Genomic DNA, 70,977 nt, shown 5'->3' on the forward strand with positions numbered 1-70,977 from the left:
CTACAGCATTTCCATCCTTTTACAGAACTCTAGTACTGAAAAATTCAGCAATGAGTTTGTGGCTGAGTTTTGACAGAACTTGAACTGAAGGATTAGATTATCTGGAGTCCTGGGTCAAGACTTCAGCCTCACTCTATCTATACACAGCTTGGATCAGTTTTGAAGGGTGTACATGTACTTCACAAAGGCCTCACTCATATACTTCTGAAAACCCAGCTGTAAAATGTGCCAGTGAGATCCACCAAGAATTTTGTGATAACTATCCTTTTTCTTTTTTTTTTCTTCCTGAAGAGTTAGAAGCTGAGCTTAGTTGAAAACTGGTGCAGTGATTTAGGCTTTAAACAGTTACTCATACATTTGTAAAAGCTGGTTTCTCTGTAGACACCTGCTAAAGAAAACAGCTCATCCTTAGCTCAGTGCTTTCTGACTCTCATTTAAAACAGAACCCATGAGAGCAATAAATAAAATAGCAAAATGGTTCTGAATACCATTTACCTGATATAAATGAGTCAGTCAGCAGAAAAGTGTTCAAACCAAAGTACCATCCCCCACACAGGAGAAAAACCAACCCAATCTAGCAATGCATCTAGTCCTTACTAGAAACTTCAGAACCCTTCAGGATTTTTTCTCTCATCCTGAATCACAGACTGACACACTGCAAAGATGCTCTCTCAAATATATTTTAAGAATCAAGGAAATAGTGAATATCAGGTCTTTAAAGCATCTTTTCTTTTTACTGACTGACAAACCCCCTTAATTAATGCAGAGTTAGGATTTCCTGGCAGTAGTTTGAGCTCTTATAAAATATCAGCTTCAGCAAAATTCAGACTTTTGGAGGCCAGGAAATACAGAGTTTAGGTCAACATTCAAGCAATCTTTATTTTTTCCCTCCTGGGAGCTGGCAGTAGGAACAGGGAACTCGCAGTATTTGCTGAGTTGGTTATTGCTGTGTCAAATGGTAGAAAACTTAGTAAACCATGATAGTAGTGAAAATAGGAGGCCATACTTTCAGATGGGGCCTCAGCCCCACAATGCTCATCACTCCTGTCAGTGGGATCAAAAGTGCAAAGTAAAGTAGGAAAAATATTCTATGGGCTTAATAATACGTGTGTGACTAAATGGCGAGTTGGGGGAAAAGATAAATTTTAATTGTCATGGATATTTCTCTAGGAAACTGTGTCAGAACATGCATGTAAATGAAGAGTCACTTTGAATACAGCCCACCTTTTCAAAGACAAGGAGTGCCTGAGCTATAGGAGTTATATACTGTGTTCTCTGAAAATCACTCACTGAAAAGGTGAGTTATTTCCATTACAGGTATATAAAGGTAATTATTATTATTATTATTATTATTAGCCTTATTAGCCTTATTATCCTCTGTATTTCCTAGTTTCTCAGAAGTTAAATAATGCTCATATTGACTTTATGTAAGCAAGTGAGCAGCCTTAACCCTATGTCAGCAAAGTAATGATGTTTTTAATAAGGACTTTTTTTTTTTTTTTTTTCTTTTTTTTTTTTTTTTTTGGATCTTATGAGTTCTTCAGGAGCTTGTAGCTACTATTGCAGCAGCAGCATTAATGAAATTAAATAAACATGTGACTTGGAAGCCCTGTTCTCTCTATTGTTATATTGAAGGAAATTGTCACCACTCACTAAAATTTTTGGCATGTGAAGATATCAGTACTGTAATGAGATAATCCTCAGAAATTATGGTTTCACTTTAATTCCAATAAATACCTGAGAAGAAAATTATGGGTCTCTTCTCCCTCCCCTCCATTTCCCATCAGGATATACAAAACCCTGCCTTGGAAAATTTCCAGCATGTTCTTCTCTTCCAGCCCTATTAAACCATTAGCTTTCTAGAAGCTATTAGCACCTAAGGAGTTTCCAATACTTCACCGTGAGCTGCTTACAGCCCATGCTCCCCTGCATATCATAGATTCCCCAAGCCTGGATTTCTGTTCTCAGGTCTGTTTTTAATGCCCTCCAGCTTTCTCCACATGCCAGATTACGTGACAAGTTGTTGAAGAGCACAGCCAAAGAAGGACCTGTCCCTCCCTACCAGTGCATTTGGGTCCTAAAGCCGGGGTGGGGATACTGCACGGTTGGCTGCTTCCCACTTGCTTCTCTCGTTATCCACCTCCATTTCCCAGTATCCCATCCACTACCATTCCTTACCTCCATGTGATGCTAGATTTTATTTCACTAGGACATAGATAATTGTTGTGGGTTAAAATGTGTCTCTATTTTAACATGTGAAACATCCTTAAATCAAGCAAGATGTATCACCATTTGGCTTTACAATTGAATCTCACTGGTGTACAGAAGATTAACTAATTTAGGGACTTCTGTCTGTCAGATTCAGAGAAGCTGTTGGAAGAAATCCAAGCTTCATGAAAATTCAAACTTAAATCCAGGCTTCATCAAAGCTTGGGGAAAATCCAGATGTCAGTTTTAGGGTCAGATTCATTTATAACAAGTGGAATTTAAAAGGTATTTTTTCCATGAAAATCTATCTAGACCTGGAAGATTTTTTGGTTGGTTAGTTGTTTTTTTTCACAAAGGGGAATATTACCAGATTTACCAGAATTAATAGATAATAATTACTGGTAAGAATCAAGGGAAATCATTTGCATTGGATTAGTGCAGCTCAATAAAACTGAAATTTGGAACACATAGGCCTTGCAATGCCTTGCAATGATGACATCTATCCTAGTAAATTAAAAGGAGCCAGAGTATATTATCAAATGCGAAGACTCAGTTGTCAGCACTCTGACATCCCTAGAACATTTTTTGGGGTTGTTTTGAGTGGAACAACACCACAATTCTCCCAGAGAACTCACCAATGCCATGTAGGAATCAATTTTATCTGTCCAGAATCAGATATTTTGGGGTTAGTTTTGTTTCAAAATACAGGACGGAGCCAGTATTCCTCTCTCAAATCCTGTCCCATTCATGTGGGACAGTACCTATTTCGGTCTCTGGCAGTGAGCCAAGGTTTAAGATTTTATCTCCTTCTCCTTTTGGTACACCGTGGTACATAACAGCCATGCCAGACTGTACGGTCTTGAGTGTTGGGATGAATCAGGGATGAATCAGAGGTGGATATTTCTCAGCACCCATGAAAGGGAGGTTCTGATGCTGTGGGGATGTATGGAGCCATAGAGGTGACATCAAACTGAGGAGGTTACAGAGGTGCATAGTCCTCTCTTCCATGCCTGGGCATGGTGGTGACTCTAGCTGGACAAAAAAGCCCCACCATGATGCAGGTTTTATTTCCAACAAAATGTCTGGTGGTTTGCAAGGCATTTTTATCAGCTTGGCCTGAGGAAAAGAATTCCTGCTTCTTGACACTTAGCCCAGTGCTGAGTAGCTGAGTAGCAATTTAATTCTGCTCAGGTTCCTTCACTGAATATGAAATAGCACCAAAAGGGCTCTGGCATAATTTATTTTATATTTTAATACTCTGTCTTGAAATGCAAGATTTGCCAAGAAACCTGTGGGAGACAGGTGCCCTAATCTCACCAAGTTTCCAACAGATTTATTCTCTTTGGTGCTTTAAATCCTTGTGTAGAAAACGGAATTTTATGTCAGCCTGAGTAAAATACAAGATTAACTGTGGACTTCTCGTATTTGAAATTTAGTACCCTCTCAGAAGTTATCTGAACCAGACACTTCTGTTTCCTTTCTTGGTTGGCTGTTTCTTTTTTCTTTTTCTTAATATGTCTTTTACCCCTGCCAAGAGTATGAGGATGACATAAGCTGTTCAGAGGATAAAATTTCACTTTTATGAATATTTTTGAGATTTGTTTTTGTTCTAATTAGCAATGCAATCTGAAAATTTTACAGTCCTTAAAAAAACCCCAAAATTGCTGCAATAAAAATGAAGCTGATGGAAATGTTTAATTATTTCATTTACATTACACTGTATGCTAATACAATGCTAACTTAAGTTGAAACCATAGTAATTTAGAAATGAAAATGTTTTACTCTGCAAGAAAAATAAGAAAGGGAATGCTTTGAAGCTGTCAGAACATTTGTATGGTTTTCTTAAAACATTTTCATGGGATTGACTTGATTTCAAAAGGTATTCTTCTCAAAGAAGATTCTCTGATTTTTCAGAGAAAATGTTTCCACTGATGTATTGTTAGACCACTTTTAAAGCTCCCGTACTAGAGTTATTAAGAAAAAAAAAAAAAAAAAAAAAAAAAAAGCAGAGAGTAGTGACTGTGACCTTTGCAGTGGCTAATGCGGATTTATTTTAGAAACATTGTATCTCATTCTCAGCCGTGCATTCTAGTTTTGCTCCTGGTGCTACTATTTCACCTTGGCTATTTTGCTACTATGCTGCCTTTGTGAGAACTCCCATCTCAGTTACATCCATGCAAAAAGAAAGGAAGTGTTAATAAAGCATCACAAGCTGCAACAGCATAACAGAACGAGATGAGAGCTGCGCAGGAGCTTTCCAGGCAGGGGAGCTCACTAGGTTGACCCCTGAAGAGAACAATTGATATTTCCCCTGTTTGCAACATTCATCCCCATTCGGAGATGGGGGCCACTACAGGTACAGTAAAGAGCCAGGGTGCTCTGGCAGATGTCTGCCACAGATGACCTCAGATGTGTCAACCTGTCATTCTGATTTCATATAGTGCTTGCTCTTCCTTGGAGATATCACCGTGTTCTTGAAAGACACGAGGAAGGCAAACTTGCAGCTGTGACCCTTTAAATTGAGAGGAAATTAGAGTGGAAACTGACATTCAGAAGGAACTAGATCTGCAACTATCGAATTGCCTATCCTTTTCTGGCACATTAGAAATGTGATTTGTTTCCTCTGTATTAGCTGAGATACAGACACGTTCTTGGCATTACTTAATCTTGGGCAGAAAAGCAAAACTGTAATGATCAGATTCATAAACTGTAAAAGTGGTGTTCTCACCACTTATGAAAACAGTAAATTATTCTGACTGAAAACCAGGCTTGTGTTATGTTCATTCGGGTGTAGCCTTCTGTTTAGGGACATCTCTGCTTGAGGATGAGAGATTGATTGGTCTGAAAGACAATATGGTGCAAACAGGGCATTCAGAAGGCATCACCCTTTTCACTGACTTTCCTAAAGACTTAATGTTCCATGTAAGTCTAGAAGGTTTTTTAGAGAACCATAAGCTATGGCTCCAGTCTTCCACAGACAGGGATGCCTAAAAAGATATTAATCCTCCAATGGACTTTGTAGGACTAATTCGGGTGTTTTTCATATATTGCTTTGAGCTTTGATTAGGGCTTGGCATTTTTAGGGGTGTTTCCTCAAATATTGGCTATTTCCATGAAGTCATTTCACCCAACATGGGAAGATGTCCACCTCTGTAGTGAGATGCATGGCCACACGCTCGTGATGCGCAACAACCCAGTGACAAAGGGAGGCACCGCAGTTGAATGGGGGAATTGGGACAGAGACTTGCTGGAGTGTACTCACAACACAGAGTGGCAGCATAGTTGATGAAAAAAAAACAATATTGTGTAAATTTCGAGGTTAAATTCACAGATATGTTAATAATGGACATGGACATACCTATCTTTTCAAAATATGTTGATTACATGATTAATTCTCTGGTTCTATAGATGAAAGAGGTCTTTTGCTTCTTGCACTAAAGCTTGATTCCATTCCTTTCTCTTCTATTTTCCATATTGCTGATAATGCAGATGAAGGATTTTTTTTATCCTAATTCATTGTCCTGTGCCATGTTCCCACTTGCAAAGTCTGTATACCCCTGAAATTACTTCCAAGAAGTGTTCAGCTGCACAGTCATTATGGAGTTGCACTAGACTTGTGTCCTCATAGGCTTCCCATCATTTGTTAGACCTCCTCGTCTACACACGTTCCTCCATTACTGAATTATTTGGAACAGGCCTTCTTTCTAGGGTTATCTAGTTCCATTTCTTCCTCCCAATGAGTGCTCAACCTCATACATACATAGAAATTTTACAGAAATTCTACAAAGCAAAATTTTAATTCCTGGGCTGTTTAGTACTCATATGTGATACTAAATTAACCATTCAGCGCATAACCTAGTGCTAGTCAGAAAATGTCCCTTTTGTGAAAAATTAGATGGAACTCTTTCCTCATTTTCTATCAACTTTATAGCAAACAATGAGGAATAAAAATACATTTTAAGCATCACTAAGATTATAAGTTTCTTTTTAGCATTTCACACTGATTTATTTTATGGCCTTATGAAAGAAGTTAGGGGGGAAATGGCTAGATTGAGTGTCCTTAATAAAGATATTTAAAAGAATATTTGTTATAGGTAACTATTTTAACACTCTTTATATTTGTGCTGCTGAAAAATAGAAGCATATTATGCAGAACAGATTGTTGATCTATGTGAAAGAAGGATGTGATAAGGTATCTGTTGTGCCAATACTGCTGAATTGAAAACTTCCACTGAGCCAGTTGACTCTGAACAGACTCTAACATAATCTTGAGGAGCTGCTGAAAGCCAGAGGATTTTAAGGCAATAAACAAATTCCCAGGAAGTTTCCGAATGTATATTCTCCTTACAGCTGCACCTTCCATATCCCACTGCTGTGGCTGCTGGCTGGAAAAGGACATCTGCAAAGGGTGAAAAACAAACAAAGTAAGTAATTATGCTGTGGATGAAACCGACAGTCCTACATCCCTATGGGTGATTCCATAGAGCCATATCACTCTGGGACTCCTTTCAGGTTTTATGAGGTCCCAGTCCTGCAGCTATGTGATTCCCTGGCTGCACAACCAGCCAAAATAGTGATGAGAGAGTCGAGGTGAGTGTTTCAGTTTGCCAGTTCTGTATCTTAATTTTCTCTAAATATTTAGTGCAGACTAATTGGCTGTCCATTGTCTGAGCAAGATGGAGGACTGGATGAGAATCACTTGGCTGAGATTGTGCAAGTTCAAAATGATGATTACAGGATTTGGGAAGCAACACTAGCAATTAAGCAAGCGGCAGAGAGGAGGAAGTATACTTCCCATCGATTGTGCAGATGGCAGCCTGGGCTGCTGTTGCTCAAGAATGTGAGTGTTGGTACTCCTAAATGTATACATTGGCAAGGAAAAGAAAAGCAGATGTCACCTGGGCCACTGAGTATCTGCATGATTTCACATCCCTCATGGATACCCAGAAACCTCTAAAGCAGTTTTCCTGGGTGTGGTGCCATAACCCATCCTGAAACAGCTGCTCAAGCAGGACATATCTGCTGACTAGGAAAAGCTGCCGTCTGGGAGACCTGTGTGCTGAGTCCTGCGCTGGCTGCCAGTTGACTGACCTCTCGGTAAATCCAGCTTTCTTTTATAGCTGGTATTTTCCAAGGGCTGAGGAAATACCTCCTGGGGCAGCTTCTGTTTATTCGTGGGTTTGATGCTCTCTGGATGAATTGTGATGAGATTGCATCAGAGCGCTCTTAGATGTCCTGTGCACACCCTCTGAGGTCTGACAGCATAAAAGCTTGACTGACTAAGCTGAAAAACTTGCAAAGTAATAACTTTTCTATTTTGTCCTGGTTTGAAAATGTGTTTTATTGAATATTCAGATAAGCTTTGTGCAATGTGGGATTTGCATTTATTTTCTCCCTGAAGCATGTCAGATCAAATAGAAACACAAACTACACAATACAGAGGTCTCCTTGTGGCTTGTACTGTTGTGTGCTGTTTTTGTTGTTATTGGATAGGGCTTATACCATAAATATGGAAAAAATGTAAACTAAGAAAGGGAATTGTTTCTGTCTGACTGTAGACGTAGTTCACATCATTTGGAAATTTATTGTTGGAAACAGCTCGCTAAGGTGACAGCCTAGTGCCGCCGAACAGTGGGACTTTTGCCACTGACGCTAGTGGGAGCATGATTTCACTCATTTTTCATGCGGTATCTACTCTTCCTAGGTCTTGTCCTCTGGTGATTCAGTCTTGCAAACTGCCTGTTCAAATGACACACGTTGGTGTTCTTAAATCTGTTCCCACTACTGAGTTCAGACCCAAAGGCAATAAACTCAGCGTGGAACAAAATCCTTTCGCATCCCGTTATTTTCATACTTACCGGCACGTTTAGGGGCTAATACCAGAGGATGTTACCGGAGTTTCCTTTGTACGCACAGGGCGATGGCGGGGGGATCACCACAGAATCAACGCGGCCCGGCTGCTTGCGCGGGGCAGGGGGTGCCCGCAGCGCCCAAGTAACTTGCGGGGCGGAGAAGCGCCGGGAGCTGCCGTGCATGCGTGTGCGGGCAGCGGGGCCGGGGCCGCCGTGCGAGAGCGGCCCTCGCCCCGGCCCTGCAGCCCCGCCGCCCGCCCGCCCCCGCGCCGGGCGCCTCTCCCGCCTCCGCCGGCCCCGCGCCCGGGCGGGCGCTCCCTGCGAGCGCGGCGCGGCCGGGGACAGGGAGAGGGACAGGGAGAGGGAGAGGCGGCTCCCGCCGGGCCCAGCGCGGCGGCGGATGGCGGGGGGGCCGCGCCCGGCGGGGGCCGGCGGGGGCGCCCGCTGAGCGGCGGCGGCGGCGGCGATGCCGAGGGGCCCGGCTCGGCGGGGCGCGCCCGCGGGGCCATGAGGGCGGGCTCCGGCCATGGCCCATGGCAGCGCGGCGGTCATGCTGAAGTGCGTGGTGGTGGGGGACGGCGCCGTGGGCAAGACGTGCCTGCTGATGAGCTACGCCAACGACGCCTTCCCCGAGGAGTACGTGCCCACCGTCTTCGACCACTACGCAGGTGAGCGGGCGGGGGGCCCCGCTGCCGCCGGGGGCGGCGGCCGCTCTCTCCCCTCCCTCCATCCCCCGGCCTTGCCCCGCCGGGGGCGCCGGCAGAGGGGTCGGCCGGGCTCGCTCCCCCCTCACCCGCTGTGTTTCTCCCCCCTCGCAGTCAGCGTTACCGTCGGGGGCAAGCAGTACCTGCTGGGGCTGTACGACACCGCCGGCCAGGTGAGTGCCGAGCGCTGCCCGCGGACCCTCGGCCCCGACCCCCGCCCGGCGGCCATCCCGGCGCTGAAGTTGTTCGCAGGGCTGCGGTCCGGGCCGGGCCGTTCAGAGGCGGGTTGGCGGAGGCGGAGGGCGAGCGATGAAACCCGGCTTTAAAAGAAAGCCATCGATTCAACCTCGGCTCCCGAGAGCGGGCAGGCGGAGACGGGCTTTATTTTTAGCGGCGCTGGGGCCGAGGCGCCGCGGCATCGCCCGGAGCTGGGGTGGGGGGGATGCCCGGCGCCTGTGGGGCAGTGCTCCGGGCCGGGCATCGCCGCGGGCCAGACCCACTTCCCCGAGGTGCCGAGCCTCCCGGCGACCTTCAGATGGGGAAATGTGCCCCGTTCAGCACACAGGGCACACGCTGCCTCAGCCGCCTCGGGTCGGACGGAGAGCCAGGCTGCCGCAGCTTGCCTTGGTTGTGGTTTACAGCACTCGAATAGCTACAAAGAGTTGCTCGAACTGAACGTGGAAAATAATAACATGTAATTCTCAGCCACTGCCTTTGAGCAGTTTCTGGGTTTCTTTTCCTTTCCCAGACAACTCAAGTGATTAATTTGGTTAAGATTATCACAGCCAGTTGTGATAGATGCTGTGATGTCAGCATGGCTCTTAAGTAACTTTAATGATGGATAAAATACTGGATGTTAGAAGGAGTCACGGGTATAGTGGTTTCTAAAGGGCTCCGTGATTCAGGTCATCTCTTCCTCAGCTTAATTTGCAGGGCACCAACCAGGAGCCAGTCATGGTCTCTGGGGTTACAGTACTTTCTGGGGTTCCCTTATTTGAAACAGTTTGTGAAGGGCCTGACCCCAGGAGGTGCAGGCATCTTTCAAGGAGGTGCAGAGCATATACGGAAAAGCAACATGGGTTTCTGTAAAGTTGTGTATTCCCCATATTAAAACTTCTTCTTGCAGTGTGAGCATGTGCTTTGGTCTCACATGACCTCAGACATGCTTCCTTGTTGTAAAGAGCAGCTAGTAAGACAATCTCACTGAACTCGCATAGACTGAAGCTGTAATTTCTAACCATGTTGTTCTTATACTTAATTGAACAACTGCTGCCTGAATTAGTGTACCTTTTTAGATCTGCATATAGCCTTGAGTTAGAGAATCAGCATTTAACCAGTCTTATATCTTTGTAAGGCCTGAATTCTGTAAAAAAATTAATTCCATGAGAATTGCAGGAAACAGCACCATTTCCAGAAAGCTGATACCCTGAAGGGTGAGACTCTTCCCACAAAGACTGACTTCATGCTTGTCATCTCACTGACGTAAACACAAACTAGTCAAATTTATGGCAGCTAAGTGCATTTCTTATTACTATCATAGTCCTGTTTTTGAATAGTAATTGGTTCAGAACACAGTTTTAAAATGTTGCTTAAGTAGGTTGCAAAGTGAGGATCTAGTGCTCAAACAAAGCATTCGGTTAGTGTGCAACTAAACTTTTTTTTTTTTAATAATGTGTGAAAGCAAGCCTAGCACTTCTGTACATATGCACAGCTTGTTTGGGGATGCCATCTCAAACTGCTTGTGCTGGGCTTGTTGCTATTAATGTATGTGTTGTTAGCTCTGTGCAACCTTAACTACGGTGGCTTTGTGGTACTCCACTCTGCCTGAATGTGCTGAGGGCAAACACAGATGACTTTTGGCCCCCTCAAAAGTCAGTAGGGGTAAACTGGCCATTTTACAACAAACAGCAAAGGAAGGTGTTCCTGTTTTACTGAGAAAAACTTTTCAGTGTGAAGCTGTATACAGAGAAAGTTGAGGTAAGCTCTTTTTTTCCAATTTCTGAAAGGCTGAAAGCTTGATTTTGAATTCCAGGGCAGTTTTTGAGGCACCTAGAAATAGATCTTGCTGGCCTGATTCAGAGGATCCTCAGTCCACATAGGGTTTTTTAATGAGGCTACCTTTACAAATATATCTGATCTTGGCAAAACTCCCCTTTTAGCCAGACCTGTGGTATTAATAAAATCTTTACCACTATCCCCATCCCACTTCAGCATGATTGGGGAACTGGTGGGCGTCAGAGACTGCCCACGGGAGCCCCATCCCAGCGTCTAGTATAACTAAAGAAGGGAGCCTCTATCAAGATGCCAGTCCAGCAGCTTTATTCAGTTAAAAGCTGCTTTGTCAGAGCAGCTGACAAGCCTGTCTTCCCAAAGCTATGCAGTAATAGAAAGTTTACATTAAAGCTTAAATATATAGAGTAGAGAGCAGAAAAGACATGAGTTGATGATGTCTTCTCTGTGTTGAGGAAACAGCATGCTGTACCTGGTACATGCCTGCTGCTTCCACAGACTTCCATATGGATTGATACATTGCTGCCCAAAGTTGGGATTTCTATGCCAGCATACATCAGTGCTTTTATCTCTAATTCTATCACCCCTAAATAATTTTACTGTAAAATATTGGCCTGATAGTATCGTTTTATAAAACTTGGCTGTGTGTGATCACTGTGGCATCTAAGCAGTTCACAATCATCAGCATGTTTGTACTTCCAGCTCTGGACAAAGTAAATAGGTAAAATCTATAGATCTCAATTCAGGGGGAAAAGGAGTGAAGGGGGGTTAATGAAAGTTCAGTGACTTATTCCAAATCCATGCAGAAAGCCTATAGCAGAAGAAAGATTAAAGACAAGATTTCGATTCATAGCTGGTGCACAGCAGGCTCATCACCCTGAAATACTGGCTTATCAGTGTGTGGGTCTCTTTAACTTGCATGGTTATGTATTTAGCAACTTGTGACAGACTTTGCTTTGGCAGAGGAGTTGCAAGCTTTTGAGTTCATCCAGTACTCATTTCTAGCTCGCTTCCTCACAACACACACAGGATCACATGTAGTAACTATAACGATGACATAAGGCCTCATATCTTCATGAGTTTAAAGTAGGTCAAAAATAAATCCATTAAAGTCCCATTTTTTTCCCCCTGGTAATATATATAGCAAGGAAAAAATGCCACTACTGGTTCACAAAGTTCAGTTTACACACAGGCCTTTGGGTGTGTGTGAGTTCAAGAAGGCTTTTCTCTGGCTGAAAATACTGAGGCCCTGGTTCAGCAGAAAATAGCCAGTACAGCTGCTGGGCTGTGGAGACTCTGAGAGCACATTTAGGTTTGCAGCTGTGGAGGCAGCCTCCCATGTCAGGGAGGCACCCAGGAATTCAGTGCCATTCCTCCAGCAATTCCTCCCAGAGGTGGAACTAGCAGCTCCTTTTAGCCTTGCTGCATGCACTGGGTGGGTTTAGAGCAGGTCTTGGTTCCCCCAGGAGATGAGAACTGTGAACCTACCTGCGTTGAGGACTCATCAACGCACTGAAGTTTAAACAGGAGGTGCTTGTGATAGTGATGCTTGGATGCCTCTGGCTTTGCAGCAGCCCCCTCTGGGAGACTGTGTGTCAATACTGCTTTTCCATGAACAGGGGTACATGGCAAAATCAGCTTGGGAAGAGAACCATGGCTTCATCAGACATCTGTTAAGATCACCATGTTGGAGTGGTTTTGAACTCTTGGCAAGTGATTATCCCTTTGCTCTTCTATGATATCACATGGAATACTGCCAGCTCTCAAGATGTTAACATTTTTGGAGGAATGTCTGCAAGCACTAACAAAGAGGTGCCACATGTCCCCTTGCCAAGTCTCAGGTGGTCGGAATAAGCACAAGGAGTTCCCTTTTGGGGATTTTGCTCTATATTGAAGGCTGTTGTTTAAAATGGCAGTTGGAGTCCATCCTTCTGCTAGTTCCTTTTGCTGTAAGATTTTAATTCATGGTGTCCCTTTCTTCCAGTGTGTGCTGACCACATACAGGGGGAAGTCTTGCTCTGTTCCTGTGTCTTTGCTGTAAAGGATGGTTGGCACCTAGAGGAAGGATGAGGGAGGCTGCAGTAGCAGAGCCCGTACCACTTGTGTTGCTCTGGGAAGAGAGATGCTGAGGCATGGCATGGCTGTTTGGTGCAGATTTAGCAGCAAGCCAGCATCTAGATAGTGCAGAGCAGGGTATGGTGACTCTTACTACGTGCCTCATAATAACATTTATATCCCTCAGCATCACTTACTGTTGATACTAGTGGGGCCTGGTCGGACAAAGCTGAGGTGAACTGTGTTCCTTGTCTTTCTGCTCTTATATCTCTGCCTTAAATGTCCTAATACAGGGTCTGATACAATGAAGCTCTTGGTGCCTTCTCACCTGTCAGCAGAACAGTACCACAGAACATGGTACTCACAAGCACAGAACAAGCCATTTCTTTGCATGTCTCAGCTCAGATGGTCACACTGGTTGCAGCCACACCCATCTTAATTCAGATACACTGACTTTTTGGTTGTAACGGAAGCCCTGATGCTAAAGCAATTTTAGGTTAAAAGAAAGTGTATAAAGCAGTTATTAGGGAGATGAGTGTCTGCATTAAGGAGAGGTGTAAAAACAAATGGCTACAAATGTGAAGGTATCTGTGCCTGAGCTGTGGTTATTAAAATGGATGGTCCCCAAACCTGCAGTGGTTGCTCTAATTAAACAGCAGTAATCTTTATACACCTTGCCAGCTCTTTGTCTTGGCTTTGGTAGGTAGCCCTGGTCTAGCCCTAGGTACCACTCCAGTATTTTAATAAGAGAGGCAGCTGCTGCTCTGTTGTGAAATAGAAATGTCCCTCCTCAGAGCACACTGCTCCTTCTGAGTTGCCCCTACCAGGCAGCTGTAGCTCCAAATGTCAGCCTGGAGTGAAGCAGTCTCACACACTGCAAAGCCTGCCACCCTTTACTGCAGAGGTGCAAACACCAAGACCTCCAAAACGATTTTGGCAGATCTAAACATGAAATGTTAGCAACTAACATCCTGTCCTCTTTCTGCCCCCCCGTGCCTCCTCCCTCCCACACGCATTTTCCCTCGCTCCCTTTACATGTCCCAGCCGAGCTGGCAGCTGGCACTGGGAGGCTGTGAGTTCATGAGCTCACTCCCAGCCCAGCATGCTGGCCTATGAATAGCTCAGCCTCCACTGAGGCTGCTCTGTGCCTCAGGATGTTGCCAGCCACGTAGATATAACAACTGGATGTATGCAGATAAAATAAAAACGTGCCTAGATTCTCCCTTTGGAATTTCAGTTTTTCAGTGTAAGAGGAGGTGAAGTGCCTGAGCTAACAATCTCTGTGTTTAGAGCTCTATAGATAAGGGTTTAAGCAAAGACAGGCTTTCTCTTTAAAAGGAAAAGGACTTACACCTTCAGATTGGTTATTAAAAATGGCCTTGCAACAATAATACTCTCAGTGCAAAGCCTGCATCTAAACGCCTCCTCGTGAGCTGTGACTCATGCTTTGGAAGCACGGTAGCTTTCCTAGAAGGATAGGTAGGTCTGTTATCACCAGATGGGGGTTGCAGAACGGGAGATGGTGTTCCGAGTTCCCAGAAGCATTCACTAGATAGATGCTGGAAACTCAGGACAGTTACATTTAATTTTCAGAGTGCCAAAAGCTCCACTGTACTTCTGAACAGCAACACTGAGTTATGTTAAAATCAAATATAATGGATGCATTTGAAAATGTAGATCCAGAATTTCTTTGCCACATTAACAGTTGCATTTCTAACAAAACTGCTCCTCCTCTAATGAGAAAAAATGCAAAATAAGGACACAGAGGAGAAGAACTGTGCCTTTTTAGTGCTCTGTTCTCTGGTTTTATAAGCAGTCTGTTTGAATTAGTGATTGGCTGAGTTGTGTTAAGAAAAGTGTCTGAATGCTACGTGACACTTTCAGCAGCTCTGAAGAGGTTGTGTCATTTGACACTTTACAGTCACTGTCCCCTGTCTGTTTTAATCCTGCTCCATGCTGCATCTGTGCTGTGGCACGTGTGCAATAATTCTTTGCTACGCCAGGCACTCATTAGTGTGCACATAAAAATGCAGGTGGCAGCATTATTCTCCAGAGCAAAGCAACATCTGTCAGCATCCTAGGTGAGTATATTGCTTCACATGAATAAAACACAGATTCAGAGTACCTCAGGCAGCTGATACTCTAAATTAGCTGTAGTCATGAATGCTTTAAGATCATCATTAGGAGTTAATGCTAGTTCCTTGTTGGTCCAATTTCCAGTTGGGATTCAGTGTTGAAATCACTAAGGGATGGATGCCAGGTGTGACCTGGGATGCATCTTTAGTTATGACCAACAGATAGACCAGCCACAGGCAGCGAGACGGCTTACAAATTTAAGAAAAACTGCCTATGGTTTTTCTTTCAATTGCCTTAACATCTGCTGAGCATTTTTACCACATTCTTCAATGGAAGCTGTTAACCCTAGCAAACAGGACTTGATATAAAACAAGGTGCAGAAGACTCTTAGGAACTCCTTTAATTCCAGAAACTCTTTCACTGTGATATCTTCATTCAAAGTGCACACGATGACCCTGGACCTCTCCTGAGAAGTTGTGTGATGGGAGCTAATCCTGAGGAGGCAGTAAAGCTGTAATCCTCTGTGTTCCTCGACACTGGACTGAAGACTGTGCCTTTGGGGTTTATTTGTAAAAGGTGAAAGGGAATGGGACACCTAACTGATCGGTCTTGTTTGTCTGATCAGTCTTTATATAGGTAGCAAATTAAAAGACACGTCTCATATGATATGGATAACTGTATTAAACCAACTCTATTCTGAAGGCTGTTTTGCCTGTAAGAACAGGTCATATTCTTCTGTGAAAATAAAGTCAGAGAACTCATCTTTCCAAAGAGCAGGTTCTGCAGAGGATCTGTCCAGATATCCCACGTCAGGGTGCATTTTATTTTTCAACTTTGATTCGCTATATCTGAAAGAATGGAAAATCCTGATTGTTCATGGCTGCAGAACACAACTGGGGTGAATTCCTTTCTCAGGGAAAATGGAAATCCAGTGTGGAAAGAATGCTGCTCATAAAGTCACTGTCAGTGAGAAAGAAACGCACTGCAGGACTGAGATTTCTTACGGGCAAGGGGTAAAAGGTTTTGTCCATGGCAGCTACTCGGCCATTTCTTAGGAGCTCCATAGTAGGTAGACAACAGGTTTAAGTGAAGGTGTTCAGGTGAAACTCTGCTTGCAGGCAGTTAAATACATGTTCTGTTGATACAGATGCTAAAATAATAAGCCCTATAGAGAAAATTCAGGGACTTTCACTTTTAGAAAACCAAGAAGAAATCAGCAAGTTGAAGTTCTCATGGTGATGGAGAGGGGTGTGCTATCGAGACCATCTAGGAAAGTAGTTTAGCATCACCACATGGCAAGATGTAGCATTTGGACACTACTGAACCCAATTAAGGCTAGGATCAAATCTGGTCACTTAAAGGCAGTTTTGTGTATAATAAAATAAATATTCTGTCCTTCCTGTCTCTAATGCTCTAAAATCCATATTACTACGCTCCATCTTCCAGCTAGTTATTTCTCTCTATCCAGAAAAGCTTTTCAGCCATGTAAGCAGCTGCACAGTTCTCAAATATGCCAGGAGGAAAGTTTCGTTATCAAAAGGTAATTCACAAACCCTGGGCTTTTTCAATGTATAATTCATATGTCCTTTGAACAGTCCTCCTCACAGGAATTCAGAAATGGATTTAGATCAGTTTACTTCATTTTTAGAATACAATGGAAGAGCACTTACTCTGCATACTTGCAGCCTTTTCTATAAATTAAAAATAGATGCTGGGCCCAAACCAGCAGGTTTTTGCACTCTCTGGGAAACCTATGCGAACAAACCACAACAGGACAATTCTGCCTTCTTTAGCAACGCAAACCATATACTCAGAAGCCTGTGAAGAGACAAGAGGGTCTGTAGTGCACTTTTCCCCTGCAGCCAGGGAATAATCCTTGCATCTTTTTTGTTTTGCATGTTCAAATGCTAGGGGCTACAGATGTAGACAACCGAAAAATCAAATGCAGTCATCAGCATAGGGGAGCTTGGGTCACGGTACTGGAAAAGCAGACGTTTTATGGCAATGCACTGTCAGTCCAAATTGCAGCTTAACGCCAAATGGTCCTGCATTAGTGGCGCCTTGTGCCTGGCACTGCCAGGAAGCCATCATCCTGGGGGACGCTCCACCCTCCTTCCTTGCAAAGGGTTACAGTGTTACACAGCCCAGACTGGGAGATGAAGAGTGTTTTTTAGCCAGGGAAGCAATTTGTGCTTGGCATGGGCCAGTGCAGGCCACTTCCCTCTCCCTCCTCCCCCACCCAGCATCTCGTAGAATCAGAAACCACAGGGTGATTCAGCAGAGTGAAGTCTGTTTCCTGGTGTGCTTTTGGAGTAAGCAGTTGCTTCCAAAACCTTCAGACAGAGGCTTTGCCTGGTGCTTACAGCAAAGCTTCAGGTCAGCCTTTACTTCCAAACAATTTGGGGGAGATGGTGAGGCGTGTCCAGAGGTAGCTGTGAGCTGTTACTAAGTCCATGTTACGTACATCAATCATTATGGTTCACTTGTTATGTTTCCCAAAATATTACAGAGAGCCTTCTAAAATGGAAACTTATTTTCAGGGAGAAAACTGAAAAAGGACAGCTTTGAAATGCATTTCAAAAACTGAAATATGGCAATTCAAAATGAGAGAGGACTTCTGACTCTTTTTACTATGAAGTGGTTAAACTTAAGACTTTTACCTGGGATTTTACTCTGCAAAACTCTGCCTCACTGAGCCCCTCTGAGCAGTAGTGATTACCCTTTGCTGCATGAAGGTTGGATTCCTCTAGCAACTCTGCCTGATGTCTATTTTTGGCTTCCCCTCTAAAAACAGATGGTTGGGAGTGAGAACCTCTTCTTACGATTGCTGTTGTAAGCTGTGAAAGCAACAGATGGTTGCTAGCACAGAGATCACAAACGCAGAAGTTTTGAGCTCCAGTTTTTCTTCCAGTGGTGCAAGCTTTATTTCGTTTCCACCCATCCACTTTATACCACTTGGAATAGAAACAGCTTTATCAAGGATATGTCAGTATAACAACTGAAGATGCATTGTTAAAATTTCATTCCTAAGCTGCAAAACACATAAAATAATTCATTACTTTGGTTCTGTCAGAACATGACACATCTTAGGTCCCTGCGTCACTGTTGATGACATACCAGAATTTGGTTTCTCCTATTTTCTTAAAAACACTAGCCAGGAAACAAAAATCAACCAGACAGATCTAGGTTTACATTATCTTCATGACTTGCAATGGTAGATCTGAGAGGCGCAGACTTCCTCAAAGGTCTTGGTCAAGGTGCGGGAAGGTATTGGTTGGAAAGAACTAACTGCCTTTCATCTCTCCAAAGTGGACAGAGACTCTAATACCACTCCAGATGAGCAGGAGGCCTGTGGTCTCACACTACTGACAGAGGGCTAAGGAGCTCTGCCCCTGTGTCCATCACTTCAACCCGAGCCGGGAGGAGAGTGATACCATAAATCGGGGGAGCTACAAGGTCTCTAGAACAACAATCTCTGTCTGTCTGCGCCTCGCACTTCAGTGTCCTAATAAATATAAGGAAATAGTGCTTTTTGTGGGTCAAGAAGGTTGTCCAGAAATTATTACTATACTCCACTTTGTTTGAGTTTGTTTATAAATATCCCACTGCACATAAGCTGTGTACATCAAAGGCTTTTGGAGTGCTTTGCAAAGACTAATGCATTATTAAGCTAGCAAACCCCTACAGATGGGAAGATGCAAATAGGATAATGATTTGCTCAGGACTACATACTGTGTCAGTGGCAGAATCTGGAAAACAGTTTGTGTGGTTTTAGCTGTGTCTCAGCTGATATCCATAGAACTGGGCAAAAGTATTAGTTCAAAATCACACGAGTAGAAACGGGACATTGTGTTCTGCTTTTGATCTGAGCAAACCCATGAAATGAATACAATAAATGCTGTGGAATTGCAATACTGTTCTTCAGCCTGCATACAAGAAGTTTTTCAAGACCTCTGTTTCTGAACAGGTAAATGTTGGAAATAGCCAGATTTTGGACATGTTAGAGCAAATTCACCATCCAAAACACAGTATTCAAGTACAAGGCAGCAGAAGATCTCAGGCAGATTAGGTACTATAACACTGAATAGGAGACATAAAGGATAGATGTTAAGGAACCAAGATAAATGCAATGCTAGACATACCTTCAGCCTACCATAAGAAGACATGGTGACTTAAAAGTCTGAATTTCCACTCTCCACTCCAAAAACAAAAGCCCAGAAGCCAAGTTCTTAGTTCCTTCATCTCATCTCCTTTTTCACGTCTATTGTGTCCTGGCAGCTGTCCTCGGTTTCCACAGGGATACTAGGGAAATGACGAACAGCCCTGCTGCAGTGTGATGTCTTTTAGAGGGATCACAGCTCCACAGAACATTAATTAAGTCAACATTCTTGTGTCCAATTTTGTTTGAAGTTATTACAGCCCTTGTATTTTCTCATATTCACCTGCTTCAGCAAACAATTTTTTTTTAGAGTGTGTTGGAGAATATGAGCTGTTTCACTATTATAGCCTGGAGTTTTTGAGACTTATACTGGCTATTTCAATCATTAGGGGTTTTCTTGCCCATCTTATTCACATTCTTAAAATATTCCTGCTAATATTCTTAAATATTTTTAAAGCCTAAGTATATATGCAGTGCCACCCCCAATCAGATTGTGTAATTAGTCTAATTGCTGTGGTGTGTACATGCACTCAAATTGGAATTTATGTTGACTGGCTAGTATAATCAATTTTGCCATTGCATTTAATTTTAGAACAAACTACATTTATTTCCCTTACACTAGATTCAGGAAATATAGTTGAAGCTCTAAGATTTTTCCAGGCTTCTGTAATATCCAATCTAAATTAATTTGGTATTACAGATTCTTCTATCAATTGTAGCAGTTACGTTGGCCCAATACATCAGAGAAAGTTTACAGGTTTTATTGCTGTTTCTGAGGGGCTGTTGGGAGGCAGAAGGAGTCTTTAAGCACAGATGGCCTGCTAGATGCTGACAAAAATTAAGCAGGGTTTCTCCCAGGAGGACTCAGGACCAGTCCAATCATATGGTGGGAGGCTTTGTTAGACCCTGCCACTACTAGTATCAATGCAAACCTGATGTTCAGAGCACAGACAAGGTTTAAAGGAGAGCCTGAGAGCACTGACATGTTTCAAGCAGGACTGGTGGGTATAGCCAAATTCTCTGATAATTTAAGGAAGCTTAAATGCAGTGAAGCCACTGTAGCAAATGCCACACACATCTTTGGCCAGGGTAAACGATATAGCCAATCACATTGTACTTGCCTTCCATTTAACTTCTTAATTACACTGGATGGACCCACAGCTTGCCCAGTGTAAGTGGGACAGGGTATAAATCAAAAGGCACATAAACAAATGGAGAAACAGGAAAGGAGTTCAGACCTGACACTGGCTTTAAGAAAATTATTAATATTTGCTATGAATAAAAGGTCCATCTGTAATTAGAAATGGATTAACCAAAGAGCTATTTTAAGGTTAATGGACTAACAGTAATTTCTGGTGACAGTGAAATGCTTTCTCCATTCCAGCATTTAGTGTAGTATTCTGGTTATCCTAATCCAGATATGAGATTTTTAGAAAATGTAGAGTATAGGGATGGCAGCTCTTTGGTTGTAGGAACAAATTACAGCTTTTAACTGCATTTTTTGAAAACACAACTTATTCACTAATACCCCACATATGATTTAGGGCTGAATTTGAGAGCAACTGATGGATCCACTGTGTGTTCTTTCATGCAGATTTTGTACTCCAGGGAACAGAGTAATTTGTAGTTGGGAAGCTTCTTTTAGGATTTTAATCTCCACCCCAGAAAACAGAGTACAACCCTGAGCAGGATCTAGCTATATTCAGTAGCAGAAGTGAAACATAAAATACATGCCTAAAAAAACCAACTGAAAGTTAAGTGTTTCAACTTCCTGTGTTGATGTTTTGAAGTTATTTCTGCTTTCTATGATGAACATCCACAGATTTGGAAAAGACAGGTATACTTCTTTTTCTCCTGAATCAGGGCAACAGCCTGACACTGGCAGGGAAAAGGCCTGTCAAATGTTGCAGTTTCAAAGTGGTGTCAGTTACTGTGGTTGTGAAATTGGGAAGCCATGTCAACAATTAAGCATGCTCTAGCTAATTGGCAAGCCTGTGTACAAAACTGGAGTGGATACTCAAAATGGCACAAGAGTATGATAAGTTATGATCACCTTCTTGCTACTGCAGAATTTCTGCCAGTGCTTGTCTTTCCTCCAGTTCATGATGAGAATAACAGCTCTCTTCCCACAGCTGTTGACTTCCAAATGGAAAGATGAGCCAAGCAGAAACTGTTCTGAGAAAGTTCTCAACAGTTTTTCTGAAATTCTAGTGACCACGTTTAAAACCTAACGAATTAATGAAGGGCGTTTTTGAGAGTGTGACTATAGGTTAATAATATGGTAATGTGGCTGTTGCCAAGGAAACAAAAATTTGATTTTCTGGCTCATTTCAAACGTGGACTTGAACTACATTTCTGTCTCTCTGTTTAATGAATTTAATATTTGTGAGATTTAATTAAGATGGGGAGTTTACATGGGGAAGAGGGAAACTGCTGCAGCAGCTGTAATAAACTGGTGTTTACTGTGGATGGTATAAATCCAGCATTTGTCAGTGTCTCTGCAATGCCCGGACTCCGTCTTAGTTATCTATGTTATAAAAAACACCAAAATTCTATGGTAGGAATGGCCAGGCATTGGTTCACTGGCACAGACCAAAGGAGGCCTTGCAGAGAAAAGCTGGGGCATGTTCCCTCTGGCTGTTTGCTATAACAGGGTAAAAATCCACTTTTTCCCTTGCTAGAGAGAACCCTGATTTACAACAGGGGAAATGCTCCTAGGTACTTGTCTTGCCACAGTATTGTACGCCCTGGCAGTACGACTGCTGGCTTTAAATGCTGAGGCTCTCAATGTCCTAAATACTCTTTTCACACTAACTCTTCCCCCATGCTCCCAACAAACAAACAAACAAACAAACAAAGAAAACAAACAAACAAAGGCATTAATATTCCATTAATAGTGTTCTTGATCCTGAACTTCTGTTCCATCTGATCCTTTGCTGGGCTTGCCAATAGAAAGCAGTCTAGATAAAAGAGGTCCCTTCTGATCCTTCCGACTGCCCTGAACACTAGGAACAGGACCGTAAGGTATCTAAGAGACAAAGAAAATTCTAAGTAGGGCTTTAAATATCACCTCTGTGTATGATCCAAAATTGAACATTTAAGTGCATCGAACAGCCTTAATCTAGCCTAGCTTTGCATGACTTGGATGACTCTACAGCAGTCACACCTGCTCATTTCTCTACAAATACTAATCTTTGATTTGCAAGTATGTTTGAACCATAAGCCTTTTTTTTCCTTAAGTGAAAACTTTTTGAATGGCAATCTTCTGTATATTCTCATAGAGAAGTAAGTTTCTATCAGCATTAACACATTTTTCAAAATACTTATATTCACATATAGTTATCTTCATATGCAGATTTTGCTCAATCAGCGCCACTAACTAACCTGGAATAGTTTTAAACATTCAGAAAGTTTGCCTCAACAACCTTCATGAAATACAAATACAGTTTCTGAATATAACTGTTAAAATACAGGCAACAACTTAATATTGCAGATAACAGAATTTTTCTTCCTTAGGAAGACTATGATCGTCTGAGACCTTTATCTTACCCTATGACCGATGTCTTCCTTATCTGCTTCTCAGTGGTAAACCCTGCTTCATTTCAAAATGTGAAGGAAGAGTGGGTACCGGAGTTGAAGGAATATGCACCTAATGTTCCCTTTTTACTAGTAGGAACACAGGTATATTTGGTTCTGTTCTACTTTATTTAAACAATTAGGATCATTGTACGGTGCCTCTTGTCTGGGCTGAAAGTTCAGGCCTGACGGGACTCAAGCAGCACCTCATTCTGCCCTTGGAGGAACAACCCTTACAGGTGGCAGAAAAATGTATCTACGTGTGTTCTCCAATGAGCTATCTCCATTTTGTTAAAAAACCCTTATGTCCGTGGCAAGATGGGCTGCATGTCTCCCATGTGACTTTCTAAAAAGTCATGGGACTTACAGAATAAAATTGTCTACTCATGCCCATGTTACTTGGAATTACTTGGGTCTACAATTATTAGTCACATGCATTATTAGCTAAAGCAAAGGAAAAGGGGAGAAGTGAGACAATTTCCTCTTGCTTCTTGCGGGCAGTGGACTGGGCTTCATTTATGAAGTGACCTACATGTTGGTGTCAACTTTGGGCAATCTTTCTGCCACTGCATTTGGTATTCTAAGACGATCACATCTAATTGAAGCGCTGAATTACAGAACGAATGTTTCTTCCTTCTGGATGAAAGAGTCACAGCTTAAATTTAGGGCTTTTGAATCAGAAATGATCCACGGTCTGAATCATGACATGACTCCATTTTTATAAAGATAATATTCCATTGAAAAATTCTCCTTTAAAAAGAGGGTATCATATTGCCAGCTGACTTTTGTTTAGAGAAAGTATTGCAGCATGACTTCAATCTTTCTTGCTAGATTGATCTCCGTGATGACCCAAAAACTCTGGCAAGACTGAATGATATGAAAGAGAAGCCCGTATCTGTGGAGCAAGGACAGAAGTTAGCAAAAGAGGTAAACTGGATACTCCTAAATGAAACCAAGTAACAAAGAACAACACCACCAACAAAACACCCCTATTTCTACTTCACTTTGTCTTCCTTTACCACTTTTTGCAGACCTTTTAGCAGTCCACATATGAAATCTTGTGACTGCTTACCAATTAACACTTACTTACATTAATGAATATAGGTAACAAACAGATGTCTGTAATTACACTTTCTTGTCAGTAATAGTCCTAATTTTCAGTGCAGACACTTGTAAAAGCTATACAAGCTATGTAAATATTGGTCAAAGATAATTAAAATCCACAAACTGGCTGAGGTTGGAAGAGACCTCTCCCGCTCAAGCAAAATGTTGGAAGCATCTTTTAGACATTATTTGAGAACTTTATACTACCATTGTAACTACTGTGTGGATAATGCTTATCAGGACACTTACAGAGCCTTTATTTTTGAAACACAAATGGGTCATGTCTTTTTTGCTCTTTAATTATTAACCATATCTTAGGCCTCCACTGCCAATCTAAAGAACTTATTTGCTTCCCAATCAATTTAAATACCTTCCAGATCTTTGGACAAAAGACAAATCGTATTTTCTCCTACGGTGGGGGTGCACATGCAGGTAACTTTTTTAGATGGCAGCCAAACATTGTAATGTTGCTATTGGGAAAAAAAAAAAAAAGGCAGAAATGCTCAAATGGCATTGAACAGCTGAGACATACTGCTATTGAATTAACTTATTTTCTTGACAGATAGGAGCCTACTGCTATGTGGAGTGTTCAGCTTTAACACAGAAAGGACTGAAGACTGTTTTTGATGAAGCTATTATAGCCATTCTAACTCCAAAGAAACACACAGTGAAGAAGAGAATAGGCTCAAGATGCATAAACTGCTGTTTGATCACGTGAGAGACATTTGACAATGGCCAGGCTTACTGTGAAATTCTACTGATTTTAAATACAATGCATTAAGTACATAGCGAATTTGTTCCAGGTTTGGAAGTTAAACCTACGATTCTGCCTTCTACAACCAGAGAAATCCAGAGGAATAAAATCAAACTCAACGAACTTGTAATAAGAAGCCACCACATCTGTTACAAATACTTTATTCAGACTGGAAGGTACAATCTCTCAGGGTTACACAGTTTAGAGGAAGCAAAAACTGCACCATGCTGAAACGGCATCTATGTGATTTTATTGAATGGAGATGCTTGGCCTGAAATACTCTAACTGAATTTGGACAGTCTTCTGCCTTGACTATATATATATATCTATATATATATCTTAAAAAACCCCAACTTTTGCACAGTCTGTATGGAATCTGCACAAAGAAATACCTTGTCTCTTTTTGCTCCAGTTATCTGCTTTTGTATGTAAGCTGCTTCCGGTTCCAGTGTATCCACAGAGGTGCAATAATCAGACCAGCCACGTAGCCAAAGGTAGCTCCGAGGGAACAGGAAATGGGCCTTACCTGAGGGGAGAACACAAGGTAAAAGCAGACAATGAGGAAAACATCTGTGCTTTTTTTGTACTTCACGAGCACAAAGTCTAGGTACTGAAAGACAGTAGTCTTATTCTACTGTAAAGCTTGATGTGCTTTCCTAAAAATGCCAAAAGTGTAACAATCATCTTCATGAACACTAAATGCTGTTGTACAGTTTTTAATTCATATGCATTAAAATATAAGCAGGCTTCTGGCTATTGCAGACTTTAGTTTGATAGTCCAAAAACTATGTGGAAAAAAAAAAACACCTAGAAGTATTTATATCTCCTAAAGCATTCAGCTGACCTAACTTTCTACTCTGCTGCACACATTTGGATACTGACAGATTTCTCAGCAATTTCTCCTTTCAATCTTTCATGGTGTTTTGAAACTTTTACGTATGTATAGATGAACTAGTATTCAAATAAGGCCAGAGACTGAGATGGATAGAGGTTTGTTGGCATTTTTTCTGGAAAAGTATGTAAAAGGATAAATTTTCATCTGGCTAGCAGTAGGGAGGGAACACAAATTTGGAAGCTGACCGAACATCTTGCACCCAGATCATCAAACTTGTAATAAGCCAGTTATGTCAAAGAGAGCTTTAATTATATGCTCTATTTTCTAGTATAAGAAAAGGAAGCCAACTCAATAGAGCTGACTCACTTTAACAAACCATCTTGTACTGAGCCAGAGTAATAATGAAATTCTCCCCTGCCCTTTTTTTGTTTTAATTGGTGTTGATTTGCAGGGAGACTTAACCAGTTTGTCATCAGATGTAGCTTATAGTACCAGTTCACTATGTTCTGCATTTGATGAAAGTCTCAGCTAAGGTGGTGATTAATTTATTTATTTTAGAATAAATAGAATTCCCAGGCCTCTTCAAAATTTTTCTTTGCATTTTTTTTTTTTTCCTTTTTTGCAAGGACAATTTTGCAGTTCCTGCTGTACAGTGCACGTTCCTAAAGCAAGTACAGACTGGACTCTCCTATTCTTTTGGTTTTTTAAATTAAGGGGGATATTTCCCCCCTCTGTAGTACTTGAGACTGAGAAATGCACTCAACAATAGAGGAAATATCCCAATCTCCAGCCTTCTTTTCTACTTCACTTTGACCTGCACTTCATGAATATCAAATGAACTTACTCTTAACAGTACTGGTTCCTCCTTTCATTCATTTTCCTAGCTCTGATTCTTCTCTTTACTTCATTATCACTTAAAAGAATATATTTATTCACATCCTTTGATCATGGGAATTTTAACTATGAATAAGAGTAATGTATTTTGTCCTCTGCTCTTTCATCTTCAATCACCTCAGTTGTTTCATATTCACATTCCTTAGCATTTACAGCTTTATATGTTATTTGGAGGTCTTAAGGAGTGTAGCAAAGATGACTATTAAACAAGGTGCCTTAGGTACTCTTTATTGACCTTGTTTCATTCTTTCACTTTCATACATTCTGTCTCTGCTGCTTGTTTTTGTTGCTGAGTATTTCAGCAGTTGCCTCTCAAGCCAAAGATTTGCTTGTTTTCATTCATTTACTGTGTGTTGTAGATCATCTATAAAAAGCCTTGAGAGGCTTTGGCACGGTAAGGTACTACATATATTTGAAACTCACATAAGTTTGTGGCCTTGGCTAAACTTACCCTTCAGGTGGATCTTTTCAACTTTTAAACAAAATGTAATTATTTCTAGCATTTTGCATATTACACACGTCTAAAGGACAAAACAATAAAAAAGTCCCTGAAACCCTTTTGCTCACTCAGTAATGTTCAGATGGAACACAAGTCATATTTTTTATCCACTGATGAAGTCAAATACCACTCTAATATCCACAAAATTATGGACAAAGGCTTCTTAACTTGGTGGTGCTTTTACATCCAATTTGCTGAGTGATCAATGATCAATCCTTCATTAATTTTTTACCTACATTAGGTGAATTTGTAGTTGCCTATTTGCTTTACAGAACTATAGGTAGATGATGGACTCTGAATTTATCATATTCCCCCATTTAGAGAGTGAATATCCCTGATGACCCAATGACCCTGTATATTGTGCTATTTTGTGTACAGTGGGTGATTATTGGTATGATTAAAAAGATCTCTGATGACTGTTGTAGCCTCTTTCACCTGACTGAACTGCAGCTCGGAATGTGTTTTTTCAATAGCTATGTAACTTTTAATATTAATTATGCCTGTTTTCTAAAACATTTTATTTTTGCTCTGTTTTTTAAAAGTCAGTGTTACCTTATGTAAGTTTCAGGCTCTCCCTCTTAACAGTCGAGTCTCTGACCTCTGAACATTCAGAAATGGCAGGTGGCAAAGACAGGGAACAAAGGGAAGAAAATACAAAACATGCCATCTCCCCATCCATGAATAAGACAGAACGAGACACCACCTCATCCCTTATAGTGGCATGGAACACAGGGGTACTAGGCCAGGCACTTATTCTTACTGCTTGGACAGCCCAAAATAGCTCTGAGAGCAGTTTGATTGGCCTTTTGAAAACTCCCTAAGCACAGCAGTTAAAAGCCTGGACTTAAGAGCGTTGCTGTCCTTATGCCATTTTCTCTAACCCTTGAGACAGGGCAAAACCCCCTAACAAACAGGTAACAATACTAGTTTTGCAACTTTCATTCCTGACTGATGGCTTTTAGGCTACATATAGCCTGAGGCACCCATGGGTATATCTAAAGCGGCAAGTTATCAAAGACAGATTAAGATATGGCTCTTAAGCACATCAGCTGCACTAAAATAACACCATTTTCACATGCTTTTGGCTGTCTGTGAAAATGGGTTGCTTCTTTCTCTGGAAGTGGGTTGCTTTATTTTGTATTAGCTGCTGGCCTCATTTTTCTGAGACCCAATCACTTCCTCCTTCTGGACCTTTTTAAATGACTTTGACTTACTCAATTGGCCTGCTTTTGCCCTCTATTTCATATTATCTCAAACTTGGTTTAAAGTCCTTGACTTGGTATGAACTTGGTGATAAAAAACTAAGCAGCAAATATCTGTCTGCCTGTTTCAAGAGATTCCATTCTGCTTGCTTAAAATATGCAACTTGTAATACACCCCTCTTGTCCCCTGAGAACTTTTTAGCTCAGTTCCTCCTACATCATGCTCCTTCTACCTTGAGGAAGCTGAACATATCCTGCCCCAGTACTGATGTCATGTCTGGGCTGGGTCAGCAGCAGGGGAATAAGATGTCAGGCCACAGGGCTTAGCTGCACTTTCGTTGAGGGGAAAAAAGGCTGATGTGGAGAGAAGAGTGTGGGGAGTACAGGAGATAGAACAGAACATTTTTCATGCAACTGTCATGAAATGCCTTATCTGTCTCAGCAGCTGGGAGGCATCAGCTACCATTCTCACAGGCTACCACAAGAAGAATCAGATTACATATCAAATGCGTGATGAAAAGGGCAACTTTAAAAACCTGTAGATGATTACTAGGAACCTGAACAGCAGCTTGGCAAAAACAAATCTTAACAAGAAAAAGAAAAAGCATTTTAATGGACAGAGCATGAGCCAGTGTTTAATGCAAAGTGATTCTGACTTCTGTTATCTGTTTAAATTTTCTATTTTCTTTTTGTCTTTTCATCTGGCAGCAGTGTTAGGATTTCACAGGAATTTCTTTAGGCTAGCTAAACAGACGCTGCAGAACTGCCAGGTCTTTAGTATATATTAGAGGTTATTTTAAGCATAATGACTCAAAGTAGCCAACCTTCCAGGACACAAATGAGCTAGTTTTCCTCAGCGCTCTTTAGAACACCTAAGATTCTATGATGTGACAATGCTTAGCATATTGCATGGAAAGCAGAGCATGTTGCAGGATCTCAGCAAGGTATCTAGCTCTGCTGCACTGTGCATGTAGCTAGCTAAACCAGGATTCTGAATGCATGATGGTTTTGTCATCTATTATGAGTCTTGCAAGGGAATTACATAGACATTGATAAGGACTTAAAGGCCAGATTCTTAAAGAACAGAGGAGCAACACAAAGTTTTTAAAGATACCATGAAGTGAGCAACTGCCTGCTGGAACTTTCATTATACAAATGCAAATACAGTGGGGCAATCTACTGTACTTACTTTTCTTTCTAGTAAACTTAAGAGTGTTTTTCTCATATTCCTAAACACCATTTTTTTGTATGCTTATTGTTTCAAAAGACTAATTTCTGACTGTCAATTAGAAAGCTATGTAATAATTTTTGTTTCATTTTAAAACTGAATAAACGAGCACAATTATTTTCCCTCCCTGTTTCTAACATGCCTTAAATTCCTGACTGTTTAGTCTGTACTGTCCTAAAAACTTCAGTACATGCCTTTAATCTATTCTGGTTGCATGCACATGCTAACTACAAGTGTCTTATCACATTGTACAGAATGTGTGTGCTTGTCAACACACACTAAGAAGAAAGTGTGAGGTTTTTTTCAGGATGGCGTTTGTAATTAGAAGTTGGTTTCATGGATTGTGTTCTAAAGTTACAGCAAACATTACCACCTTTGATCTCACCATTAAGGTTTACACTGAGAAAACACATTATTAAATAAACAATGATAACCACACTAAAGGGGAACAAGTTTCTACCTCTGTTTAAAACAATTCCAACTGTATATTATCCCTTCTTCTCATGTTAAGCAACTTCTCTTATAACAAAACTTTCCCAGTAGGTAGTAGATCCAAAAATGAATACAAGGAAACTCTCTGAGCTGTGTCAAGAACCAAAGTAGAGTGAAAGTTCATAGTCCCCTTTCAGCTTACTTGAGTAAGCACCAAGGACCGTACCCAAGATGCCCTGGATTATTTTTCAGGCTAGAAGTGTCTGAGAGGTAGCTAAGGCTAATATTTAAAGTCATATTGACTAAATTACATGGCAGTCAGTCAACTCAGGTGAGCTACATCAACACTACCTATTATGTTTGCAGTATCCACTATGAAGTAGGAATATAGCAATTTTACTTCTACCTAAGGATAACACTGTATGCAGAATATTGTTTCAAAGTCACTTTTTACCACTCGTAACAGGTACTACAGATCAAAATTATGCTGCAAAAAACCCTGAGATGTACGGGAGGGCATGCACACAACAAATGCAGAGACACAATTTAAAAGTCTGTTATCAAAACAACAACAAATCAAGGAACTCCCCAGTTCTAAATCCAATTGTTGTCAGTGGCAAATGCTGTGTCTGGAATAATAGTTCCACCACATATAAAGTGTGCTGATAAAGTTGTGGTCTTTAACTATACCATGTTGTTCTGCAACTAATTTCCTCAGGCTGAGTAGAAAAAGGATGCTCCTCCTACATCATCCCCTTCTGTTTCAGCGGTGGTGTGTTTTAAGGTTCCACTGCTCAGTGACAAGAGAAGCCAGGATCCTGAGCACATGTGGTTATGAAAAGTACACCATCAACTTGAAACAGGCAATCTGGAAAAACTACACAGCTGTAACAAAGGAAGTTATTTTATATTTCTTTGTAGAACTGTCCTAGCTAACTGTAACCCTTACACACCCATTGTGCTTCAGAGGCCTAGAGGCAATGAGAGATAGATATACAACTCTATAGATTGCCTAGAACAGCCTTATTTAAATCATCACAATTAAAGTGTTGCAAACTGTTTTAAAAATTGCTGAAAAATAAGATAACAATCTCAAAACAGTGGCAAAATTAATCTACCAGTCTAACTAAAACATGCCTGGAAGAACGAGTCCTGGCAAGTTTGTTGTTTCGGGGTTTTTTTTGTTTTTAATACAGAGATGTAACTACTGTAGCACCTAACCTGCATTCCTTTAAGGCAATTATCTTTACCTTTGTCTGAGGCTGAATTCTACAGACCTACAATGAGGAATAACAATAGACTAAGCCTCCCTGACCAACTGATTCACATAGTTACAAAATTTTTCTTAAAGCTAGCAGAGGAGTAACATACACAGCATGCTTAAAAGTTGCTTTAAGAACAACAACAGAATAATGAAAAAAAAAAAAGTCTAATAGGACATAAACTGACTTTCAGCAATATATTTTATACTTCTAACAGAAATGCTTTATATATTTTTCATTTCCATTCTCAAACATTACTCAGATAATTACTGTTACTTTATTTCTGAAACAATATTCTGTTCCTGTTAAGTAATATTTACTTAGCATTGAAGTTGTTGTATGCTTAAAAAATGCAATTAACATTATTATTTTTAAGGGTAGAGAGGCACACTAATCTGAATATCCCCTGTATGCAATATTTTTCAAACACAAACATGGAAAATAAAGTGAAGATTTTCTGAGACATCTGCATTTATGTCAGTTTTGTTGCATGTCACGAGACATATGTATAAAGAAGCAATATGTTTCCTTTGGTTTGTAAATAAGTCAGGATGAAGTAGCATTTGGGCTTTAGTCATTAGCACATGAGCTGGAACTCTTGTTATGAAAGTCATCATCATGTTTACTCCACAGAACCCTGAAGTACTTAGAAGCAAAAACAAATTCTAGTGAAAGATACATAGGACGCTGACTTCTGATTGTCTGACCAAGTAAGATCCAGGTAATAGCACAAAAGACTTCTCAGCTTCTACTGATACATCTCAACCATGAGGTAAAGCAATGACTACCAGGTAATTTTGCAGTTCTTTTATTAAGCTGGCAGGAAAATACGCTAGACTCAAAATAGACTGCCAAGGGCAGGGAAATACTTAGCAAAAAATGAAACCAATGCTGCTTTTTCTTTGAAGGACACAAAGCAGCAAAGCAGAAGACCTGTCCTATGTGTGAGTGTGGCAATTCAGACAAGTCTCTTACAGAGTAGTGCAGACAGCTTTATTTAATACTCTGCTGGAACTGCAGCATTCTCAGTACTCCCTCCAACCTCTTGTTTACTTCAGGTGAGTGACTACAGACCATTTGCATTTGAAGCCATTTCTATGAACAAACCAGAATTCACCGAAGCAGCTTTACATTCTCCCCTTTCTGAATGATTTGTCAATTTAAAAGTTCACTGTAGACACTCTTAAACTGTCTACGGTGTAGACACCAGATTTGACTAAGTTCTAAATCCCAATTTAGTGGGAAAATATGCCAATTCAAGACACAGTGACTTTTTCTGTGAACCTTGTCCCATATTATGTTGTTCTAACAAAGCTGAATCAATAGCAATAGCATTTTTCATCCCAAACTCACAGCACATTTCTGTAGCAGCTGGATATTTTGCGGTTTTGACAACTCTGGACACTCCAGGGCTACCAACAGAGCCCAAGGGCAGCAGCAATAACTCTTTGGTTTTTTTTAATCAAGTGGTATTTCTCAATTACTGCTGATCCATCCAGTTCTTGTAGTACCAATTTCACCTGCTCTGTGACAGTCTGCCAATAATGAATTGTCTGAAGTTACAGGTAGCAATGCAGCTGTGTTTCCACTACATGTTGTTACACCACAAATATTAACTATAATCAATACAAACAGAACCAGATTTTGCAATAAACAGGCTTAAAGGCCCTAACACTGCTCTCTAAAATAATAATACCACTTCAGTCTTCTGCAAGTAGTAGGATTTAAACCACATTTTCTGCTTTAAAGCAGAACCACTTCCAATACAGATCAGGAAAAAAAAAAGTTTACAGCACCAAGGCTAAAATACAAAAAGGAAAATAATCACTAATAAAACCTCTTTTCATTTCAAAAGCTTGTCTTGAGTTCAAAGACTAAGCCGTTCCATTTGATTCCATTTTTGGATAGGAAAAGGGTAAATCCAAAATTGTAATCCTCAAACTCTCTGTTTTTAGGCTAATATGAGAAACAGCTGATGTCAGAAGCAGGACAGCTTAATTCTTTACTCATGCAGATATCTAGAAGTAATTTGGTTTTGACTGGGCTCTGATTACTACATTAAGATCTACATGATTTCTTTCAGACCTTGCTTGGGACTTAATCTGTTGGTATTCCCTTAAACATACCAGCTGGAGTTCTAAGCAGTTCTACGCAAACTTTAGTTCTATGCAAAACACTAGTAGTCCTTGTATGTGGGGAAGATTAAAAAATATTATTGTTAATCCTGAAGCTGTATTATGTGCAGGTATTTTTATGTTCAGTGAGTCGGTGGTTAGGTCACTCAGGGCAATCAGCACTAAAGATCTCCTTCCCTAACTAAACAGATCTGCAACAAACAGCAGCCTCTTCTATCAGGGTCATTCTTTCCCCTGTCTGAGGTTGAAGACCACACAGAAAGCACCTCTACTCCTTTACTGTTCCAGTGTAAGAAGGTACTATGAGTTTCTGTAATCACCTGACATCAGGTAGCAAAAGGTACACTCTTACAAAAAGGGGCTTTGTGCCAGTGCCCAGAGAACTCGTGAAGAACAGAAACGTCTCTTGGTTCTGAAGATTTCTGAGACAACCATGCAGCTACTACATGCAATACCTGGGTTGCTGAATGCATACTGTTCAGTAGAAACGGAAATACAAAAGACATCAGCTGTTGCATAAAGCTGTGTTTCCCCAGAACCTGCTTCACAATATATCTCAGCCTGGGTGAGCTGGGCAAGCTGGGAATCAGTGTTTCCTGGGCAAATACTGACTATGCCTGGCCAGGACACTGCCCCCACTTCCATGGTTTGGTGATCAATATTGAAGAGATCACCTTCACAAAAATATTAGATTATTAAATAGGTGATTGAAAGCTTCTGAGAGTCGTGAGCAGGATCCTTGACAAGCTATTTTAAAGAGGTTGATTTCTGCCTGGAAGATCTGTTACAATTTTGGTATTTCACTGTGTTTCTCTGCTGAAACAACTGGACTTGTACAAACTACATTACATTTTAACAAAACCTTCTTTCATCTCCCCCAATACAGCAGATCTTAAAAAATTAGCATTTAAAACTCCAGTTTTCAAAGACTGTTGGAATGGCAGCCTACAGGACTGATGAGCAAACTTCTCTATGGCTGCTCCTGAACTGTCCACATCATTAATAATCGAGCAGGTCAGACTCAAATAGGAATAAAATATTTGTTCCCCTGCCCCACTATTTAAAACTCTACAAGGTGTAAGATAGAGAAGTGAGCATGGGGAAAATGAGGGGAAGGGAAAGAACAGCAGCTCTAGACCTAGGCAAAAGAAAATTGCCTCTCATCAGAACAGGGAAGTGAATATGACTTGGAAAGAAGATAGGAGATTACATTTCAATGAATCTCTTGATTTTTGGGTTACATTCATGTGTGTCAACAATTAATTAGTACCAACACATACCTATGCCAGATTGATGGTGAAACATCTTTCAAAAATAAAACCAAGTGTTTTCATGGCAGAAATTTTTTGCTTAAAATATTGACCTACCCCTGTATTATTTTTGAAAAACAAATTATAATGTCTAATTACTGCAATGAAAGACTAATGGCATAAAAGCAGGCTGTGAGCTACTTAAAAAAGACAAATTTTAAGTGCAGCTGTAAGCCACAGCACCTCTACAATATCACAGAGGAAAGTGTGCTGCCTGTTACACTGATTTCTAGAAGAAATCTCTGAAACCATCGGCTTAAAACCAGGCCTGGTAGGCACTACTCAGCTAAGAGTGTATGAGTTTGGTAACCAGACAAAAGAAAACATCCACTGAGCAGATGTAGGAAGAAATTGTTACCAGTGCCATCATTTTATGGCAATTGCAGACTTCAGTTACGTTCAATTAAATAATTTCTCCATGCCAAAAAACATAGTAAGAAAATAGCATAAACATTTGAATTCATAAAGATAAAATCTGCAATGCCAGCTTCACATTTTTTCTCGTTCAACTCAAAAACTAATGTTTGCCTTCCTTTGAAATCAGAAGTGTTTAGAATAGTGCTTTGGCTACACCATTCCCATAAACCAATCTAAATCCATTTAAAATACCTTCTATGAAGTGCTTTTATGGAGGGAAGCTAAAACACCACGAAAGCATCCTTCTTTCCCTACCCATGAACAATAAAAGCTACTAAACTGAAGGCAAACTCAAAGCCATCATCGTCATTTCACATTTCTCCTCCAGCTTGTCTAGCTTCTTCTTATCCAAATCATTACAGCTCTATTCCATTATACAGTTTGCATGCAACAGACACTCACAAGTATGTAACAAAGAACCTATTTAAACTGGAAGTAAAAGTAATACATTTTACTTCCTTACACCCTAAGCACAGATGTTTCCATGGGTTTTTAAAAGTTTGGCAGAACTCTGTAGGAACAGCTTGTGACCAATACATCTGAACAGCTTCAGAGCAATTTTGTCTAGCATGAGTCTCCAGAAAATGAATATTTTGTACACTTATGGTAAGGATGTACATACTCACCTGCCAAGGCCGATCCCAGTCAAGAGGAATAGGAAATGCCCCAAACCAAGCTCCAAGTACACTGCACATGGAAGTAATCTGTAGACTGCTTTCCCAGATGGATGTAGCTCTGTAAAAAAGTGTTGTAAGTTTTCAACAACAACAGAAGTTACTATGGCAGAGAGTTAAATCAGATTTCTCCCAGAAGCTCTGAGGCTACGAACAGATATAAAAATTCACATATTTGATAAGTACCATGCAGGGTTCTCCTAAAACCTACAAACTAGGAGTAAAATCTAAGCTGCATATTTTAGCTATAATTAGAATCTCCTCATACCACACTTTCAGGATTTTTTTTTTTTTTTTGAGATGTCTACTGGAAATACTCCTATTGAGCTTGAAACACTGTTAGACTGAGCAAATAAATCTATCTTGATAACTGTGAGCACTGAAGGGAGAGGCAGACATGAATGGGTACTGCGGGATTGAACAGAAAAGCACAAGCACAGTCACAAAGGCCTCTGTGGTGCAGACATAGTCGATGACTACAACAATTCGAAATTTAAAATACAAGTCCGCTAAGAATATTTCAAAACAAGTTTCCATCAACTGAAAAGAAACACTGCAAGTAAGTGTAACTGCACGTTGGAGCCCTTTGGTAGCAGGGCATCCAAGTTCAAGTACACTGGCTGCAGGACAGATTTTTTGCTCACTAAAGAACTCTTACATTACCAGTCACGGCACACATTTTAAGAGACATTAAATTATTTCAGTTCTCAGTTTACAGCCTTCTGCCACTACTGATTTCTAAAGGTTTTGAAAATTTGGATTTCTGTTTAACAGATGAGCGCTCACTATCACCAATGTATCAACTGATCACCCTGCTTTGCTCGGGCCACAAATATTTGGGTACTTGGTACCCATTAAGAAAGGAGCAACAGAAGTTCAGAACACAGTAGGGCACAGTTCTAAGACAGGAGAACCAGGCTGGAATCACTGCGCCAAATCAATACAGTAAGAGATCTGAGTTTCAAGTTTGCTACAGCTCAGATTATAAATTCACACCTAGCTTCAGCTAACAGAGGTGTTTTTGGTTTTTTATGGTTCCAAGACTAGATGAACAGTAAAGTCTGAACTTTGCATGTGCTGTTGAGGTTGCATGACACGAACACTTGGATGTGAAGAGAATAAAATTTCTTTACTTCTGAGTACACACTGCTGCACTTGCTATTGACCAAACAGCTCACAAGTTTAAAGCAAACATTTTTCAATATTTGCAGAAAAAAGGTCTTGCAGACAACAGTACTGACAGTGCGAGGTTGGCATTTTGAGCAGAACTGTTTCTTCTGCAATAATATGATCCCTTTAACTTGAAATACACCAGTTCACAACTCTACCAGTTTGAGAGATTTTCTTGAAGAAGGAAGCCCTGATGTAACTGCAAAACTGTTTAGGAGTCTGCACACAGAAAATTCTTCTGAATTATTTTCAGAAGCTGAGTAACCGAGCAGAGAGCTGATAGGCGGAACAAGGAAGAGACTTAAGAGACACTACATCCTTAAAGCAGCGAAAGAGACAACAGAACACACCAAGGACTGACTGAGGTGCAGTTACACCTCGAAAGACATCTTGTGTGTGTGGCAGATTCACCAGAGACTGCTGTACCATATGGAGAGATCAGACGGAATCCAAATGCAAAACAGCAGAATTAGCAAGGCACGGTGCCCAAGCGAAAAACAGCCATTGGCAGTTTGGCAACCATTTCAGCTGCTAATTGAACCCCTCTGCAGCACGGACTGGCTACCCAAAGACAACCTGACTTGTCCTCCAGCATTATCCTGAAGGAGCAATGCTCCCATTACTCACTTTGCTTCATGGAATGACTGACACCTACTGGGATTTTTGAAGGTATTCTTTAAACCACCACATAAACTCCTCATTTGCATGAGAGGAACAACTGCAGCAATGTTTATAAATTTTGCATTTTCCAGGTTTCTTTCATTTTAAACTAAGATAATCCCACAGACAAAACTAGCAATGTTTAAGGTAATAAATGAACACTAGTGGCAGAAAGATCTTTAGAAGACTACAGTAATTATTTAACCCTTTAAAATAGTACAATACATTCAGTTCAGCCTTAAATGATGTTTGAATTAAGAGGTTAGCTGACCTCTTAAACTCATAAAATAGTCTACTGACACAGCTCCTTCATAGACAAAATTTGGAATTCTTGGCTGCAGCAGGACTAAATACCAAACAGCCCTGTGTGTGATGATGCCTACATCTTATTAAATCTCAAGCATTTGTGAAGTTCCTTTATGTTTCAGTGTCCCGGTCTTTCAGCCATGTAATTATTTATGGAATGCAAAAAGGCAGAGGAAATGGTAATCTTCTGAAAAACACCTTATCCTTGATACATGCTAATGCCATGGCTGTCACTGGAGGTGTAAAAGGTGGTTAGAAAGCTTGTTTTACTTTAAATATACTCCTGAAAAAAATGAATGCTTGAAAACTCTGACACTGAAAACAGCTTTCTTTGAAAGTGGAAAAAAGAGCATGGGTTAAGATTACCTATTTAAGAACCCAGTAAGTCATGTATAATTTTCAACATTATATTCAAGTTTAAAACAGTGCTTATTTTGGCTTCCTATTCCTATTTTAAAAGTTGTATTTGCAAAGGGAATACTGAATCATGTGCAAGATTTTCAAAGCACAACTCTTTGTCAGACCTCCCCTTTATTTGACAACCATCATATAGGATTGCATAATGTTTTTACTCCAGTAGAATATGTGCTGGAAACTTTTCTTCCTTCAAACACATATAAAGTGAGATTTAGCATTTGAACACCAAAAATAAAAAGCCATTTTTCCCAGAAAAGCTTTCTTGTGTCTGTAATCACAAATAAAAAAAATCAGCCATCATTCAGGAAGTTTTCTTTACAAAAAAATCCATTATATATTGTTTACATCAATTCTGCCCATTTCTATTCAGAGAAATATCAGAAACTTTAGATTAGAACTTACCCATTTTTACTAAATACCCGTATCCATGCCTGTATGTTTGGTCCCAGCAAACACAAGCACTGTAAAGTAGTAAATGTAGAGAGAAGAACTGCAAACAAAAATGTCTCAGTCACTAACCTACAATAAGAAAAAAAAAAATATTACAAAATTAAGTGAGGTGGTTGCTAATGTTCTAAAAGTTCCAAGATTTAGGAAGTAAAAAGCTTGTCTAACTCAACTTGTGAAAACATGTGTGCTTTCCTAAACCTCATATAGAAGAATAAAAAATTTTCTTCTTACTCTGTAGAATAGTAAAGAAAGCTGGAAAGAGTTCCACTGTTATCTCAAGAGTGAGATGCAGTAATTTTTTGAAATGCCTGATACCTGTAACATTTTTAAAAAAACACAGGTGTACCTTACACAAATCATTAGCTCTAAATTGAAGTATACTTGGATATTTACTTCATTATTCCATTTATTTTTCCAGTTTGATGCTGTGACAGCAACCAGGAAACCAAACTACACAATATTATTGTTAGTCAGCAATTTAGTGTAGCTCTCAAATCTCAGGTTGCTTCCTTTCTTTAAACTTTCATAGAAGTTAAAACTCCAATATCAAAAGGATGAAAGATAGGCAAGATGCGTGGTTTAGAATCTTATAGGGAAAATGACTAAATGAAACTCCAAAAAATATTTGTGCCCGTATGTTTAACATAAAAATTAAAGTAAAAGGAGTTGTTTAACTGTCTTCCGATTTTTATTTACAAAAGTCTCATTTAAGAGCTGGCTTCCAAAAAAACAAACTGAACAAGCAAACAAACAAACAAACACCAACCCAAACCCAAGAGAAAGCTACAATAGCCACCCTTCTTCCCCCAGTCAGGAACTTATCCCTTAACTTCCAGTGTACCAGAAAATACATAAGTACTTGTACCAACATCTGCAAGGAGAGCTGCCCCTTAGAATGTTTAGAGAAAGAGAGGGTCTTCTGACTTACTCTATGAGAGGTGCTCCATAAAGAACAATAATCGCATGAAATAGTATGCAAGACATGAAAAAGTATATACAGCATTTTAGAAATCTGGATATCTAAAAAAGAGCAATGAAATATCAGAATAATGCTTCAAAACAGAACATAAGTATCACACAGACAGTCTATATCTTATCAACAGCATTGTACTCTAATAACTTCTTTAATTTCAGCAGCAGCACAATATAAAGCATGGCATATTTCAAAGAGTTTTCCATATATTAATACTTTAAATAATTAAGTTTTAAAAAAATCACAATCCACCTACAATTTTTTTTTTCATGCATGCCATTAAACAGGGCAAACATACAAAAAATCTAACCAGAAATTACAAGATAGCCAGAAGTAATTTTATTGGATATTTTTACACTTCTGTCTTACATCTGACTGTCATATCCATTCATTAAAAGGTAACTCTCACAAAAAGTGAAAAAAAAAAAAAAAAATTAAAGCAAGAAAACATACAACATAAAAAAGCCTGCTACACAGAGATCAAAATTACATTAACTAAAAACCTACATTTTGAACTTGGCATTTTAAATTCTGAATATACTTGAGAAATACCCATAACTTTCTGTAAGTCTACGAAACAAATAATTTTCTATTAACTTAAACAACAGCTTCTGGGTACTCACTATATCACGTAGAAGCAAAAACACTTGATAAACAGTTCTGGTTAGGTCTGTTCTGATCAGGTCACCAACGCAAAATCCACAACTTTCCTTGAACCCTTATTTTTCTATACTTATTCCTTTCTATATTTATTTCCTGGGATGGAATCTCACCTAGAACATGAAGCGCGCTTCATTTTGAAATCACGGACGGTTAAGATTCTTGCTTTCCATCACGGTTTTGTGCATTTCACATCCTCCTCAGTCAGCAAAACCAGACAGAAGCTTTGCATACAAAGATAAGCTCGCAGGGACGATTACTTAAATGTTGAAGAACCACCTCAGAGCACTACATCTTGCCTGGCTCAGCAGGTCAGGAGTACAAGACTCTCCACCTGACTTCAAAGCTCTGGGGTATTTATTCTCCCACTGCTGGGCAAGTCGTGTGCTGTTCCAAAATCACTCTGGTCAAAAGTATTTCATTGGGATTCACACCTTTAACGCTCCCCGTTGCAAACTCTAACTATGAAAAGTTTCTCCCAACTTTAGATTCTTCTGTATGCAAGTTTCATCATAAAAGGAAAAGCAGTTATTTTAATACTTTTCCATGTGATTTTTTAAAATTGTCGAAATCTAGCATAGCATCTCTTTTATGTGTGAGATTCTGAATTTTTTTTTTTTTCTTTTAAAGTTTTTACAAACTTACAGCTACGCACGAGAAACAGGCGATGGCATTTCTTCTTGGTATATCCACTTATCTAGAAGATGAGCCAGGCCTGGTCTACAAAATGAGTTCTGTGCCGTTTAATTTTGGCAGGTTTTGCCACCGTGCAAATTCTTGGGACAACAAACAACGTTGCATTGACAAGAAACAGGAAAGCATAGAATCACTCACCTGAACAGGTTATTTACAGGTAGAGCAAGTTTAACATCATGAAAATACTGAAAAGTTTGCTTCAAAAGGTGCTGCGCTCAACTCACTAATGGAAAATGAGAATTTACCATCAAAAATTGTCTTCTTTCTCATTTGATTATTTCAGAGAATTTGCTTCCCCTCTGTATTGTCTGGCAGCAACATAATAATAATAATAAAAATAATAATAATAAAATCTTACCTTGTGAGCAAAGGAACGTCTCTTAGGAGACTGATTTGGTTTAAGGACTAAGTGCAAGATTACATTAAGGGTAGCGACACACACAGAACAAACGCACAGCCACGTGAGGTGCGTTCCCAGCACGCTGAACCCGTCCAGGAAGAAGGCCGGGAGCACTGCGGCCAGGACGACGGACAGGGCGCAGAGCAGGTTGGCAGCCAGGAGCCGCCCGATTTCCGCCTCCCTCATGGTGTCCGGCCAGCGGCACCTGCAAGACACCGAGCCGCGCCCCGTCAGCGACACGCCGCAGCAGCGCCGCAGGGCAGCATCTCCCCGGAGTTCTGGGCACAGCCCGGGGGCGAAGGTGAGGATTTTGGGGCAGGGAATCTCCTTCGCTCACAACCACCAACCCGCGGCTCTTACCGCGGAGCGCGCCGCGCCGCCCGGCAGCGGAAGGCGGCGGGGCCCGGCCGCGGCAGTTCCGGGGCGGCGCCGGAAGCGGCGGCGGCAGTGGAGGGGCCGCCATGGTGTGCGACAAGTGTGAGTACGGGGGTACCGGCGCTACGGGGGGCCCGGCCCGGCCCGGCCATGGCCGCGGGGATCTCGGGGTGCCCTCAGCGGAGCTGCAGCCTCGGGGCTCGGGCTGCTCAGGGCGGGCCGGGGGTGGCGGTTCCCGGCAGGGCCCTCCCTGTGTGAGCTGTCGTTGTCCCCTGTGTGAGCTGTCGTTGTCCCCGGTGTGAGCTGGCATTCTCCGCCTGTGGAGGGTGTTAATGCGCATAGTTTAAATGATTCTGTCCTGTATCAGCAATAGCGTGAGCAGCAGGGCCGGGGAAGGGATTGTCCCCCCGTACTCGGCACTGCTGAGGCCGCACCTCGAGTGCTGCGTTCAGTTCTGGGCCCCTCACTATAAAAAAGACATTGCGGTGGTGAAGTGGGTCCATAGAAGGGCAGCAGAGCTGGTGAAGGGTCTGGAGCACAAGGTCTGATGAGGGGCGGCCGAGGGTGTTGGGGTTGTTTAGGCTGGAGAGGGGAGGCTCAGGGATGGCCTTATCGCCCTCTTCAGCTCCCTGGAAGGAGGGTGTAGCCAGGTGGGGATCGGCCTCTTCTCCCAGGCAACCAGCAACAGGATGAGAGGACATGGTCTTAAACGGGGCCAGGGGACTTCTAGGTTGGACATTTGGAAGAATTTCTTCACAGAAAGGGAGATTAGATGTGGGCAGAATGGGCTGCCCAGGGAGGCGGTGGAGTCACCATTCCTGAAGGTGTTCAAGGAAAGCCTGGATGTGGCGCTCGGTGCCATGGTCTGGTTATCGTGGTGGTGTTTGGTCACAGGTTGGACTTGATAATCTCAGAGGGCTTTTCCAACCTGATTGACTTTGTGCTTCTGAGATATTTCCTTTGTAATGTAGGCGAGAAGAAGCTTGGAACGGTGATCACTCCTGATACGTGGAAAGATGGTGCAAGAAACACTACAGGTAACCTTGGCAAGCTTTAGCAGCTTGGTTTTGAGGTATTGTAAAGCCAGTTGGGCACCTGAGCTATGTTTTCATCTTAAGACCAAAACTTTATATTACTAATCAGGTTAAATATTAAATCATGTACTTTCCCTCCCATGCTGACTTAATGTATTGGGAATTTATTTGTCCAGGACTCTCCAGTATTGAATTTTTCTGGTTTTTTTTCCTTCTTGCATGGGAGGACAATACTTAGAGTAATTAAACAGAGTATAAAGTGTTCTGTTACCCTGTCCCCTAATGCTGTGCTGAATATTTTCTTTCTCTTTGTGACTTTATTTGCATATGTGTGAAAGTTATAAATGAAATTTTTTTTAAGTATACTTGGAACGGGGAAGTTTATATAACAAAAAACATTGTTGCTAAAAAATAATTATAAATCACTAACAATTTGGTTACTGATTTTTTTTTTTTTTTTTAGAAAGCGGTGGTCGCAAATTAAATGAAAACAAGGCACTGACCTCAAAGAAGGCAAGGTTAGTACTTGACACTTATTTTGGCTAAGATCATCAGTTAGCAAACTAACTGAAGCCTGCTTCCTGCATACCTGGGCAACTACTCCAAACTTGTCCAAAATACACTTAATAAATTAAAATTGCAGGGATTAAGGTATTTGATTAGCGGGTAAAAATATGTCCATACTTATTTCAAGGGTGCTTTCTGCTCAGTCATATAGTGTGGGCAAGTGTTTTACTGCAGTTCTCAGTGAAATTGCTAGATTTAATGCTTTTGTAGGAGAGAAGCCGAGAATACTTATTTTCTGTGCTAATATTGCCAGGATAATCTCTTGAGCAGTTCCTTCATGTCTGCGGGACTTTCTGTTTGCAAAGGGGAAAGATGCTGCTGGAAGGTGTTTTAAGTTCAAAGCCGTGTAGTATCTTAATAAACATTTTTAGTTCTGCTTTCATGAAGTAGTTGTCTGTGATGGAAGAAAGGTCTCTTAATGGGGAAAGTGGGAGCTTTACTTTTTTGTGTAGCCTATTAAAAATAATTCTTGTATGTTCCTTTTCTAAATTATAGTTTTTGCTGGAGTTTCTGACTGTACCCTCTGGCTTAGGCTTTTTAGGACAAGGCAGAAAAAATACTTTGTTTCAAGGTGTATAAATAAAATACTTTTCCTTTTCCCAGGTTTGATCCTTATGGAAAGAACAAATTTGCAATATGTCGGATTTGTAAGAGTTCTGTCCATCAGCCAGGGTCCCACTATTGTCAAGGATGTGCCTATAAAAAAGGTGAGTTCCACTGAGTGCCAAACTACCCCAGTTTGGCTTGGAACAAGAGAGGAGGTACAAGACTTGAATTTGTATTTATGAAGAGAAGGCTAAGATGAGATATAATTGCTGTCTTCAATTACTGATAGGCAGGCACAGGGAACATGGAGTCAGACTCTTAGGTACACAGTAATAGAATAAGAGATAGTGTACACAGGTTAGAATGTGGAAAACCCTAATTACATACAAGGAAAGCAATTTTTCGGTCTGGGAATGATCAAATATTCTAGCAACAGGTACCACCAGAGGTTGTGGAATCTTTACAGGAGGTATTCAGAGCATGACTCAAGTCCTGAGCCAGCCTCATCCAAGTTGGCTGTTTTGAGTGGGGCAGGACTGGAGACTGAAGGAGAGGTTTTTAACCTTTGTCATTCTTAATTCTACTTCTTTTAGAATGTTTCTGGTATCTGAAGCAGAACATTTGGAAACTCTAAACTTAATCTTGGCAATTGCATTGAGAACTCTCATCTAACAAGTTTGATTTTCCTTAATTAAAAAAACCCAGGTCTTGCAAACTCAATTGCTTGTTGCAGTCCCTTTTCTGGTCTCTTCCCTCCTCTCCCCTTTTTATAATAGCTAAATCTAAAATTCCTGGATGGAAAAAAAGCATTATGAAGTCAGTTACGTGATGTAGTGCCAGGGTGTTCTTACAACACATGAGGTGAACTGATTTTTAGATGTAGAGCTACAGCTAACCAGGAGTAAGCTTTGTTTATGAAATTAATTGTTCAGTAAATATGTGTGGTGTCACTGAGTCAGTGGTTTAACAGCCTGCTTTAGGAATGTTGCCTGCTGGGTCCTCCCCAGATGGCTGCCTGAACCCCATATGGCAGAACCTTCTGCTCTGTCTTAAATTTATGTCTGGTTTGGGTGGGCTTCAGGATTTGATCTTTATCTGTTTGTGTATCCTTCCAGGTTGAACCTGGTATCTTCATAAAATTGAGAACTTTTTAAGTGCTTTAGGTTCTAGCTCTAACCATCAAAGGTGTCATTGGGTATACTTCTTGAAGCAAATGCAGTCCTACAGCTCAGTGCTTCAGCTGTTGCATGTCTCTGAAATTGAGAGGCAATCTCAAGTTAATTAATCCTCGGTTTAGACTAAAGTTAATATTTAGTGGGCTGAATTTTGGTCTCCAGAGTAAATCATGTGGCATGTTCCCTGCTCTTCTCTTCCCCAATGGACTGCTAGATGCGTGTCCAGTCATGATGTCAATGTATGAAAGAACACAATTTGGAGACAGCAGGCGTAGATGCCACTTGACTTGTTTTGTCCACTGGTAAATGTTTCTGTAAATTGAGGTGTGGTCCTACCAGATAAAAGACTTAGCAGCTTTCTGCTTTGAAAGGAGAGGGAAAGAGTGAGACAGCCCACCCCTCTGCCAAACTTGTGTACATTTTGGTGCTCTGGACTTGACACTCTTGGAGTTCAGGACAAAGTCCTTTGGGACATAAGTGTTCATCACTTCAACTCTCAATATTCTTGGTGTTCACTGGTTTTCACTCCTGCTCTGTAGACAGAGTGGAGTGAAAAACAGTGAACACCAATTCACCCTTAATTCTATGAAAACATATTCTAAACTTTCCCCATTCTCTGAGGCATCCCACCTGTTAATGTCCCATTTAGCAGTCAGTTTTTTCTTAGACCTGCTCCTTTCTGTCCATCTCAGGCCTTCTTTGGCTACAGGACGTAGAACGATTATCAATACACCATTTTTACCTTTTTGTCAGAGGTGAGCCTTTCCTGGCTCTCTTCAGGCATTCCAGCAAATTACAGAGGCTTCCAGCAGTATTGTGAATGATAATACTCTCAAAATAGAGCTTGTTTTCTTTAGTGGAAGGATTACACACACACACACACTGCATATTAATTTCTGTTAGGAGTTAAAATATTACTTATAAGTTTGTAGTATCTCTTGAGAACATGTCTGAGAACAGATAGATTGCCAATAAGACCTCATTTGACCAATTTTTTGAAAAAGATCCTTACAAAAACATAGCAGCTGTGTTTTTGGGGAATGATTTTAATGATTTTAAAATAATTTACACACTTTGTGTGCTTATAGGCATCTGCTCAATGTGTGGCAAGAAGGTCTTGGATACGAAGAACTACAAGCAAACGTCTGTCTAATTGTACTGACTTGTCTTTTTATGACCTTTAGCTTCTGTGTCTTTGTACAGTAACTTTTCTCTAAAATGATTTGTGAATATTACTTTCTGGAAGATAGTACATTTACTTGGAATGAGAGGTAAAGACAGCCTGATTCCCTTAATGTACATAATATTTGATTATTGTTGTTTTAGCAACAATATTAACTGGTATTTAAAGGTAATGGCTTTCAGCAACTGATACAGTTCAAAGGGAAGGAGAAGATCCAAGTGGATAGGTTGAAACTATGTTACCCTCAGAACGCAGATCTTTGAGATCTTTTTTTTTCTTCCCTATCACAAGTCTTCTGCTTATCTCATGGTAATGTTTTGTAGATGTATAAAATATGAACTTGCATCGCCTCATTAAAGTGTCTTCATTTAATTGTATGCCTGTAAGTATTTATAATTATTCTCATCCCAAGCTATTATGACCTTGCTCTTTGGATTTTAATGCAATTGTTCTGTTGTGTTTTGTTTCTGCATACAGTATGGTTGGTTAAATCACAAATTGTTAAGCTAGTGAAATCTGGTGTGTTGCCCTGCCAGTTCTTTCTTTGGCATTGTTGTGGTTTAGCCCCAGCCAGCAACCAAGCCCCATGGAGCTGCTCCCTCACTCCCCCACCGTCAGGATTGGGGAGAGAATTGGAAAGGATAAAAGCTGGAAAACTTATGGGATAAAGACACAGGGAAAACAAAACAAAGAATTAATTCACTGCTTCCCATGGGCAGGCAGGTGTTTAGTCATCTTCAGGAGAGCAGGGCCCCATCACCTGTTACAGTTTCTTGGGAAAACAAACAGCTCAGAATGTCCCACCTTCCTCCTTCTTCCTCCCACTTTATACACTGAGCATGGTGTCAGATGGTCTGGACTGTCCCTTTGCTCGGCTGGGGTCACCTGTCCTGGCTGTGTCTCCTCCCAACCTCCTTGCCAGCGTGGCAGTACAAAAGGCAGAGATGGCCTTGGCTCTGTGTAAGCCCTGCTCAGCAATAACAAACACATCTCTGTGTTATCAGCTCTGTGTTCAGCACAAATCCAGAGCATGGCCCCAGTAAGCCACCAAGAGTGAAGAAAACTAACTCCATGCTAAACCAGCACAGGCATTAGGAGTGATCAGTTATTCCATTGTTAGCCTCCAAGGAGACTTTACATATGGTATCAGGTGGCCCAAGGCAATAAAATAATGAGCATCAATTTCTAAATATCTCAGTCTCATAATTTTCTAAGCTAGTCTGTCTTTTTTTAATACTTGGTCTGAATTCTACGATGTAATTGCTTATATATGTGCCAAATTTAAAAGATCAAAGCAGGCTGCCTGCTTTTCAGCTCTGGTTTGATACAAGAAGTTAGTCTGAACATGAAAGGCTGACTGTGGCTCTGCAATTCTTTTGTCCTTTGCTTAGTTTCTATATATTAATGCAATTTCTGTTATGGAGTGTAATAATTACTACCTTTGCATGTATTTAAGAAAAAAAGAATTATTCATTCTTAATTCATGGTTAATTTTTAATTCATTCTTAATTTAGGGCAAAGAATTATTCATTCTTAATTCATGGTGAAGTTTTTCCCAGACCTCCTTAAGTGTTCACTCCTCCCTGCAGTCTCCTCTTGGCAATTTCATACTTCTGCAATTTCATACTTCTCTCTTTCAACTGTAACAGAAAAACTATCAATGGGAATTTCCCTATGAAGAGATACTCTGTTTTGGCTTTCCTTTTTTTCTCATATTGTTACCGAGGAAACTGCATGACTAATGGAAACTGAAAAAATTGCTGTTCTTTCTGTGGGGCAAAATGAAGAACACTGGGCATACAGTTATCCTCTTTGCTGTTGCCTTCCTGCCATGCTGTAGTTGTGCTGCAAGCAGACCTCTAAAGGGGATTGTCTGACATTTCCTATCATCCTTAACTATCCATTGTTAAGCATTTATCACCAAAGTTTCTCGTTGAAACGTGTTGGCTTCCTGCAGCTGCTAAAGAGGTAATTATTTTTTGCATTTTATACCTGCTGAGAAGTGTTGTCAGGATAGTGGAATGAGCTGGGCCTCCCAAAAGAAGAGAGGAGTGCTGCTGCTTTTTATTGTAAAAGCTTCTCCTACTGTAACAACTGCATGGAGGTACACAGATTAGCTGGCTGGTGATAGCTTGGTGCTGGCCACTTGTTCTCAGACACATCAAGGAATTCCCATATTAGTGTATATTTCTATGACACTTCCTTCATGTGAGTGAGAAGATAATGTCTGTAACTGGCTTCAAGTTTTGCAGCAAATCTTGTCAGCAGTCTGTGTGACAGTTTCAGGTGGCAGGTTCTCCAATAATCCCTGAACTCTTCACCCTTTATGGATATGTGCTATAAGACTGATTGGTTTTTGCTATTCTGTGAATAAAATTTCTCTTTCTAAAACTGGCCAGTATCTCTGTTTCAAAAGCATGACATCATAATTCTTGAATGAATTGGCATGAATTGAATGTTTATTGCACTCTATAAATATTGGCACTGAATGAAGACCTCCTTTTGAAGGAGGTATTGAAGATTGAAGAACAACGGAAATTTAAATAATGTGATGCTTGGTTCATAATTATTTTGTGAATTGAGCTTTTGTATGTTTGTGTTCTATTGCTGGACAGCTGCTTTTGCATGTTAGAATCTGTTTTTGTTGTAGAAGGACAGGTTTTGATTTGGTGGGTTTTTTTTAGTGGTGGATACAAACTATTCTGTTTGCTAGCGGTTTTTACATGCTCAGGATCTTTCATCTGTAGCTCTCAAAGCTCCTCAGCTTCATGAGAGTATCAGTTCCAGAGATCTGTAAAATTTGTTGATATAACACTCAACTTTCAGAAGAGGTCATTTTCCAAGTATTATTTTGAAGTGTCACTGCTTTAAATTTAGATCACAAGCCATCCATCTCCTGAACCTCAGAGTTCTACCACAGTTCAAGGCAGCCTTGGCAGAGAAGCACTTAAAGGTAGCTATTAAAATTATATACACCTTCAGTATAATTGAATTGTCATATAAAAGCATATTGTTGATGCTAAAAATATTTTGTAAGCATGGGATGTCTTTCCTGAGACACTATGTAGTGAAAAACAAAAGAAAATTTGTAATGGCAAATTGCCGATTTTGTTTAATGTACTGAGGAGAACACAGTAATATTCCCAGATGATCAGCCTGTCCTCTGAATCACATGTTGCATAAGAGATTTGTCCTACCAAATTTAGTAGGATTAGAATTTTCCTCGGTACTGCTGAATTCTTATGCTGTCCTTGCTGTTCCTTTGTGTGTTCATTGGCCAGAACTTTTACTGAGCTAAGTGTAAGCAACATTTTGGTGCAGAGCATTAAGAGAACAGATTAGTTACACAATGTCACTGTAACTGGAGAAGCCAATCAGATGAAGATTAAAAAGGAACTGTTGAAGGGTCCTTGTTGTGTCAGGGTGTTCTTCCATTCTTTCCCATGTTGTTTTATTTTTTTAACCCTGCTCTTCCTGCTGCAGAAGCTGGAAAAAGGACCATCCAAGAATGATCATTTGGCAATACTGCTCCAAAGCATTAAGACTGTTTTAATTGTTTGCTTGTAGAAATGTGGTGGTGGTGTTTTCCCTCTTTGGTTCATTCTGTTCCTTCATCAGCAGAATAATAACCAGAAAGACTTTGTCTTCAATGCAAGGATATCACTGACCACTTTGCATTGTTTTTCTTGAAAATGGCCTGGACTTGCACCAATTTTTTATTTTTTTTTTTTTTGGCATAAGAGATGCACAGGTTTTGAATGGTAAGTCTGTGGCACCTGCTTCTTCTAGCATCACTCCTATGATCAGCCCTTCCCTCTGCAGTGCCTCAGATTGTACGAATCTTCCAGTTCTGCCCCACTGGGAGACACGTAGGCCATGAGCCTCTGCCAATCTCCCCACAGTTCTGGGCACGAATGGCTGGTGCCTTTGTATTATCAGTGGTCACAAAAGCTATGTGCAAAAGTTGAAACACTGCTGTTCAAAGTAGTGCAATGAACCATGTTGCTGTATTTTCCTATTACAAAGCTGTAAGTTTCCTAGATACACAAGGTTCTCCAGCATGAGAGATTCATTATTCGTTGAAAGATGATAGCCGAGAGCAGAAGCTTGTTACATCTATAATGGCAAAATTTAGTTTATGATAGGGCCGCCGTGCTGTGAGTAATACTCTGGAACTACCAACGTCTTTAGAAATCCCCTTGATGAATCATTACTTTTCCCAAATTGGAACTGGGCTTCCTGATTTCATGTAAGTATATACAGCCTAAAGATGTGCCTTTTTCTGTCATTTGCTTTGGATGTTGGAGAATCCAAGAGTGATTTTTGGCATGTTGCTCCCCAGGCACTGACCTACCAGCTGCTTAACAGAACTGTCTATTGAGGGAGCACTGGTTCAGCATGGGATCATGTACCTATCTCCCTTGCTTAAGAGTTTCTCACTAGATCACTGGTTTAGAAAATAAACGTTGTGTAAAAGGGAATAGTGGTGACAGGAAAACTCTCCCTGAATATCATGAGAGAATGAAAACATTGCTGCATCACAGGTGGTTTTCTATTAAACAAGAGTATTTTTGCTCTGCAATCAGCAGACCTGGTTGGACAATATGAGAAAGCCTCATGGCTGCCCTTACAAATAACAGACCCACATGTTTTCTTTTTGTGGGAGTTACAGCTGTGCCTCATATGAAGACCAGTTGGTTTTGAACTGCTTGTCTTCCTCCCAGATGTGTGCTTTTATGGACAAAGTTGTCATCTGAAATTCATCAGGAACTGGTTTTCTATCAACTTTTATGGGAGGGGCCATAGTTCACTTTGCAGAATGTGTGTTCCTCATCTCTGGCTAATGCAGAAAATGCAAGTGCTCTGTTGTCACAGAGTGCTTACTTCTTGCACTTAAGGGCAACAGGGAAAGCTGTGTTCAAGAAACCTGGAAGAAACTGAAATCTTGCCAAGCACCTGAAGAAGGAGATGGATGAAGTATTCTCCATGTGGGTATTGCTAGTAAAAGGTTACTTTATCACATGGTTCAGGAAGATACTACTGACATTTGATTTTTTGCCTTGATGCCATTCATTTGTGATAACCAGCAAGTAGATTTTTTTAGGCACCGGTGACTCGATGCCCAAATAACTACTACTAATTAGGCAGCCATTTTCAGGCTGCCTTTCTAGTAGAAAACTTCTCAAAACTACTCCCTCCTTTCTGTCTCTTTGCACTAAAAGATGCAAACTGAACTTAGCAATGTTAGTGACTCATTAGGCATCAGCACTTCCAGCAAATGCACTTGCTGTGTGCTCATCTGCCAAGTGCCATTGGGAAAAGAAATGTTAAGGAGGGTTTGTTTTCTGTGTCATCACAGTGCTGATGATTCAGTATTGTTATCTGTTTCAGGTCACATGCAAACACACAGAACTCCTATTTGCCATTTTCTACTGGCTAATGGGTCCCATCCCTTGCATCTTAAATATAACCAGCCCAGTCTCCAGGAAGTCGTTACTTGCTGTTGATTTTTGGTTGCTCCTTTTGCTGCCATAGAAGATGAAGATTTTAAGTTGATACAGCTCCCAGATTGTGTCATGGATATTTACTGTTCTGATACGTTTACTACTGTTCAGTAACACAGCAGTGCAATTAAGACTATATGTGAAAAAAGGCATGGCTCTCAGGGAGTTGGCTTCTAGCCCAGTGCAATTGTCATCTTTTATTGATTAAAATATTTAAATGCTAATTGGATTAAGCAGACTTTAGTCTGACATCTTACGTTGTCTGTCTTTCTCTGGGAGGCTTTTGAAAAAATGATGACATGACATTTCAGTGATGAATAGCTTTCATTTTCTAGCTTTCAAAAGCATTGTTCCCTAAAGGATGGGAAGTAAAAAAAAAATACTGATATAAGGAAACTGTTATTCTACTGATTTTCAGATTGGTTTGGTTTGTTTGTTATTAGAGTTCCAAAGAAATCTTTGAAAGATCAGGCATATTTTGTTTATGAAGTGGTGTCAGCCCAAATTTGGAGTGAGCCTGAAGCTGTGACTGACTTGCTGTACCTTAAAATAGATCCTTGTTTGGATAATGAGATATTAGTAACACTAATTGCTGTCTTATCATCAGGATATGTGAAACATAAATTCAGAGACTCGCCAAACTGGCACATTTCCCAGCCTAGCTTAGAAATTGTGGACAGGTAAGTAGAACAGTATGGATTTACATCATTTGGTAGGGCTGCCCTGGAGACGAAGAAGGGGGCATCATGTACTCAGTCCATGTGGCATCCTGCAGTGCTGTTGTGGAGGCACTGGGCAGAGACACTCCTGGCAGCAGCTAAAGAAAGAAGTGTTGATAGTGAGGGCAGCAGAATTCAGGTTCTAGAAATCAAAACATTCAAATTTAATTTTTTGTGGCAAATTGTAAAACATTACAAACGGTGAACTGTGTGAGTGAATCTTTGAAGCTTCTAGGAAAACTTTGTAGAGAACAGCAAATGCAATTTATTTCTCAAGTTTTTGCTGCTAATATTCACAACCCTCCTCCCCGCCCCCTGCTCTTTTGGGGGGAATCCAGATTTCATGGGTGACATATAAGCATTTGTTACTGGTAAACTTGCAGTAAGTGCAGTACTAATAGTTGCATGGAGGAAAAAATAGGTGACCAGGTATTATGACACATAAATTAAAAAGAAAAAAAAGTTTTTAAAGACTGTCACATACTTTATAACAGAGAAAACTTTTAAAATTATTTCTCTTAGCTGAATTAAAAACAAATGATCATGCAAATATTAAGGGCATAAACCAGCTTGCAATCTCCATGCTTTTTTATTCTATGAAATATTTCTGAAGATTGTTTTGTGCTTTGGTTTGGGGTTTTTTTCAGAAACAGCTGGGGGCCAGGGACTTTTTTTTTTTTTTTTAAAGTTTACTTAAGTGAATTATTAAAAGTTTCAAATCCTTTCCAGTATGAGACTATATATGGCAAGTACTTAATGCTATATTTGGGCAATGCATATATTTTCTTTGTGTAAACATTTCCTCTGTATAATCGGTCATTTTTCAGCATTGATTAAAGTTGGATAGAAATTTTGACATTTACTGAATATTTCATACATAGAGCTATTGGTTCAATTTGTTCTTACTTGAGCACATATGAGCTATGATATATTATCCCAGTCGTGCCAAAGATTAAGGCATATCCAGCTTGTTGTAGGGCATTTTGTCAAGAAGATGGGTCAACAGGATTACAGTGCTTTGAAGAACAACTATATCTGAAACATTTGCATTTGAAAAATGCTGTATTCATAAAACTGGTAAAACTAGGAATGCTGAATAAATCAATAATCTGATAGGAACCCCCCCCCCGAAAATCTATAGAAGATAAAATTTGATTCAAATTCAAATTTGCAGTCAGGTTTTGTCACATTTCTTGATGCAGTATCTCTTTCTCCCAAGTATTGCTCCTCATTTGGTTTAGAGATGCAAATATCTAAGGGTAGTTAGGGACCTAATTCCCATTAAATTTATTTCACTGACAATGGGTGCTCACATCAAACTGTAATAAGGTACTGCACAGTATGTGTAAGGTACAAAATATGGCATATCAGAACAAGTGGTATTTTTTATATACCATCACCATCTCATTTACTGTTACTGCAGGTTTCTTTCCAGTAAAATTTCAATAAAAATTCTGTTTGCCATTAGTGGGTATATAATGATACAATAGAAGCTGATTTTTTTGTATTACCTTGGTTCTGTATTCCTTTCAAAAAGTGGGAAACTGCTTCTGAGCTAGAATTTCTAGCTAGTGGTAAATAAATTGCCTTCACTGGAGGAATGAGGCAGCCTGTTAACTGATGACTGAATATTTTTGATATATTGAAACAGGCTGAAAGTGCAGTACTGGTATACATTGCCTGGTGCTTCATTGCATGATACAGTGTATCATTCAGTCCTTCTCCTTGTTGTTTTAGGAAATTGCTTTAGGTTAAGGAAAAGAATTAAAAATGTTTTTTGAGGGCTAAACAAATACAGGTTTGTCATCTTCTTTGAATTTTGCAGAAGGCCCCATAACATTTCTAGGTATTAGAGAGTCCTAATTTCAGGATATAGAAGTGTTTCTGTGGAGGAAGGGGGCAGTTCTGGAGGAGAATGGCTCTCCACAACCACAAATCCATATTTCATTGTCATCCACTTAAGCAAATTCCAGCTAGTGACTTTTAGGTATGGGCACATAATTGCCTTGCTGTTTTTGTGGTGGGCCATGAATTCCAAAGGGCAGCTTAGCAGGCAGCTGTTCCTGAAGCATTGTGGCATGTTTGTCTAACCATGTCAGCTGGGAATTTTAGCTTCCACCCCAATTCTGCCAGCCAGATAGGATAGAGGACAGTGGAGAAGCAACAAGAATCAATCTTGTATTTTCTGGCTGTTCATAGGCAGGATGCTGTCTGGGGAGATCTTTTTAAATCAAGGCATCTTTTAGAAAGCAACCCATAGGATCCTTTGAAGTGGGGCTCAATCCTGAAGAGCAGGGCTTAATGGTCTGAGTCCTCAAGGATGTATGGTCATCCGGTTCTCCTTGACACCTGGTTAATGCCTGTGTGTCTTTGGGAATATGTGGTTAAGTTTTTCTTCTAGAGGCTTTGTTAGTATGTGGGATGAGTTGGTTTGTTTTTGATTTCTTCTGTGGGAATGAGTAGGTGGTTTTAGATTCTGACAGTAAAATGTTACAGTGGCATTATGCTGAGCACAGTGAGAGAATACCTCATCTGTTTTTTGTTGGGTAGCTATGAATTAAATACTTTTATTCTCTAGCAAGAATTTTAGGTGACTGCAAGGTGCTAACAGAATGTGAGAACAAAGCTGTGAAGTAGCTGTTTCTCTGACAGAGTTTCTCCAAATATAACACAAACACCACATATGGTAGCTCTAGTGTCTGGCAATTGTTTTTACTGTTGGTGCTGTCAAACTGTTGCAGTCTGTTTCATTTAATTCTTGATCTGCATGAGAAATTTCTTCCTTGGATTTTGAATCTTGAAAGACTGCAAAATAGAATTGAGGAGTAGAACAATAGAACAATTAGAAACAATTAGAGGTGGAAAAATCCTCAAGGTCTTCAAGTCCAAACCACCATGCCCACTAAACTGTATAACAAAGCACTAGGTCTGCTTGTTTTTTGAACACTTCCAGGGAGTGTGACTCCACAACTTCCCTGGGCAGGCTGTTCCAATGCTTAAAAATGCATTTAGTGAAGAGTATTTTCCTAATATCCATCGTGAATTTCCCTTGGCGCAACTTCAGGCCATTTGCCCTTAATGATGCTAGCGACTCTCCTGCTGTTTGTCAACACTGAGCAATCCAACTCATACGCATCCATAAAGTGATTTGTTAAATCTTCAATCTGAGTTTAATATTCTAGAATGTTATGTCTGGACAAGGTTCACAGCAGTATCAGTCTTACCTTTGAGAAAGCTCTGAAATGCCCTTTTGTGCAGATAGGCAGCAGTGCCCATCTCAAGGCTGAATAGCCCATTGCACGTGAATCAGCCTAAAATGAAGCACTGGATCACCTCTGTCCCTCCTCTGTGGAGCTAGCTGCACATGACTTCACCCAGGTCCTGGGATCTGGACCCAAAATCAGCTTTGGCAGCTTGTGCTTGTGAGGTAGCAGAACCAGAGATGGTTCTGCTGTGCTCCAGGCATATGCCATTACTCACTTCAAGTAATGAAGTGAGCTGTTGTGTTAAAAGAATTTGTTTAATGTCTTGAAAAGCCAGCAAGTATAGTCCTAATGAGGAGTACTGGGCTGGAAATACAAATGATTGTACACCACCGTGTCTTATCTGACAGAAAAGATATTTGAGCCTATTCGTAATATCCGATGTACTAGTTACCATAGCTATATTCTTTGTAGAATTATCTCTCAAAATATTTTTGTTTAAAGAGCACTCAGCTGCTGTTACAGTTTAGCTTATGTGACTGCTCTGGCAATTCTTGGGTGCATTCAAAGAAGGCATTAGGGACTCCCAGTTCCATTCGTATAAGGCAGTGAAATATATGCCTCACTTTCTGCAGCTCAGCTATGGTTGAACCCATTTGCTCCTCCTCTCTGACCAAGTCTATAAGGCCAGAGTTAAAACAGCACCCACTTATTTTAATACATATTTTAAACATTAATGAATTTTACATTCTTCTAAGGTCAACAGATGAAAACCTTTCTTTTATTCTGTAAGGTATCTGTCACCCACGACAAAGAGATCTTATTTTACCCATCTACTTCCAATGCATCATCAGCCTTGCTGTCACAGTCATAAAGCAATCTCCAATATCACAGGCCATTTGTCACAGTTACAGTAGGAATAGAGTAGGGTCACTGGCAAGTGCTATTTTTGGCTTTGGGGTATATAGACTGTATTTTCAAGTGTAGGGAGTATGCTCATTATTTGATAACATCAGCCCTTTCAACAGAAAGAAGAGCTCCTCTACTGTGAGAAATCTTTTTTTTCTACCCAGAAAGAGGCACCAGTCTGGAAGGTACAGGTGTCCTTGGTTTGTTTGCAAAAGTAATCTGGCAAAGCTAGCAGATACCCAGCAGGGCCGTCAGCAGCTGCCAGTAAAATATGTACATATGGTGGTTAGATCTTAACTAGGCAGACCACAGAACCCACCCTTCATACAGGCCTCAGCTTCCTGCCAAGTCTCTGCCCACTGAGAAGTCTGGGCAATAGGAAAATATTTGCAGCGTGCCCTTGAAGCTATTTCAGTTCAGAATGAGGTGCCAACTCCTCAATTAGGTGCCTCTCACACAGAACACCCTCCTGCCAATCTTTCTGCTTTTAGATGATGGCAAGTGTTTTGTGTGTAAGCTTTCAAGAAGTCTGATTGAGAAATGCTGTCACAAAAGATAACATTTTTGTGGCATGAAACAGCCCTGCCAATAAAAAGCTGCAATTAACTATATAAATGATAATAAAATCATATTATGTAAACTGTAATTTCCTACAAAAAATGATTCTGAGGTAGTCTTTACTTACTGGTCTAAACAAATCAGAGCCTATCATTGGCACTGTTCCTGGTGTCTGTGGAAGAGCCTTGCCTGCTATGAGAAGAGGAAAGTATTCTCAGAATTTGAGGTGGAGATGGAGTTTCACCTATGTACCTTGCAGCTGCTCCCTGAAGGTCATCTTTCTTTGCCAGGTTGGGAAGCAATGCAGAGCTTTTTATCTGCCAGTTTTGTCATGACTCAAAGGAGGCACCTGCAAAAAGAAAGGGTCTAAGTGCTGAATATCTACAAGGAGTGATCCTAGGAGGAGAGATGAAGTTTAAACAAAGTAATGAGCAAAGAGGATTCCTGTGCCAACTAAATCTGTGGGGTGGCTTCTGTTCAGAGCGGTATAGGTGCAAATCAGAAACTGCAAACACTGAGCTCCTAAACTGTGGTCTTGAAGGTTGCATGTCTTCCCAGCAATACCAATAGGAGATTCACTACTGCACCTGAAACAGAGCCTAGTAGGTGTAAACAGGGCACATGTCGAGGTATTTTACAGGTGAGATGGTAAGGAGATGAGAAACTAAATCCCTTCCAGTTTCAAAATAGCATTACCTTCATAACATTGTGAAGGATGGAATGCCCAGGAACAATCATCCATCTCACAAAGACAAGGTGACATTTTAAATGTAAATTTTATTTTGAAAGGCCTTTTTATTCCTATAGCTGGGTATTCAAGCAGATTTTATTCAGCCAGTATAGCACTACTTTAATACTCTGAATGTTTTTAATATATTTGAATTCCAATTTGCATGTAAGTGTAGCTTCACACTAATCAGAAATCAAAAATAAATTGACTCTTCTTAGCAGTTACTTTTTTCTAGCATAAAATATAGACATTATAAATCTGAATAAATACATGCCATGTTAAGTGACTGTGTATGACAAGAACGTGTCTTACTATTTAGCAAAAAGAAGCTCCCATGTAATAGAAGGGCGATGTTCTGGTGGAAATGAGCACTACATTACTAATCAATGAGAGTCCAGCTCTTTCTGTGAGATAAAAAACCCCATGTAAATGGAAAACCATAAATGATCCAAGTCAGGAATTTCCATTTGCTGTATTAAATCTTAATTAAAACAGTGATTCAGATTATTAATGCCTATTTTGAGACACAGTTTATGTGAGTTTGGATTAGAAGCAGGATTTTTGCTAAAGCAGGTTGGTATATTTTTGCATATTCCAAGGCATTCAAGCTGCCTAAGATTCATATGGAGCAAGTACTGGGGCCATGCTGTAGCTAAGCAGTGTGTACATAGGAAAAGTGTACAGCTGAAGGTGAAAAAAGAAAAAGTTCTACTGGTTAGAGAAAAAAAAATAGTTTAAATGGCATTCTAGCAAATAAATGTAGCAGGAGTTTCAGTTCTGAAAGGATCTGAAGATTGAGTTAGTGAATGTAAAATTTGGATTAAGCTTTTCTGACTTCAGGCAGAGACCCTTGGTGTAGTTTGCATAGTGTTTGCATGAGCAATACTTGCCCTGTAGTCATTAACTTCTGTGGGATTATAAATGCCTGAAGGAGAGCAGCACCTTTATCCCTTACTAGCCATCAGCTTTCTGCTATTTAGCCACAGAAATAAATATAACTCTTTCTTGGAGGATGTCTACATTGACCAGCCCTGGCCTGCTTTATCCTACAGATACAACAACTTTCACATTTTGTGCTCTCCAAACGATCTTCTTAAGAATCTACAGTTTAACATATCCCTTTAAGGGTGAGTGTTTTATTTTCTGGTTTACCTCCCTGGGCAGTAAGAACCCACAGCAATTTTTTTTTCCTCCTTTATTAGCTGTACTATTATCTCCCTTTTTATTTTCTTTTATTCAGCACAGCATCCAAGACTCTGAAAAACAGATTTTTCTGTAAAGAGCTGGACAGTAAGTCCTGAAGGGTACTGAGTGGTACTTTATATAGGGACAGCCTGTCAGCATCCTGAATGGTCTCATTGAGACCTTTATCAAGACAGCATCACTAAGTGAAGATGGGCTTTTATGGGAAAGGAAATATCTGACTTTAGAGCAGAAAACTGCTCTGAAGGAGTTTACGGTTGTAATGCAACAAATGACCCATACAGCCCAAAGAGCCAAAGAGAAATTTGCCTAATGGGAAATACAGGTGTCCATTCCAGCCCTTGAAAATAGCTTTAATGAAAAAACCTGCCGTTAACCTGTGGAGTTACTCTGAGGACACAGTAGTGCTAAGAGGAAGGGGGGTTTGCATCCAGACCTGCTCTTTTGTTTTTCCCTCCATTCAAGAAAGTGAGAATTCTCCTCTGGGTGCAAATCTGTGACTCAGGTGCATTTACAGTCTTCAGCTTTTCACTTGGATCTGCATGTTGCTGAGAGTTCACAAAATTTGAGTTCCGGCCAATTTCTGTCCCAGTCACAATGTGATAAATTTCTGGGGTTAAACTTCATTTAACTGTTTTACTGATTGCAAATCAAGGCACAGTGAGAGGCCTTTCTAAACGTGAATACTGTGTTAGAATACTTACTGTATTTTCAAAATATGGAAAAACTTACATGGGTTTATTATACAGAAAAGAATCAAATAAACTGTGAAAAATCAAATTAGAGCCCCAAGTTTACAAGTAGTGATTGTGCTGAGGGAATGAGCAAATAGGTCTCCCATGCACTGCAGCAGTAGAGGAACCTCTTTGTAAACATTTGAATTTACAGTGAGAGCAAAATCAAGTTGACACATAGAAACTGTGATCCCCAAATGAAATGTGAGTCACAGCAAAAGCATTGGATAAATCATTCTTTCCTTTCACAAATAAAAGGGCTCAGCCCAGAAAGCAGTGATAAAAAGGAAATTTTCCAGTATTAGAGAAAGTGAGCAGAAGATGCAATTTATTGAAGGAGATTTTTTTGAGTAAAGCATTTTTCACGCTTTCCATGAAGTACCTTTCTTTTGTGCACAATTCTTCCCTGCACTGTGTTCCATTTTCTTCATTCAAGTCCTTAAGTCATCGCTGCAGTACTCCCTAAAAATGCTTTTACCAATTATTAATGTAGTTACAGTATTATCATGGCCTTAAACTGGCCAAAGAACTGAGCAGCTTGCCAGGGCAAAAATAGAGGTGAATCCCAGAAGGCCTTAGCGAAAGAAAAGGAAAGCGCAATCAGACTAAGTACGAAGGATGAGCTCTGCAAATCTCTCTTCTCATCACACTCCAAATGTTCATTTCTTTTAAACTGCTCCTAGATGTCTCTTTGATCTTAAGATCACTGTCTGTGGAGTCCCCTCTGACCTGCTGTATGACCTGGTTCTGTGAACACCTCGGGACCACCATCACTTTAATCACGTTAGCCCAGGCAAATTCCATGTGACCAGAGATAATACCCACATGTGAACGCTTTCAAGAGCCGGCCTTTGCTTATGGTATCAAATTGTTATATGCACTGAAGGGGAAGCATCTTAAAAGGTGGCACTGGAACAGATTCTCAGATGATAAACAAAATTGGGTACAATTTTGTTGTTTCTTCTTAGTTTCCTTTCATTCATGACCGATGTGTTTGTAGCTATTTGCTGATGATGGGTTTTTTAACGGGTCTTTAAATACTGACTCATAAAGGTCCCTATTAAAAGGATTATCCTTGACATACTTTCAAGAAAAGAAATAATAGCAGAATTTTCTAACTAACTGGTATGTGAATATTCAGAATTAAAAATACCCAGCAGTGACAGTAATAGAAGTAATGTATGCAAAGTGTTTCCAAAGAAAAATTAAGATTTTAAAGCTTACAAATGTAATCTGGGGGATTACAGTTTAAATTATTTATCATCCATGTTATTAAAAATGGAGAAAAGAAAATAAAATCTTGGGGATTCATAAAATTATAAAACCCCTCTGGCTTTTGGAAGCAAGGCCTTTTAAAAAAGAAACTTTTTTCCCCATTAAAAAGATTCTTTATATATCTGATGTGGCAGACCCATGAGGTTTAATAGGCCATTTTAGCAAAAGGATATCTCATTAAGTAAAAATGGTTTCTCAAGAAGTGAGAATATGATGCTTTAAGAAAAGAGGAAAGCAGCCAGCCACTGGCTGCATCCTTCATATTAGGAATGTCTGGTTTTCCTAGCCTTAGTAAAAATGTTAAAATCTTACAGCCCGGGTGTGCAGGGCCTGTCTCACATAGCAGGAGACAATGGGGAGAGGAGGTGCTGAAGATGTTCGCAGCTGGGAAAGCAACAAGCATTTTCCTTATGGACAGCAGAGCAGCATAAGATAATGAGGTGTGCAGAGCTGATAAAGTACTCAGACGTTTCATGAGCAGTGGGTGATATAGTTGCTCTTGCAAAAGTCAAAGAAATCTGGGTACAGTGGATGAGCAGCAGATCACACACAGAATTTGGGTTGTCAGTAATCATTCTTGTATGAGTAAGAGAGGCTTGGAATTCCAAACAGCATCCGTTTGCCAAAGATATCTGGTATTCTGTATATGACACAGGCTTCCCTCCAGAAAAAAATGTGATCTGGTACATTCTTACAGAGTTTTGCAGAAGGTCTTCTGACCTCTCTTCCACCTTGATTTTATACAAAGAACAAGGCAAACTATAATGTTGTAGCTTTACCACCATCTTTAATACATTTGCATATGAGTTCATGATAAAGCTAATTTTGATGACATGTTTGCGTGACTTTTCCCTTTTGAAATTGGACTTCTTGGACAGCCTCTGGCATTATTGGAGTGCTGATTCTGTTGAGAGAAATGTCATGGCTCAGAGAATAGTTATTCAGCATAGTGAGACAGAGGCATTAATGACACTAAGCTTTTCAAAGTGAATCAATCTTCCAAACTATGAAGCTGATTTAAAAATCATAGCATTTTACCAGAGATCATTCTGTGAGGAGGGACTTGGCCTTCTTGTTTCTGAGCTCTTTGGATTTATGGTTTTCCATCTCTCTCTGTAGTTTTAAAAACAGTTTGTTTTTTCCTTTTGTTCTTTTTTTTTTTTTTTTTTTTTTTTTTTTTTTTTTTTTTTTTTTTTTTAATATGAAAGTGGAGAGTTTCACAGAACTCTGGGAATTTAAATCCACAAATTTCATTTAATTACATTCATTCAGTTGTGGCTAGCACTGGGATCCCACCTTCTCTCCAACTCAGTAAAGACCCAGAATGGGAAAAACCATCTGGTTTTTATATTAGGTTTTCACTTTCTGGAATAAATCCTGGAATAAATGTAATTCTGGTCTTCAGCTCTGGCTCATCTTCCCCTGCAGTAAATGAAACAGCTCCTGCTGATTTTAGTGAGAGCTGGGGCAGGCTCTCACAAGCAGTGCTCTTTAGTGACTTCTCTGCATTCAGAGAACAATTCAGTACTTTGTGACTGTTCCAAACCCATTTTAAACACAGGGCACACATTTAAAGAATTTTAATGTCAAATCAAACCAGCCACACAAAAGTGCCTCAAACAACTTCCTTTTAGGTCAATAAGAATTTTCCACTGACTTCACTGGGCATTGAATCAAGACAGAAAAATCAAAGCCGTGAATTTAAAATCTGAATATAATTAAATAAAACTGATAGCCTTGACAAGAGGTTCTAGGTAATAAGCTTCATACATTGCCAAACCAAAATTCAGAGGCCATGTGCACAGTAATACAAAAAAAACTAGGCAGAGTGCATCTAAGTAAGTGTGTGTGGGGGGGTTGCTTTTATGCTGACAGTGTGAGTAGATTCAACTGTAGCAGCAAATGAAATTATCCAATGTGATTTTTTTTGCTATATAATGTGTAAAACATACTGGATGCATCTTTTGTCCAGGTTATTGCTGCAAGCAATATTTTTCCAAAAGTCCTCTGGAAATAGCTTTGGATGCAGTCTGTATCCACACATTCAACCAAAAATTCCTCAAAGCAGGACTTGTGTGATGTCAGTATTAGATGTGTCAAATCAGGGCCTGCAAAAACTCTACACAAATGACTTTTATTAAGACTGGATTCTGTTGATGACAGTGTATAGGACTGCATTTGGCAAGCAGTTAGGGAAAATGTAGTCATTGTGCACTGGAAGTTTGTCTGCTTTTTCCTGCTGTCACTAAAATATGCCCACAGCTTTCCCCATCTCAGTCCTGAACATGCTTTTGTGTTTCTGGTGTCCTTCCTTTTGAATGCCCACTGCTGCTGATAACAGCAATACCCCATGGTACCAGAGGAGGTCGAGTGACCCTAGTCCACAAAAAAAGAGAGAACAGAAACTGCTGCCACAACGATCTGAGACCGCTGTGTGTGGTGATAAGTGCCAGCATTGCTACTATCATTTTGCCAAAGTACTTGTCTAAGTACCAATAAAATGTCTACATGTGACCAGAGAAGATGAATATGCCATCAGTAATTCTGGGGGATTCTTTATAGAAGCAATGAATAATGTTTCACTTTTGAGTCTCTGGCTTTTCTCACATTTCACTTTCTTCAAAGCTTTGTATTGGACCAGGCTCTTTCCGCTAAACTTTCATTGCTCTGTGGGAGAGCTGTGGGTTTCAGTTAGTATTGCAAATGCTTATTTGGGTCTAAAAATGTTAATGGAGGTTTTGCAATGACTCAGGAGAGCTCTGACTGTGATTCATCAAACTTGTGAAAAATCTTTCCAGAGGCAGGTGTCCTAGTCTGAGAATGCATTCTCCTATGCTCTCACACGCTGTACTGACAAGCTTTGAGATGTGATTAATTTTCTCAGCAGAATTCTGGAGCCTTTTAACTTGAATGACTTTCAAAGTGATAAGATGCAACTGAGCTTTTAATCTTACAGTAGTTATTGATGCATTAATATACACCTCAGTGTATTCCTAGTTATTTCTTCCTGAAATTTATCCTCTGATTACTATTCCACCTTCCTTCTTGCCTAGCCGTGTCTTACACTCAGATTATAATGTTTTTCATGACTCATATTCCAGGCAAAATGCCATTCATCCTAATAGAGTGAAACAGAGTATATTTCCCTCCTATTAATTGTTCAGATCATTTTCTGTACTTTCAAATAAATCGTACTGTTCTTCTAGCTATCTTCTAGCTGAGGACCTCACCACACTGCACAGTTTCATGGATTAGACCTTATGACTTCACCATGAAGCATGGAAATAGTAAGATATGGTTTTTTCAGTTGAAAAATTCAGATATCGATAATGTATAAAATTTTTTAATGGCTATAAAATGGTAAATGAATGGTGATCTGGTAAGTATTTCTTTCTTCCTTAGCTCCTTAGCCTGAGCTTAACTCTAACTTACTTGGTGCATAAACAGAGTTTCTTAGGTGAACATGTGTGTAAAACTCATACTTGTGGAAGTGAAAATTCTGTCATGGTATCACATAACCAGTTTAAGTTGGGAAGCAAAGTTAGGAAACACAGTTCTGACACCCAGGGCCATCCTAATGATCTATAATAGTACTTTATTGGCAGGTTGGGAGCACTGATGTGGTCTGTATCACAAAGTGACTTCCTTTCTGTAAGCTGCTTGCCAGCTATAGACAATGAGCATTCTGTTCACAGCTTGCTCATAGACGTACTCACCAGTTCATCCCTCTTGAGCCTGAACATCACTCTGAGAGCAGTAGCTATTTATCTCAATCATTCCTAATAGCTTTTGATGAAATATTATGATTGATCTATTTCCAGTCTCATACTGGGAGTGATGTAGTTGACCTGTGAATTATGTACTATTCAGGTATATCTAGTGGATCTGTTACTATTTTTCTCTTCTCTCCTCTCACCTCCCATTAAAAAGGACAAATAAGATTCATTTATTTGATATCTTGCTTGCTACTGGGAAAGTTTTGCTTTTGAGCATTGCAGCTCATTTATCTGCAGTATCATTTAGTTTGAAGACTTCTGGCTTTGGGCTTGAGTGGATGCTGTGTAGGTGGTTTTGCAAGGACACCTAGAAATTGAAGTTAGCCTTTTGAGGCTATTCACTCTTTGACACATGATCTACAATGACAATGGTAGGAAACAAGACTGGCTGTGAAGGAGTGCTTAAGGGCAGGACTGCTCAACATCTGGGTAGCAAGGCTGCATTTGGCCCACAAATGCATTGATATGTTCTAGTTTGTGCTCCCCCAATGATGTGAATTGTAGTCCTCTGTCAGTAGAGCTCATCTGGGTACTTAGGACTTCCCTGGATTTTGGGGAAGGGTGTTGCAGCAGACAGGCATGACAGGAAACTTGAGGTAGCTGGTTCTCAGGCCTGGGTTTTTAAACAAAGTCCTTATTTCTTATATTACATCCCTAATGAATGGGTAACAGTTTATTTCCTGTCACTGGACCTCTCTTAAAAAAATATTTAACCTAACTTTGCAAAATGCAACTGAGTCAAAATGAGATTGAAATGACCTCACCCTAACTAGCTGATCTACACACAAATGCATTAGAAATGACACAGTGCATCCAGTGGGCAGGTGAAGTGAACTACTCTGCAGAGAAACTGCACAGGGGGTCATAGACTTAACAGGTTTCATAAGCAAAGCAAACCAAATTCCTGAAATATTTCACTGCAAAATGTTTTCCGATTTTTAATGCCAATTGTGAATCAACTCTAAACCTTCTTAATGTCTCCACACTGAAATTAGTGGAGATCAATCACACAAATGTCAAATAGGCCCCTTCACTTTTGATTTACAAGCACATTTATGGATTGTATTAGTGCTCTTGGCTGCAGAATCAGAGCAGAGGCTGAATGCTCAGCAGACAATCCACATTACTCATTGCCAAATCCTTTCCAATGTCACATTTGAGAGCTCTCCCAGCCTTTACCTGTTTGTCTGAATATGAGGGTTGTGCCTTCATTCTAGATGTAAAACTTTACGTTTGATTATGTCTTCTGTGTCCAGCTGTCCATGCCACCCAGATCGTTCTGTATTATTGATCTGTCTTCATTCTTCACAAGTCCTTAGACTTTGTTATATCTCCAAACATCATCATCCATTAGGCAGAGATACATTGTTGTTTCCCCTTTGGAATGTTTGTCCCCACCACAGCTTCTGTACACAAGTTTGTTGAGGCAGCGTAGTTCTGGTAAACGCAAGATGTACAAACAACAGAGACAAGGTGCCTTCTGTTTGCTCAGCCTGCTCTGTGCTGGGCTGTGGCACGTTGTTCTGGGCACTGGGCACTGGGCACTGGGCTCTGGGCACTGGGCTCTGGGTCAGCCTGCTGGGGAGAGGCACCTGTGGTCCTGTGGGCCAGGGGAACTTCATCCAGGAGGAACTTCCTTTCTTTGTGTACACGGTACTGCCACAAAGCACACAGAGACAGCACTGTGGAAGCATCACAGCCTGGTTTCCAGGGGACAATTTTACATCATGTGTGGATCCAAGGAGCCCTCTTAAAGACTTGGATCAGAAGGCTTTAAGAAATAATGCTTTTCTCCACTGAGAAGATAGAGTCTCTGTCCAGTTACACTGATATCTATGAGAGGTTCCTTAGGAGAATCCTTCTGAATGCAGGATTGGGATCTAGCACCTGTACTAGGTGAACTGGGCATGAACTGGGCACTTTCCGTAAGACTCAGATAATTCCACACTTCTTGCATATCCTTGGCAGCCAGACATTCCTTTTTCCCAGAGCTCTGACCGAGTACAAACAGAAAATTGGGACTGGGAAAATTGAACAGTGTCAATAACTTGAAACAAGAGAGTATTAGAATAGAAATGCTAGTGAGGTTTCAAATATTCCTTCTCTCTTTGATCTTTCTTGCTGTTAATTTAATAGTAATCTTCCTGCAAACTATCAGAATTGTAGTCTCACAGATAAGTTTCATACAAACTGCCTCAAGAAAGTATGACACTGGCTGAAAAATGGCTACAGATTTCTCCCCAAATATTGCTGTAAAGCAGTATGCAGAGGATATTATGTGTTTTGGATTTAAAGTTGGGGTAATTTGTTTCTTGCTCCTAAGAGTTTGGTTGTATACTGAGACCAGCAAGAGTACTGAATGAGCAAATACAAAACTTTCTATCCAAGAAAACACTAGGTCCTTGCTGATAACATCCCTGTATTGAAACCTCATGTCTGAATTGCTGTCGCCTCGGGGGACTCCAACAATAATTTAGCTCTGACTTGGGTTGCTTGGGTTAGTATCCTCTTGTACAGAATTTTTTTCACTGTCACTTCCTTGGTAACATGACATTCTAAGAATAGATTTTGAACTAATTCTCAGAACTACAGAACGACAAACTACACCAGTACGGCCACCAAGTGGAATATTTTTCCTTGCTTTTCTCTCTGTGTGAATCCTTGGCACCATCTAGTGTTTAAAAATGCAGACCAACTCTCAAGCGCTGAGTACAGAACATCACCACAAAGAGCTTTCAGCCAAAATAAAAGCTAACGGTGCTCTGAACCATCACCTAATTGATTTCACACAGCTGTGTCTTTCCAGTTACCAAATACAAATATAGCAGATCGGGATATAGAAAAGACTTTCTGTGCTTGTGATTTCCAGTCCCTTGTCTCTGCCATGACGTCACACTGGAACTAGTAGATCAAGTCAGCGTCAGAAAAGGATCTCTGTGTGCCCACTAGTGGCAAATGCACAGCACTCTTCATGGAGGTAAGTGAGGTGTTAGATAGATCTTCTAGCACAGCCTGGAAGGAGAAAATTATCTTCTGCTTCTACTCTAGATATGGAGGTCTTCTGCAGCTTCTGACCCAACCGTAACAGCAGCCCTTTTGCATTCCACATTTAGCTGCTAATTATCCCTCTTTCTAGGGATTGATGTTTATTTTCCAATTCTTGCATGAATTTTGCAGAAACAGAACCAAAGATACATATAAATGTATGTATTAATACATGTGCTACTCTGCAAAAATCTCCTGCCAGAAAAACCTGTCTGTCAACAATTTGCATCTCCTGAGTTTGCTACCAAAGTATTTGTTTTAGTAAGATGAGTCAAGCATATATTGTTTTAGCATAGAATTCTATGGCTGCTAACAAAGCTGAGACACCACAGTCTCTGATTTCTGGTACCTCAGGGCCATTACTTGCAGCAGCTGAGTGAAAAGATCTGTGTGAAGTGTACAGTGTGGCTAGCCAAGTGTGAAAGGGAAAAACTGCTGTGACAGCAAATTGCACTTCCTTCTACGTGCTGTGAGAAATGTGGGCAGGCAAAAAAAAAAAAAAAAAATGACATCCCTTTGTCAGTTTATGCCAGGCCAGTGAAAGCCGGGGAGAGGAGATACAATTTTTAGCTGATAGCTTTGTCTTGTTCTTGTGACTCTATGAATGTGACCCAGCTGCTAGTTATTGAGGTATTGCCAGGAATGGCTGGGAAAGGACAATCTGCTATAGATAAGTAGAGCTAGAGGCAGAGGATGTGTGGAAGACAGAAAACAGAGAGGATAATCAGTATTTAAACTAAATTTTCTGGATTTTCATACATATAGCGCGTTTTGTTATACATGGAACAAATTATGAGTGCTTTTCTGGAAAAGCAGTCAGCTTGACTATAGAGTCTGGCCCATCATTAAGGAAATAATTGAGATTGCCTTTCCATGACTGTCAAATACTTTGACAGCTGGCCTAAGGCTGACCTAGTCACTCCCTCACTGATCAATGGAGAGAGGCAGTGCATTCAGGAGATGATTCATACCTCATCTCTAAGGCACTTATTTTGGAATGGAGTGAAGCCAGGGCTTGAAAAGTTTTTTTCCCAGACTGCAGAAGAAAAAAAAGGGGCTTACACACGACACCAGTTTTACATGTTAGGTAGGATGAACCCTCTACTAATTTGGAGGTGGAAGCAAGGTGAGAAGAAGCCCCCTGAAGAAAAGCACACCATTAGTGCTGTGAACTCCTTCCTCTGGTCTTTCTTTAGCACACTGAGGGTGAAAGGAATAGGCATGACAGTCTTGAGACCTGTAAGTATGTCAACTGACCTGCATGTGCTTGACATCTCTGTTCCCCAATGCCCTCTAACCATGGTCTCCATTTTCTTTTGTTTCAGTCCGTTTTTATTGTATTAAATGATCTGATGAATGCAAGGATCTACTTATAAAACCAGGGGCAGGAACAAGCCTTTCTCTGGGACTGATTGCACCCAGGTCCCTGTGCAACCTATTTGACAGCATTATCCTTGAGCTGTGTCTAGTTGGGTTGTGGCTGATGGATACAGGCCCTGAGGCCCTCTTCCCTCACAGCTGCCACAACAGGACGTGCTCTACCCTGTGATCCCTCCTCTGTCCCTCAGAGTCAGCTCAAGACCCTTGAGCAGGGCTCCTCACAGCCCTCTCTGCAACAAAGCACCCTGGGTTATGTGGGTCACGAGCTGAACACGAGTCACGGACGTGGCAGGATTGCAAAACCAACAATGTTCTGGGAAGTTTTAATAACAGGACCACACATAAGCCGGAGAAGATGGCTTCTGGGGTCTGCTTGGCATTGGGTTTTTCTTCCACATCTGGAATAGAGAGTCCCATTTTGGGCACTGTGTTTTTAAAAGAATGAAAAACTACAAAGAACTGAGAGAAAAGCTGACTGGCAGTTCAGAAACCCTGAGGTCTGAGAATTCCTTTTATCAAAGGAATTTAGGCTGAAAAAGAAGAGGAAACTGAGAAAAGGGAAATTATTGGAATCTGCTGAGTATGTTTTCAGTTTTAATGAAGCTGATTCAACTGGCTTTGTACTGCTGCAGATACAAAGTTAGGAAATAATTGCCTTAGTTTGTAACCAGATTTGGATTTCAATTAGAAGAAATGTCAGGTTAGAAGGGCAATGAATAGCATGAGGTAATGCTGCTTGTGATTACTGCAGAATCACCTTAACTGGCAGCTGTTAATAAATAAGCATCTGTCAGAAATAGCATGATAGACATTATTCTGTGCTGATGCTGGAGAACGGAGTAAGTGATACCAGGAAATCCCTTCCAGCTATAGATCTCTAGTCTTATTAATGCTGTCAAACTTCAGGAAAACCTGTATTTACTTTGCTCAGATGGAGTGACAGCTATACATAACCTTTCCCATCAATTTAAGAATATGCTTACCCCTTTTTTTCCCCTTAGAGCTGGCATGTCTTGGCTGCCTCTGGATGTGCAAATTGCAGTGGTGGCAGGAAGCCCCTTGTGCCTGGCTGTGAACCTGTGAGTACCTATCTTGGACAATGACTGTGCTGCCTTTGTCCATCCATTTCTCACTTCTGTCCTGGATCACTGCACTCATTCTCATCAGAACAAAGGTAATCTGAGCTAATCCAGAAGTGTAGAACAAAGATAATCTGAGCTAATCCAGAAGTGTGCACTTGTACTCTGTTTTGTGTCATACACAGATCATGGCATGGAGTTTAATCACTGTATTGCTTTGTCTCAGAAAAGAGAGAGGAAGAACCAAATGCAGTTAACCTATTTAAATGCTTGTATCACATGTGTTTTTAAAGTACAGACCAATACAGATTGTAAGGTCCTGTGAAAGACACATTCCTCACCAAACTGTGTGCCATTAGGAAGCACAAGGGCAGGAGTTTATACTTTATTGTAAAGTGCTTAAGAAGTCCACCAGCTGCCTAGAAATCTGAAAGACAAAAATTTAGCTTTTTCTGTCTGATGCAGAAACATCAGAGGGGCAAGGGGGAAGTTACTAATGTTGCATGTCCATTAACAAGAGGAAGATGGAATGGAGCCTTATATGTTCCAATTTATTTGCTTAGCACAGCTCTTTGCTAGAGACCATGCCTCCAATACAGAATGTGTATATCAGAATACAGTATTAAAAGGGATCTCATACCTCACATCATGAGTTGTTTATAATTGTCAATCATCCTGCAGATTTTACAGCTGATAGGGAAAAGAGAACAGTTTATTGCCTTATTGTGTCTTGAAGGTTTTATGTGCCTACACTCATTAAACAATGGCCTTGTCTGATAAGAACTGAACCAAGGAGGATCTAACAGAGCAGTTCTAGCAGTCCTGCTGTATGGTATTTTAAAGAGTAAGCTGTAATATTTAATA

General features: G+C 40.4%; 3 protein-coding genes and 1 long non-coding RNA gene across 8 annotated transcripts; 3 read left to right on the top strand and 1 right to left on the bottom strand.

Moving 5' to 3' along the window:
* The first annotated feature begins 8,555 nt into the window (after nt 1-8,555).
* Nucleotides 8,556-24,911, top strand: RHOQ (ras homolog family member Q). Of its 3 annotated transcripts, none has more exons than XM_040058108.2 (5): nt 8,556-8,728; nt 8,879-8,937; nt 22,581-22,745; nt 23,472-23,567; nt 24,307-24,911. In XM_040058108.2, exons 1-5 carry the CDS (start codon nt 8,587-8,589, stop codon nt 24,460-24,462), a joined length of 618 nt encoding a protein of 205 aa, XP_039914042.1. In that variant the 5' UTR covers nt 8,556-8,586; the 3' UTR covers nt 24,463-24,911. The 3 variants fall into 3 exon arrangements, with proteins under 3 accessions (XP_039914042.1, XP_039914043.1, XP_039914044.1); XM_040058109.1 differs by having other exon boundaries at nt 8,568-8,728; nt 22,648-22,745; XM_040058110.2 differs by having other exon boundaries at nt 8,580-8,728; nt 24,311-24,911.
* Nucleotides 23,356-41,510, bottom strand: PIGF (phosphatidylinositol glycan anchor biosynthesis class F). Of its 3 annotated transcripts, none has more exons than XM_040058107.2 (6): nt 41,077-41,446; nt 39,318-39,409; nt 38,342-38,458; nt 35,339-35,447; nt 24,891-25,024; nt 23,356-23,535 (listed from the first exon to the last, which is right to left on the bottom strand). In XM_040058107.2, exons 1-5 carry the CDS (start codon nt 41,302-41,304, stop codon nt 24,911-24,913), a joined length of 660 nt encoding a protein of 219 aa, XP_039914041.1. In that variant the 5' UTR covers nt 41,305-41,446; the 3' UTR covers nt 23,356-23,535; nt 24,891-24,910. The 3 variants fall into 3 exon arrangements, with proteins under 3 accessions (XP_039914041.1, XP_039914038.1, XP_039914039.1); XM_040058104.1 differs by lacking the exon at nt 23,356-23,535 and adding an exon at nt 41,479-41,510 and having other exon boundaries at nt 24,644-25,024; nt 41,077-41,323; XM_040058105.2 differs by lacking the exon at nt 23,356-23,535 and having other exon boundaries at nt 24,644-25,024; nt 41,077-41,444.
* LOC120750000 (uncharacterized) lies at nt 31,491-40,925 on the top strand. Its single transcript, XR_005699898.1, has 4 exons — nt 31,491-31,641; nt 31,759-31,908; nt 36,810-37,225; nt 40,653-40,925. It is a non-coding gene; the product is annotated as an uncharacterized LOC120750000 (long non-coding RNA).
* Nucleotides 41,511-41,521: 11 nt separating the features above from the next.
* CRIPT (CXXC repeat containing interactor of PDZ3 domain) lies at nt 41,522-46,375 on the top strand. The gene is made up of 5 exons (XM_040058111.2): nt 41,522-41,595; nt 42,465-42,530; nt 42,991-43,045; nt 43,698-43,801; nt 45,904-46,375. Exons 1-5 carry the CDS (start codon nt 41,580-41,582, stop codon nt 45,966-45,968), a joined length of 306 nt encoding a protein of 101 aa, XP_039914045.1. The 5' UTR covers nt 41,522-41,579; the 3' UTR covers nt 45,969-46,375.
* Nucleotides 46,376-70,977: the final 24,602 nt, after the last annotated feature.

The sequence above is a fragment of the Hirundo rustica genome, chromosome 3, assembly GCF_015227805.2.
Source record: "Hirundo rustica isolate bHirRus1 chromosome 3, bHirRus1.pri.v3, whole genome shotgun sequence".
NCBI classification, from domain to species: Eukaryota; Metazoa; Chordata; class Aves; order Passeriformes; family Hirundinidae; genus Hirundo; species Hirundo rustica.

Coding starts and splice junctions, on each gene's coding strand:
- RHOQ (XM_040058108.2), top strand. CDS start 8,587: ATGGCCCATGGCAGCGCGGCGGTCATGCTGAAGTGCGTGGTGGTGGGG. Junction 8,729..8,878: donor CGTCTTCGACCACTACGCAG/GTGAGCGGGCGG, acceptor CCCCCCTCGCAG/TCAGCGTTACCGTCGGGGGC. Junction 8,938..22,580: donor TGTACGACACCGCCGGCCAG/GTGAGTGCCGAG, acceptor TTTCTTCCTTAG/GAAGACTATGATCGTCTGAG.
- PIGF (XM_040058107.2), bottom strand. CDS start 41,304: ATGAGGGAGGCGGAAATCGGGCGGCTCCTGGCTGCCAACCTGCTCTGC. Junction 38,459..39,317: donor TATGGAGCACCTCTCATAGA/GTAAGTCAGAAG, acceptor TTCTTATTGTAG/GTTAGTGACTGAGACATTTT. Junction 35,448..38,341: donor CGGGTATTTAGTAAAAATGG/GTAAGTTCTAAT, acceptor ACTTTTTTACAG/AGCTACATCCATCTGGGAAA.
- CRIPT (XM_040058111.2), top strand. Junction 43,046..43,697: donor CTGACCTCAAAGAAGGCAAG/GTTAGTACTTGA, acceptor TCCTTTTCCCAG/GTTTGATCCTTATGGAAAGA. Junction 43,802..45,903: donor AGGATGTGCCTATAAAAAAG/GTGAGTTCCACT, acceptor GTGTGCTTATAG/GCATCTGCTCAATGTGTGGC.